The following is a 70,679-nucleotide window of genomic DNA, read 5'->3' as shown; positions in this document are numbered from 1 at the left end:
ACAGAGGCCCGCGTGCAGGTGGGTGGAGCTATCCATCTGCAGGTCGCAGTGGCAGGAGAAAGGAACCTCTTTCCAACAAGAACCTTTTGAAGCCTGCAGGACTACAGGCCTGTATGTAGGGCTACAGGCCTGTCTATAGGGCTATAGGCCTGTCTATTGGGCTACAGGCCTGTATGTAGGGCTACAGGCCTGTCTATAGGGCTATAGGCCTGTCTATAGGTCTACAGGCCTGTATGTAGGGCTACAGGCCTGTCTATAGGGCTATAGGCCTGTCTATAGGTCTACAGGCCTGTATGTAGGGCTACAGACCGGTCTATAGGGCTATAGGCCTGTCTATAGGGCTACAGGCCTGTATGTAGGGCTACAGGCCTGTATGTTTGAACCGTTAGGTGAAATAATGTATTGAAGAACAGCATACATAGTTAAAGATATGAATTCAATGGATTCTTTTCATATTATTTTACTGCAGACAATATTTGGTGGGTCCTCGGCCTACAGCACTTCTGCAGTGGGTCCCAGCAGGGAACGGCAGCTATATGGGGACATATGTGTATTCCTATGTGTATGTGTACATGGGTAGTGTCGGAGTGACAGGGACAAGTCCCGCACAGGCTTAAGCTCATTGATGTCTAGTGAACCTATTCCCCTTTAGTTACTTTACCACACACCTCTTATATCCACCCCGTCCTCACGCGACAACATTCAGAATATACATATATTACCTCCAGAAACAAAGTATTTGTGTAGATAGTGAATGCGATTTGATGTAGCGTAGCGTCTGTTAGCACACTGATCCGGCGCTGTCTCTCTCCAAGGTCTGGTTCAGCAACAGGCGAGCACGCTGGCGTAAGCAGGCAGGAGCCAATCAGCTCATGGTGTTTAATCAGCTGATCCCAGGGGGGTTCCCGCCCTCAGCCATGTCCGGGATCCCCTTGTATCAGCAGTCTGACAGCCCCTACCCATCCCCGTCACAAGGTACTACACCCACCCCCACCTAGCACCAGGTACTACACCCACCCCCACCTAGCACCAGGTACTACACCCACCCCCACCTAGTGCCAGGTACTACACCCACCCGCACCTAGCACCAGGTACTATACCCACCCCCACCTAGCGCCAGGTACTACACCCACCCCCACCTAGCACCCGGTACTACACTCCCCCTCCCCTAGCACCAGGTACTACACCCACCCTCACCTAGCGCCAGGCACTACACACACCCGCACCTAGCACCAGGTACTACACCCACCCCCACCTAGCGCCAGGCACTACACACACCCGCACCTAGCACCAGGTACTACACCCACCCCCACCTAGCGCCAAGAACTACACCCACCCCCACCTAGCGCCAGGTAATACACCCACCCCACCTAGCACCAGGTACTACACCCACCCCCACCTAGCGCCAGGTACTACACCCACCCCCACCTAGCACCAGGTACTACACTCCCTCTCCCCTAGCACCAGGTGCGACACCCACCCTAACCTAGCAACAGGTACTACACCCACCCTCACCTAGCACCAGGTTCTACAACCACCCTCACCTAGCACCAGGTGCTATACCCACCCCACCTAGCACCAGGGACTACAACCACCCCCACCTAGCAACAGGTACTACACCCACCCCCACCTGGTCATGACATTAGGATATTAACTAAATTCTAAATTGCATTTCTGTATTGGATTGGAGTATTAAATGAATAGCGTTAAATGCAAACTTAATGAATAATGCATAATATACAATAATATTACATCTAATACAGTGTAAACTTCAGTAGATTAAACAGGTATATTGTGGTGGTCTATGTGTGTGATACTGTCATCAGATCATCCATCCTGGTCTTTAACCAATGGTGTCCTCCTCAGGGTCCGAGCCCCTCCCCAGCACGGTGCACCGTCCCCAGCCGCTGCCCCCCTCCTCGGGGCACCAGGGCTCCGCAGGAGGGCAGGGGGACGGGGCCTACTGCCTGGCCCCCGCACGCCACTCCTTCTCTGGCTACTCGGACAGTTTCGGGGGCCCCCCCAACCCCATGAACCCCCCGCTGGGGAGCGTACTGCCTCCGCAGGTAAGCGCCAGGGACCCAGGGGGTTCAGGTCCCGGAGCAGAAACAGCTTTTTGTGCCGTGGTTCTCAGGGCGTGCACTCTTTATGTGGTTAGCTCGTTAGACCGCTCTCTGGTTGTGAAGGGGACAACATGTTGACACACTCATGCACCCACCGCGCAGGGAAGGGCCAAAGGGCCAAACCACACCGCTTTTATAGACGTGTAGATGTTACAATCGACGTCAAATACTATGACAGTAATGCTTTCATAGTGCTGATTCATCTTAGACGACTACTGGAGGGAATGGGATTTTCTATTTAAATTATTTGGATGACTAAGTGGACACAAACATACATTTATCATGTCATAGCCTAGCAGAACGAGACTGCATTCATTTAACAAAACCTTCTTTAACAACCGTCTGTACTGATTTGATGAGGTAAAGAATTTGACAGCTAGTAAAACAGCAACACTGAACATCAAGAAGAATAGATGGAGGCCTAAAATAAAAGACATTCAATTCACATCTTAAGAGGTGGAAATATGATCCATAAGCTACTTCCTGAGGTCTTTATACAAAGACAAAACATGGTTATCTAAGTGTACATAATGTTTAGTCTACAATGTGTTACTGAATTGGACATGATTCAACCGCTGATGTGCTAGTGTTAGCCAGCAGCCTAATTTTCAACTGTAGTCCTTTGGCAAAATGTTAAGCTAGGCACAGGATGGTTAAAAAAAATGGGTGTGCTGTTTGCATTAAAGAATACACACAGCAGTAGATAACAACAGTATAGCATGATGCCAATAGACTGGCTCCATTAAAACATATAACCATTCATACAAACCACCATAGGTTAGAAAGGACAGCTACAACAATACATAGCAACAGACAAAAATGAACCCAGCTTAAATACTATCAAAGGTGTTCACATTTTTGAGAATTTCACTGGAGGAGACATGAATCTGTATTGAAAGTGGGTCATATATGTAGTGGATTAGTAACTGTGAAGATCTGAATGGCATCTTCACTGTTTTTAAACATGTTTTAAAAGATTCACGTGCTCCTGTCTGGCTGGTTAGCCGTGATAGTCCGCAGCTGTGGCTCGTGGGCTAATTGAGCCACACCCATTCTGGTGCTCTTTAAGAGGGCCAGAGTTTTAGACTGGGAGGCTGGAGTTGTGCAAGTGACTCGACAGTTGTGCTGTGTTTTAAGTAAAGAGATGCTTTCTAACAACAATTTGCGTGAAGAAAGCTCTTTTTCACATTTGGTGGCAGTGGTGGGATATTCCTCTAGCCAAGTGGAGGGGACCCACATTTCGAAAAACATTGTTCGAGGAGCTTCGTGGTGGACCGCGGTGAAGAAGAGCAGGTAGACGAAGAGTCCTGCTAGGAGAGGAGATCACTGGGGAAGTTGAACTGCTGTCCTGTGGGGTTGGCCAAAGCCTGAAGGAGGAATAGCTCGGTAACTCCTTGTTGCTGACGTGAGCCATGTGGGGAGCTATTGCCAAGCCTTTGCAGAACAGCAGTGGCGGAGGACTTACTGCGAAGAGTGCAGTGTTTCGCCAAGAAGGAGGGATCTTGGAATGGAGATGGGCGGTCACCGGAGACTTTTTTAACTGTTTATTTGGCACAAATGACTGTCTTGCACAATATTTTACCTTTTTTTTATCTAATGCGCTTGTAACTGTGTTTGCAAGCTTAAAAGAGGGGGAAGGTAATGTGAAGATCTGAATGGCATCTTCACTGTTTTTAAACATGTTTTAAAAGATTCACGTGCTCCTGTCTGGCTGGTTAGCCGTGATAGTCCGCAGCTGTGGCTCGTGGGCTAATTGAGCCACACCCATTCTGGTGCTCTTTAAGAGGGCCAGAGTTTTAGACTGGGAGGCTGGAGTTGTGCAAGTGACTCGACAGTTGAGCTGTGTTTTAAGTAAAGAGATGCTTTCTAACAACAACAATTTGCGTGAAGAAAGCTCTTTGTCACCGTAACATAAATTTCAGATTTTGTGCCTCCTTGACCGAAAACATGCAGACAGTGACTTTTTTGGCACTTGAGGATTGAAGTTGACAACTCCCAGAATGCCAATGAGCGTTCACTCCCTGAGGGACATAACATAACAGCCAATCAGCGTTCACTCTCTGCAGCATGAAGGAGAAGTGATTGTTTCCGTTTGCAGACTCCCCGAGCTCTATATCTAAATAATATTATATAATATATAGGTATCTATATAATATAATATAATACAATATATAATATCATGGCCAAAAGCTGTGTGCGCGTATGGATGAAATTATGAATTAAAGACTCCGTTGCGTTCTCGGACGTCTCTGTTACTTCGACAACAAGTTGAAACTCGTAGTGGGGGTTATCTGGACCAGAGTCCTGCATGAGTTTGGGTACTCAATGGGTGACCCGCACAATTTGGATGAAACGGGTGAAAAATAATGTACTGTGTCAGACCCGGACACGGGTGCGGGTCGGTTTGGACGCCTGAACAGCGTGGGTTGGTTGCAGGTTTTACGATTGCGAGCGAGACTTCTCTGGAGCTGGATATGTTATTCAGGAGCGGAGGAGCCAACTAAAACCGTCTACAGTAGATGATGTTCTTTTTATGCATGCAATCTAAAGCACCACGACAAACACCAGATGGTGTAAATCCCTGGCGCTCCGTCTAATGTGTCTAATTTTCCTTTGGGTGCGGGTCGGGGGTCGGTATCAATTTATAGCGGGTCTCGTTGGGTGGGGAATGTAATTCGGGTACGGGCGGGTGCGGGTTTACAAAATAAGACTCGTGTATTGATTCTCAGCCAGGGTGTAGAAGGAATTGGGGAAGAAACGTTGGCTTTGACTCTCTGAAGTCCAGATTGAAACGCAACTTCAGATTGATGTGGAAGGACCAGAGACTAGGGATGGGCATTTGAAGAAATTTCCTTGATCGAGCATCGCTAGAGTTATCGATCAATTATCGATTAATCATTAACTTTTTTCTAGGCTATATTGAAATTCCCGTTGGTAGAAAATGCAGCATGTTTTTATCAATGAAATCTTTATTCCAACAATAATGTATGGGGCAACATTAATACAATACAGTTAACTTGAAGACCTACAACTGTTTAACAGTTTAAAATAATAAATACAGGCATTATAGGTTATAGGCCTATGCGGCGCTCGTAAAGTCCGAACAATGCGCCTACAAGCGCTCTTAAAGGTTTGGAAACGATTCAACAAGACTAAATCTGTAGCCTATTCCAATTACAATAAGTAGCCAACTTATCGGACAACAATAATCAAACAAAGGCAGTAGGCTAAAAGTGGGCATTAAACGGTATAACTGTTTTGAAAAAACGGGGGAAAAAAGGCCGACATATAATGCCTATAGGCTGCAGCCGGCGCGCGGAAAAGGCTCGCAACAAAAAGATGAGCCACCCATTTACAAACAATTGCATGAACTAGTCTATCTAAAAGCAATACCTTATTGGAACATATATAAGGCTGAACTTGTTGCTAAAATATCACAGTTTTGGCTAAATGTAACGACTCCAAGAGGCACCAAGCCGAAAGAAAAGCGGAGCGAGAGACAACACATTAAGAAAAAAAAGAGCGACTCACATACGGTGGTGACTGTCCCTACTGTCCATAGCATAACTCCAGCCTACATATTTTTGTTTAGGAATATAAGCATGTTAACATGCTCGCGGGTCAGACGCGAACGCAGCCTTGTAACTGTCAGTCCAGCAGCAGAAAACACCAGCTCTGACGGGACCGAAGTTGCGGGGATGCAGAGGTATTGTCGCGCTAACTTTGACAGGAACCTTCTTCCATTCACTTTCCACCAGTCGACAGGGTGGTATTTCTCCCACATAGTGATATTCAATTAAATGCTTCAAGACTCACAGTATGCAACACAACGTCCTTTTGATCGATAACAATATAAATTGATCGACGCATTTCTTAACGATCGATTATCGAGCATCGATTAATTATGCCCATCCCTACCAGAGACGTCGGAGAACTCGACGCAGTCGTCTATTCGTAATATCATCCAGAGGCGCATACAGCTTTTGGCCGTTATATTATACATTATATCATCGATGTATTTAGATATAGAGCTCCAGGTATCCCGCCGGTTCTCCCAGAGTGTTCTAGAATATCTTATAGAACACGGCCAAAAGTTGTGTGCGCCGGATGATATTATGAGCAAACTACTGCGTCTCTGGTAGCCTACTACATCATTGCTTCTTTAGCGCTTGTGTGATCTACCGGACACACCGGTCACATGGAACTGTCAAAATCCATACCGTAGCGCAAATTCACCTTATAACATACACCCCTAAGTCCAACCCACTGGCACTGATCTTTAATAGGTCAGTAGCGTCAGTGGGTCCCACCCCCTAGGCGGGTTTGAAAATGAGGAGTGCTTGTAGTTTTGGAGTTTTCGTAATTTTGCGTCATTTAAAGCAGGTGTGTTAGAGGTAGATACGGATCTCTCCTGTCTTAGGGGAAAATCAGGGAATTATGCAAGACCATTCAAAAATATGACTGGGTTTCTAACAATACAAAGCTTAATGCAAATTGGTGAAGTGTCCCTTTAAGACGGTGGGAGAATGTATGGTGGAAGGTGCAATTTCTAATCTCCACTGGCAATTGGTTCCATATTTTAGAGGCTCTCACATAGAATCATAATTGACCAAAGGAGCTGGACCTAAGAGGTACTACACAGTCCCCTCTTAGAGCAGACCTTGTGGTTCGGCTCTTGGATTTTTCTCTGCTGTAAAAAAGTGCAGAGTGGCGGGGAACCTTGCCATTGATAATCTTAAAAGTGAGGCAGTGTGTTTTTAAATATTTTCCCAGCTGAGCAAGTTACATTTGTCAAGGATGTAATAGGGTTGGTAAAGCTTGGGTTTTGCTTTCCAAAACTTTAAGCGCTTGTTTGTGAAGTAATAAAACAGGCCTTAATGTTGTGCTATTCACCTGAATCCAGCTCATCATACATAATGTTAAGTGGGAAATGATCATATCATTCATATAGAGCTTTGCTGCCGGTGTTGTCAGACAGTTCCTTATATATCTGAAGCTGGCTAGATTGTATTTAGTTATTTGCGTTACCTTTCTCACTTGGTTTTTGAGAAGTGTCAAGGATAATACCTAGATATTTAAAATACGTAACTGTTTGAATGACCTCCCCAAACACATAGACCTTGGGTTCACATTGAAATAGAGTGTTAGTCTTGATAAAAACCATGCAGACTGTCTTCTTTAAATTGAGATACAACTGTGAGTCAGCAAGCCCCTTATATACATGTACCATTGTATGACTGAGTTTGGCAGCAGCATGGGCTTTGGTTTTTCATGAACTTAATTTACTGTATCATCAGCATACATCTGAACTTCACACCAAGTGCATACTGATGGCAGGTCATTTATATAAAGGCTGAACAGAATAGGGCCAAGGATAGATCCCTGAGGTACACCCAGTTAGTTTCTCAGGGGTGGTGATGTATCACTACTAACCCTTACACACTGAACTCTATTTGACAGATATGATCTCATCCAGTTAACTACACTGGTTGAGAAATTAAAAAATGAGTATTTGATGATAGACAGTGTCATTTTTTTTGTAAATCTAATAAGATTGCTCAATCTATGCCGCCTTTGTCCATTTGATTTGATGTTTTATTTCCACAAAAAAACAATTTGCCGTCTCAGTGGATTGATTGGCTCTAAAGCCGTTGATTCGGTGGAGAAGGTTAATTATTTCTGGATGCCAGAATGAAGCGGATGAGATTGTGCATTCAATAGCCGTTTAAAATCACAGCTGTACAGTTGAGGAAAAGTGGCGTAAAGAAAAAACCTGTGTTTTGAACCACTAAATCATCTGAGTATTTTAAGCTCACACAGACAAACATTCTCACACACACACAGTGTTGGGTAGTTACTCACAAAAAAGTAATTAGTTACTTATTACTAGTTACTTCTGTAAATTGTAATGTAATTACTTTACTAGTTACTGCATTTGAAAAGTAACTTCACTACTTATTACTTTACTTTCCCGTTTCTTAATTTATTGTAGATACATGGACAAACATCATAGCCCTATCATCACTTAGTGTTTATTGTATTGTATTGTATTTTAAAGCTGAATGGTACGACGACTACAGAAGACGGAAAAGTCATGGTCATTAATGACTTTAGTGATCTTCACAGATTCGATGTCTGAGGTAGGCTACTATCTGAGGTGAGGTAGGACCTCTGTGTCTAATACTGACGGACCATTTCACACACATAATGACTGTCACTCAACGTTTCCCAATGATACCTTTTTGTTTTTATAATTTTATAATAACAGACAAAAGGTTTTATTATTTTGTTTCTTGCTGCAGTTGCAGCAATGCTGAAAGGCAATTTACGTCATAAATCGCTCTCTCACTTCATCATGGGTTCATTTAATATTAATCTACCAGGCAAAGGCCTGCTGATAGCTCACTTGAATATCTGTAGCTTAAGAAATAAAATCCCTGAGTTATGCATGGTAATGAAGTCAAATGATATACACATTATGGCTATATCTGAAACCCATCTTGATGCCTCTTTTGAGAATATTGAATTAGCTGTGGAGGGATACACACTATGTAGGAAAGATATATCAAGATATGGTGGAGGTGTAGCTTTGTACGTGCAGAATCACATTCCTGTTAAAGTAAGAAATTATTTGATGATGGAAGATATCGAGGCCCTGTGGATTCAGGTTCACCTCCCACAGACCAAACCCATACTTGTTGGGTGCTGCTATAGACCACCTAGTGCCGATATAAAATACCTGGATTTAATCTGCGAGATGTTGGATAAATCTAGTGATGAAAACAGAGAGATATAATTTACTGGGGACACTCATTTTGATTGGTCTGACTCTAGCATGTGCCCGCTTTAAAATAAACTTATGGCTGTAGCTAATGCCTATAAGCTCACACGGACCATTACACTACCAACCAGATCAACCATAAATAGAAATGGGTTAAAATCATCCGCATGCATTGACCACCTATTCATGAATGTTCCTGATAAATGTACAAAGACATTATCAATAGCACTTGGCTTTACGGATCACAACTTAATCGCAATTAAAAGGAAAACCAAGCTCCCTAAAGCTCCTAGCTTGATTATACATAAAAGGTATTTTAAACATTTTAATGAGGCAAGATTTATAGATGAATTGAAACATGTTAACTGGGAAACTGTGTGTCTTGAGGAGGATCCTGAAGCTGCTTTGAGTACATTCATGAGGTTATTATCTCCTGTTAGAAAGACAACTGTCAGGGCCAATGGCGCCCCCTGGATAGGGATTGAGCTCAAAGCACTCATGAAGCAACGTAACCAGGCTAAAAAGCTGGCTGACTCTTCTGGTCTACCTTCTGACACGTTGATCTACCGTAAATTAAGAAATCGTGTAACTAAAAAATGAATAGGAATACTAAAAAAGTACATTATAAGAACAAGATCAATGACTCTAGAAATGATGGAAAACTGTTGTGGAAAATTTTTAATCAAATAATGGGAAGATCAACTACACGTCAAAATACATTTATAAAGGTCGATGGAGCTTAGCTGACTAAGCCAATGGAAATTGCCACATATTTTAAAAATTATTTCACAAACAAGGTTGAAAATCTGAGAGGAAACATGACGCCTTCTGATGGCTCCTCCTCATGCATTTTAATTGAAAATCATATGATGAAGGGTAAAAGCTGTCAATTTGATTTTGTACCAGTGAATTTCTGAAATTGAGAAGTTGTTCTCATCACTGCCATGTATAAACCTGCCGGGACGGACATGCTAGATGGCAAACTGCTAAGAATTGCGGCATGCCATGTATCTGCTCCAATTTGCCACATATTTAATATGTCTCTAAGACATTGAGTCTGTCCTGGAGTTTGGAAGGAGGCCAAGGTCATCCCCCTACCCAAGGACAAAAATAAAGAATTCACTGGTAAAATCAGTCGCCCGATTAGCATACTTCCAGTTCTTAGAAAGCTGATGGAAAAAGTAGCTTTCAAGCAAATTCAAGATTATTTTACAAATAATAAACTGTTCTCGTTTTCCCAGCATGCTTTCGGTCACTCAACTTCAACTGCTCTAGCTCAGTTAACTGATGATTGCTGTCACAAATTGATAGCAAGAATATGGTTGGCACAGTCATGATTGGCTTCAGTGCAGCATTTGATGTCGTCGACCACGACATAATGATTTCCAAACTGAGAACATATGGTTTTAATTAGTGCTGTCAAGCGATTCAAATATTTAATCGCGATTAATCACATTAATGCCATAGTTAACTCACGATTAATCGCGAGCAATCGAGATTAATCGCAAATGTTTTTTCAATGCTAAATATCCCTTGATTTCTTTGTCCCATTAATTTTTCTAATTTTAATGCTCTTATCAACATGGATAAGTGCATCGGCTTGCCTTGTGCAAATGTTTTTTTATTGATAACAACATTGGCATATACTGATCAAAACAGGACAATACAAAAAAAAGCCTATAGTGCAATTAAACGATGAAAATACAAACATACTGCCTTGAACATAGCAGTCAGGCTACTGCTTCTTTGTTTTGAGCCAAAAAAACAAAAAAAAACAAAACATTTTTAAATAAAATAATTAACGCCGTTAAAATTGGTTTGCGTTAACGCCGTTAATAACGCGTTTAACTGACAGCACTAATTTTAATACTATGGCACTTGCTTGGATGTTGAGCTATTTATCAGGAAGATCAAAGAGAGTGTGTTTTAATGGTAGCCTATCAGAACGCAAGTACAATCACTGCGGGGTGCCCCAAGGAAGCTGCTTAGGTCCTTTAGTCTTTATTATTTTGACAAATGATCTTCCCTGTGCTACAACTGACACCAATATGGTTACATATGCAGATGACACAACCTTGTACAGTACGGCCCCTACCTTAAATTATCTAGTAAATACCTTAAAACAGAAACTTAAGAGGGTGTCTCACTGGGTAAAAGAAAGCAAACTAGCAATGAATGCGGACAAAACAAAATGCATTATTTTTGGCTCCAGGCACATGCTAGTTGACGACCCTCAGCTTCAACTATCAATGTCAGGAATACCCATTGAGCAAGTTGAAAAAGCAAAACTACCTGGCATGCTATTGGAGAGTAAACTGTCATGGTCCGACCATATTGATGGGATTGTAATGAAAATGGGAAGAGGCTTAGCCATGGTCAGGAAGTGCTCCCCATACTTGACATCTTCATTAATGGGTCAAGTCATACAGTCTCTGGTTTTTTGTCATCTGCATTACTGTCATATAATATGGTCAGCTGCAACTATGTCTGACCTGAACAAACTTCAACTTCTTCAGAACAGAGCAGCTAGACTGGTACTTAAATGTTCTTTACGCACTAATGTTTTATTTATGCATTCACGCCTGTCCTGGTTTTCTGTCAAACAAAAGCTTCATTCTAGTCTCATTATGTTCTTTAGAACCATTATCTTAATTCAATCACCAGATTACTTTTACAAACAGTTTTTAAAATCAATTAACACACATAATCATAACACCAGGATTACCAGTAATGGCTATAAGGATCCATTCAATAAACAATGAAACAATTGTATAAATCTATACAAAATAGCATATAAAACCATATGAAAGAACAATATCCCTGTCTGCACAAAGAAATGCCTCACTGTAAAATCCACAAACAACCGGATAAAGTAGGCTATGGTGAGGTCAATCAGTAGCAACACACGAGTTTCAGAACACAGGCTTTGGGAAACATGAGAACAAAAATTAAGTGGTCAATGGAAAATATAAAAAGGTCACTTTATCCCATACAATTAAAACAGAAATGCACTTAAGCGGCGGGGACACATGCTGTTACTTTATGTGGTCCAAAGGCTGAATGAACCTGATCTATTTCGCAAGCTATGACATTGTAAGTTTGTCTTCCTCTCACCCTCTTGCAAGCAAGAGCAGCCTTCTCAAGTTTTAAAGAAATGCTGTCTATCCAGTGCACCGTCATTCCTTATGAGGCACCAAAATGTGCGTTCTTATTCGATCTCGTTACAACCGTTTACTGCTTCTGCGCTCCAACACTTGAACGCTCCTTCGCACAAGCAGCTACGTCACTCAAATCGATCGCTATGGCAACGTGCTGAGGCGAGCAGGCGCTGCAGACGCACAGGCAGCACGCATGCACGCACCACAACAGATCAGAACTTTACACGCAGGCAAACACGGCTTGGGTAACGCAGGAAAGCGCGTTACAATAGTCTAGTAAAGTAGTGTAGTTACCGATATTTTAAATGAAATGCGTTACTTTACTTCGTTACCCAAAAAAGTAATATTATTACTGTAACGCGTTACCACCAACACTGCACACACACACACACACACACACACACACACACACACACACACACACACACACACACACACACACACACACACACACACACACACACGCACCCAGAAACACACAGACACACATACACACACGCAAATGGGTAAGACTGACAGAGTCAGGATATTTTTATGTCAAATATATTTTTTAATAATATAATGTAATATTCAAAAGTAAGGATTGTAAGTGAACATATTAGATCATCGCTTGCTTTAAAAGGCTTCCATCAACCAATGTCTGGATTCTTAAATAAAATGACATTGTTTTTTTTATGTTAAGACTTCAATTCTAACAATCGACAGTATCAATATTTATTTAACATCTTAAGTTACACGAGGAGCACATCTGTGTCTGGAAAAAGTCAATTCCTAATGTCATTTTTCGAAAATACAATTCACCATTCAGAGCGCGGTCCGCTGGCGGTAACTCAGAGAGGCCCCGGTCTGAGTGTTTGAGTGTGTCTTAAACCCAGCTTCTCCATCCCTGCTGGGGACAAACTCTGGTCCCCCTCCTCCCCTGAGCGTATCCCTGAACTCCTCCGTGTTACACATGCCAGGCAGTCGGCTCCGCTTACATCCACACAACGCTTGTTTACACCGGCACCATGCAAGTCAACTCCTCTCTTTAACCAAAACACCACGCGGTGAGGCCCCTCAGACAGAGGGTCTGGGGGACTATGGCCCAAAGGTGAATATCAAGAACCGATCACTAAAAACAGATATATACATGTATATAATAATAATAATAATACATTTAATTTAGAGGCGCCTTTCAAGACACCCAAGGTCACCTTACAGAGCATATAGTCATCATTCAAAACTATGTAAAACAGACTAGGAATAAAGAAAATCAGAGGTTAAACATGAAGAATAATATAATTAATAACACTAAAAAGACGCCTACTTTGAAGGGGGGACCTCACTAACCACCACCAATATGTAGCACCCACTTGGGTGTATATACAAATATATATTATATATATATGTATATATGTATGTATATACTGTACATATATATGTATATATACATATGTGTATGTATATACTGTATATATATATGTATATATACATATGTGTGTTTTTTTAAGGCGTTACACGTGCGTAACATTACATTGCACTACGTCATTCTGCAATGAGCTTTTATCCTATACGACTCAGAATAAACACATTTTCCATTTGTAATATGTGCGCAGACTCAGCCTATGCATTCTTTAAATAAAAACAGGACTGCGCATGTGGTAAAGTGGGTATGAGGCATTTATAAGGTGGCCGCAGATCAATGTGATGTGTCAGGTGGTCTGTCTTCATCACCGCCACATTCTGGGAACATTACATGCCATTGCACTATGTAATTATGCAATGAGCTATCCTATACGATTCAGAATAAACACATTTTCCATTTGTAATATGTGCGCAGACGCACTCTTTAAATAAATGCATTCTTTAAATAAAAACAGGATAGAGATAGGGAGAGAGGGAGAGAGAGAGAGGAGAGACAGAGTGGCTGCAGAGGTAAAGTGGGATATGAGGCGTTTTAAAGGTGGCCGCAGGTCAAAGTGACGTGTCAGGCGGATCCTCTTCATCACCACCGCATTCTGCGTAACATTACATGGCATTGCACAACGTCATTATGCAATGAGCTTTTATATACGACTCAGAATAAACACGTTTTCCATTTGTAATATGTGCGCAGACGCAGCGTATGCATTCTTTAAATAAAAAAAAGATTTAGCACGTAGGGTCTAGACGTGACAAGAGTAGTGAGCATATTCATATGGAACGCACTCAGACACACAATCTCAGGCTAATCGTGACTGATACTCTGATGTTATGTTTCACAGGACAGAGACAGAGCACCAGTGTCCTACAGTCTCATGTTATGTTTCACAGGACAGAGACAGAGCACCAGTGTCCTATAGCCTCATGTTATGTTTCACAGGACAGAGACAGAGCACAAGTGTCCTTTAGTCGCATAGGAGACTATAGGAGAGAGAGTTCATCTCTCAAAAGAGAGAGATCTGTAGTGAGCGAGAGAATTACCCCAACAGCTTCGGGGGGGTCAGTATTTCCACTGGGTGGGCGATGGCGTCATTAGAAAGCCATGCCTCTATATTCATAACTACATCATTACAAAGTTAAAGTGTGTAGCATACATTCTTCTGAAATTGCATAAAATGCCTATGCCAGGTACATTCTTCAGAAATTGTATAAAATGCCTATGCCAGGTAGCTAATTCTGAAGAAAGAAACACATGCTAACTGATATCTTGGGGAAACAACAAACAACACCAAGAAAGGATTATTGGAGCATTTTCGTGATTGCTCATTCACGTGACCTGCAGGTTGGGGCAGCAGCGCGCTGAATCTGGGCAGGAGGCTAACTGACGTGACTGACAATAGTGAACACTGAACAAGATTATCAGCTTCAAACGGCTACGCTACACTTCAAACAACAACTGGGCTAAAAAAACGAATTTAGGCGACTTGCATTTTTTCACAACTCATAAGGAAACTCCACCTTGATACCGTAGCTCTCCACGTGGCTCTATTGGTAACGACAAACACACAAAACCTGCATCGCTGCCAGTACTTGTTTCGTATTGGAGCAATTGTCGAGTGTTGTCAAGTAAACAAAAGTCAAAGAAGCTGAAGGAGCAGAAAGGTACAGTCCACTGAAGGGGTGTTTGAAATCGTATGATTATTCCTTGCATGATGAGCACAGATTGAGAAATAAAACATAACCAAACACTTCACGCATCAAGTATTTCAGTACCCCCCAAACTGTCGTTTTAGTCCCTTTTAAGAGGGTCCAAATCCCATTCGAGGGGGTCAGACCCCCCCATCCGCCCCATAATTCGAACCCTGGGAGGGAGAATATGGGGAGTTGGGAACACAGCTTTATATTTAATATTTTAAAGGTAAATGTCTCTTGGAAGCACAACTTCCTGGTCCAATTCAACATGGACGCCTTCTTTCAAGTCCGCCTCAACCCAAACCTTAACCCCCAACCCTTCCCCGTGGTTGGGAAATTATTTAAGCAGCACCATGTGTGTGTGTGGATGTAGAATAACATGTCACTTAGAGGGCCAAGAGGGCCCAAAGAGTAGCATGAACCTGCTTCTTATTAGGACAGCCAGAGGAGCCCTGGGGTCCACACTCAGAGAGAGAGAGAGAGAGAGAGAAAGAGAGAGTGAGAGGAACAGGGAGAGAAAGAGAAAGGAAAGCGAGGATAGAGATAGGGAGAGAGAGAGGAGAGACAGAGTGGCTGCAGAGGTAAAGTGGATATGAGGAGTTTTTAGGTGGCCGAAGGTCAAAGTGACGTGTCAGGTTGTCTCTCTTCATCACCGCCGCATTCTGGGAACAATTAATTGATGACGGATAGATGATGTTGTTCTTAAGAGTGTATGTGTGTGAATATATGCACACATATGGAAAGGGGGGTTTGTTTTCAGGTTGGTTTTGACCCAATCACAGACGGTTCAACCAGCGGCTCTTTTCCGTTGTTCCCCCCTACCCCCCGCGCCCTTAATGTGATTATACAGCTCTAATGAAGAGCAGGTCAGCAGGCTGGATCTCATTCCATGGTTCTGGAGCCTGCTGTGTCCCTTATCGCTATCTCCAGCACATCTCTTATCACCGGCCTCCTCCTGGGCGGCGGCCCGGACAACTTCAGGATAAGTGGAGCCTTTAGTCTGAGACAAATTGCCTAATTCTTCCTCTTTGGTGCTAGCCTCTCTCTCTCTCTCTCTCTCTCTCTCTCTCTCTCTCTCTCTCTCTCTCTCTCTCTCTCTCTCTCTCTCTCTCTCTCTCCCCTCATCCTCTCTCTCTTTCTCTCTCTCTCTCTCCCTCTCTATCTTTCTCTCTCTCTCTCTCTGGAAGATTTTCTTTGTGTGTGTGTATGGGTGCACGTGTCTGTGTGTGTGTGTGTGTGTGTGTGTGTGTGTGTGTGTGTGTGTGTGTGTGTGTGTGTGTGTGTGTGTGTGTGTGTGTGTGATGATACACGATGTGCTTATTTGGTCCAATAGTGAGCATAATATTATTTATATCCGAGGCCTGGTCAAGAAACACATACAATACCAGCCTACTTATTACAAATCTGATACCAAACCCTCCTTTAGGCCACTTTAAGCTGGCCCTCCAAGGCCAGACTGTCTTGCTGATGGCTAACCACTGGTACCATGCGGGTGTGTCTCCCCAGGTGATGGGTCTCCTGAACCCCGGCGGCACACCCCTCCAGCCCCAGAGCGAATACTCCCTCTCCCCGCCCCCCACCAACTGCAGCCTGGGTAGCGGGTCGGTCTCCACGCCAAGCTCCCAGACCTACTGCCCGGCCTCCTACGGGGCCTACAGCGTGGACCACGTGGCCTCCTACCAGTATGGCCAGTATGGACAAGGTAAGGTCTACACGATACACATTCTTATCGGACTGAGACTGAATATGCAATGACGGTAGCAACCGAACGGAGGCCTTAAACAGGGCTTCACGCGTCTGTTTACTTCGAAAGACTGCGCCATTCATTAGAGAGGTGTCGATAAACGCATAATGTAATAATAAATAATGTGGAAACCCCAGTCGATAATGTAACAAATTTCTGAGCGCATAATATGATAACATTTTGCCTATAATTTTTAAGGCAAAACATTATAGGCAAAATGTATAGATAATAGTTCAACATTTTGGTTCAACTATTATCTATACTATTATGTTCCTCCTTACGTTATGAAGAAAGCATAATAATTTTCTACCCATAAGCCGTTTTCACACATTTTTGGCGCATTTGTATATCAGGAGATTCTACCCTGAGGGTGATTCACACTTAATGCTTTATAGGTGGACATCAATGTAATTTAGACATCAGTAGAATCAATTGGGGGTTCAGGGGGGGTGGGCTTGCAAGGGACGGGATATGACGTAGGGTCTAAGTTCGCAAGAGGACGGATAAGTGTGGCCACTGTCACTGTAGTTTGTTTGACCGTAGACAAAATGGAGGCAGAACGGGCAGAACTCATCGCGATCATCTGAAATGTTGCTAAATTGATGCATCATATATTCCGTTGCATCCACAAAATCCGAAGCATCGATCGATGAAAGATTGGAGCATGAGTTAAAGACAAATAGAAGAAACGACGCAGAAGAAAGGTGTCACGAACGACTGGTTCAACAGAGAAAGAGAGCATATTTTTTTGCTTCATTTCACATATAACTAACACTTCGACAATTGTAGTTGCTTTCTGTGTTTAACTGAGAAAACAGGGAGTGGAAGGACGGGACCCTATAACTTTCTGCCCCACTGACTGTTGTCAGTAATACTAATAAAAAAAACATTTCCTATCACGTGCGGCTGTGGACAGATTTATTGTTTTATTATATGATGTGTACTTTTAGGGTTATGATAAGACCTATCTTTTAGCGTTCACCACAAATGCAGTGCTAACATTTTAATATTTTTTAAACATTCAGCGAACAAAAGGCAACAGGATGATTATCATTTAGGGGGCCACTCAATAACATGCAGAAGCGTCATCAACACGCCCACTGAAGTGGTGTGAGGAATACTGATATTGTACTCCTCATTCACATATATGGTCATTTAAATGTCCTACTGAGAGAATACTACCTCAGGGGTAGTACTATTTATATGATTTTCAGGGTACAAATATCAGGATATGTTGTTCACACATACGGCCCATCAGGAGAATATCAGGACTTACACGTGTGTCTGAAAGCAGCTAGTGTGTGAGCATTTGATTACATTATTAAACGGATAAGTATATATATATAGTATATATATATATATATATATATATATATATATATATATATGCGACAGGCCTGCTTTATATAGTACTAAGATGTACCTTGCCAACCTACTTCCTGTCTACTTGAGTGTACATGGTCCTGCAAGATGTGGGGGGTTTTCAGAGAAGGGCGGCTAATCTGGAAGTATATCAAAATATTTATATATATATATATATATATATATATATATATATATATATATATATATATATATATATTTATCTATATATATATACCTACACCTATAAATATAGCCTACACCTATATATATATATAAATATTTAAATATTTAGACCAATAATGATGAAATATTTATGAGTAACATTAGCATTACCGACTTTATCATCTGAAATTAAAATAGTAGTGGTTTTAGAATATTGTTTTTGCTTTTTCAAGGAAACATCTGCTTTATGGGTCTGTTTAACCATTTCTTCTTGGTTGGAATCTGAGCACAGTGATTTGTAAATAGTTTTGTATGGCTTTTAACAAAATAGATTTGTTAAAAGCCAGATGTGTCTTATTAGTTAAAAATAAGTATGTCGTTTTCACATTAAGTAGAAATCCAAGCACAAATTTTATATAATTTTGGACTTTTTACACGTTAAAATATTAACTGAAAAATAATTGTACTGCTTGGTTGCAATACATGTACAGAGTAAGAGACAGAGTGATAGATTGTGGAAGGAGAAGGAAAAATAGACAATTTTTTAAGGTTTATAGATTTTGAAATCACACCATTTCATTAAATTAGGTTGAACTCAAAATGCTCTTGCAATATACAATTAAGGACTTGGTTTAGAAGTTGTCTGAACCAATAATTAATAATGCCAAACCTAACAATATATAATCTTATTATTGTGTCAGGTTTGGTCATCATCGCATTTCTGACCCAATACTAAACCATTTTGCTCTGCAAATGTATGCTTCCTTTTAAAGACAAGATTGTAGTGGGAGGAGAGTTTAATGTGGACGAGTATTCAAATAATATTAGAATAAAAAATTGGACAATGTGTAGAGATTCAGTCAAGCCAGTACCAGTTTGTTTTAATTTTGAATAATTTTTATAAAACAGAAAAATCATCTATAATTTGCTCAAATAAAATAAACAGTTAATTGTTTTTAAATAATGTGGTTTTAAATTGTAAAGGTTTTATATTATATGAGCTTGAGTGAGCAAGGACCTTTCAATCAAATAATTTAGTTAGCCACAGTCGACATCAGTGTGATATGCGTACACAGTATTACCAGATGGCCTCCCCTCAGCTAGGAATACTCAACAGACATCTACCTGGGTCCAACAGGGAGGGGGTGGACTTCATTTCAAATTACCGTTAGTACCGGGGTAAATGTTGACTTCAAACAAACTTCTTCCAGAAATATGGAAGAAAACAATTTTTTCTTTTTCTTTTCCCTACTTTCCCCCCCAAACCCGATTATGGTCCATAGAAGGTGAACCAATCAGGCTCATCAACTGATCGTATGACTACCCCCTCTCTCTCTGTACACTGAAACCACTTCAAAGCCATGGGTTAACGGGCCCTGCATCAGCGGCATCTATCGAAGATATCTGAGCAAGTATCCGAGAGCGGTAACTGTCTAATGACATATCTCGCTGGGATCTCTGCAGGCTAAGATGTGAGTTGTGAGGGCATCACACATGAAACACCCTCGTTACATTGCATTTGATAAGCCTTCAGAAACACACACACACACACACACACACACACACACACACACACACACACACACACACACAAACACGCATGAAGTGTGCGATGCAGTTCAGACTGGTGCATCTTGATGTGGTTAATCAGTGTGAGTGGATCGCGAGTGTACGGCCGGCCCTGCACAGGCCGAGGAAAGTGCTCTTCCAGGGCCTGGGTGGATCCTAAGGGCCTCTGGCAGCGGGGCTATTGGAACCAGGTGGTTGGTGAGGTCAGCTGGGGAACCAGTTTCAAGCAGTGCTGTACGCTTGTCGCAAATGATATGGGGCTAGGCTAGCTTCTTTTAAATTACCTGTGCAGAGATCAACGTCACCTTTCTCTCATTTTGATGCATTACGTGCAGGTAACACTTTTGCTGAAAGTGCTGAAAATAAAGAAGCGCTGTTGTTGTGTGGGGCGTGCATTGATTCGATCATACAGTGCAGGCAGCTTGACCAAAGCAGCCCAGGTTGAAGCCATCCCCGTTCCGCGGCCGGTTCTCCGTCAGCGCGGCATTGGCAGACGTTGTACTTCCAGCCTAAACCTCCAGTAGAGCAATAATGTCTGCACACCGGGTCGCTCCGTCGTTTCCCCTCTCGTTGATTCCTTGATAAACTGCCAAGGAATCAACATGATCTGTTCACACCTCACACTGCACTAGGCTGTTAGCATATGCTATGCGAATATTTGCATGTGTGCGTTGGTGGAAGGGCATCCCAAACCACGTGGCTAGACTGTACAGCCTCCCTCTCTTTTCTCACTTTATGTCAAAACTAATATATCATACTTACGTTAATGGATCCCCTCTTTTCTAGGTGCCCTTCCTTACCTGAGGCCTGAGATCAGCTAAGGACTTGGAGCGGACCTCATGAGGAACACCCGCGCGTGTGCATGTGTTTGTGTGCATGTGCGTGAGTGTGCATGTGTGTGTGTGTGTGTGTGTGTGCGTGCGTGTTTACGTGCGTGCTTGTGTGTGTGTGCCTGTGTGCTTGTGTGTGTGTGCCTGCGTGCGTGCATGCTTGCGTGTGTGTGTACACAGATGGTGTTCTTCAACTCACAGCTGGGTCCGCCCATGAAGCTCTCCACATCCTCCCCCTCCTCCCCGATCCCTACCCCCCTCTTTCTCTCTTTGTCTCCCCCGCTCGTCCCCTGGGCTCCGGTGATGTGAGGCGACGCTGGGGCAGGAGCATGGCGTGAGCAGGCGGGCCCGCTGGACGCTCCTCTTCAAGGAAAGGCCTTTGGAGGGGTCAGGGGTGACCCCAGAGAGAGTGACAGATGAGAGAGTGGAACAGAGAAGGGTGAAGGGGGGGAAAAGAAACCTTTGAGGGGGACACGGCTGTATCGATCACTGGGGGGGGGGGGGGGGGGGGGCAGCCTAACATAGCCCCCGACTTGCGCCCTGAAAGATTTCAGCTGGGTCATAAGTCACGACCAAGAGACACTTGAGAAACCAAGAAAAAGTGAGAGCAGTTTAAACTAAAGGAACGCCCCCCCCCCCCCCCCCCCCCCCCCCCCCACCCCCCCTGTCTCCCCCTGTCTCTGCCCTCCTCCCTCTCCTCCTCTACAAAGTGTCTTAAGAGGTACCATGGCCTTTAAAACACTCAGGAACAAATGCACCTAACGCAGCCTCTCTCGGGGGGGGGGGGGGGGGGGCAACACATGTGCCTTTAAGAGACTTATTAGATCAGAAGCAAGCGGAAAGCCCCACTGATCCTCTGTAACATCAGATACAGTGGTATCAAAGGTATGAAGACAACACACAGCACACGGTACGAGGCGACGGAGGGACCGCCGCAGCCAATCACGTCCAGAAGACAAGCCAAAAGTGTGTTTTATTGTGTTGTAAGTCTTCATTGTGTTGCTGTAACGCAAAGGGAATGGAAACAGTGAGCATTTGGGTGAATATGTAACATATTTCCACTTATAATGTACTGTATGCCAATAATGTAATGTAGAGGGTAAACCTTTGGTTGTAGAAAGCATACTGTCTCCATTCATTTGTTCCTTGAATCTTAGCCATTTGCCATTCAAGCTTTGATACTGGTCATTTTGTATATTTGTTTTTGTCCCATTCTTTGAATTCATGACATTCATTCACTTTTTTATGTTTTTATTTTGATGAGCGAATGATTTGACATTTGTACATGCCCGGTACTGTTTGCTATTTATAATAAAACCCGAAATACAATCCTAAAATAAGGAATCCTTTTTTTTCAGCACACTTCTATTTATTGACTAAAGGGCTTATTTGTCGTATTTTTTCACTATTATCCAAAAAGAAAGTGAGCATCTTGTCTTGCTCTACAGAAGAAACAAATACAGTTTGAGACAAATGTGTACTTTGGCCAGGGTTCCAAAATAGGCCTGGGATCACCAGTCATATGAATTGAACACAACAGTCTTTCTTATGGAATGCTGTGTATGTACAGACATCTGCATCGACTGTGTATTAATACCCCTGCCCCCCGCCGTCCCTCCCACCGTCCCTCTACTGGAATAAACTGACGGTTGTTCAGTCTGACCAGGAGGAGAACAAGCCTGAGAGCGTTTTGGACAAACAGCACGACCAACCCAGCCCAACCTCTGCATCCCATCCATTCACACACACACACACACACACACACACACACACACACACACACACACACACACACACACACACACACACACACACACACACACACACACACACACACACAGAGGCCCTCTGTGGTTGTGCGGGAGTGTGTGTGCAATACTTGCATTCATAAATGTTCACACATTGCATTTTCTTCCATGTGTGTATGTGTGTTTTCTGAGTCCCCAACCAAGCCAATGTTGGTGTGTGTGTGTGTGTGTGTGAACCCTGAGGGTATGACCCCCCCACCCCCCATACACACACACACACACACACACACACACACACACACACACACACACACACACACACACACACACACACACACACACACACACACACACAGGCACACACACACAAATAAAGGCACACAGGCACACACAAACGCGGGCAGAAAAGCACAGGCACACACACACACACACACACACACACACACACACACATACAAACAGAGGCACACACACAGGTACCCACGCACACACAGACACACACAAAGGAACACACAGACACACACACACACACACACACACACACACACACACACACACACACACACACACACACACACACACACTACTTTGTCTAACATGTGATATAGTAACTCACAACTTGGACAACCCCCTGGGTGCAAGAATTTGTTTTCTCCTCCAAGTCCTGATCTAACATGACCTCCAGATCACGAAAACAGCTGCCGTTTTCCTTCTCCCTCCCTTTGCTCCTTCAGTGTGTGGGTCTGTGTGTGTGTGAGTGTGTGAGTGTGGGTGTGTGTGTGTGTGTGAGGGTGTGTGTGTGGGGGGGTATTTGTGTGCGTGTGTGTGTGTCTGTGTGTGTATGCGTGTATCTTTGTGACAGGGAGTAATGCATAAACTAATTAGAACACAAAATGCAGTAATAAGTACTGCAGTTTGTGTAGTGCTGAATGCTTATAAAGAACACAGATCATTGCTGAATTAAGCTCAATTAATAAATACATTCAGCTCCAGTTTAACTGGACAAAAATTTGTAACACAAACACCATTCTTTAGCATGCTTGCGTGACAATGTTTGTGTTGATATATTATTATTATTATTATTAGCCAAACATTGTAGTGTTTACCTTAGCCCTCAGTCTCCTTGTTACAAGCTGCTCCTGGACCACTCAGTGTACCACCTTGCTTGATTCCAGCACTGAGTGGAGCGGGACCCTCTTACCCCCTGGCTTGGTTCCAGCCCTGAGTGGAGCGGGACCCTCTTCCATCCACGAGCACAGGCATTGCATTCTGTTCCACTTCCATTCCCGAGATAAAACGACAGAATTTGAACCTAACTATCATCCAACCTTTTGAGTGAAGATATGGGCTTTGACCACTTTAGCTGAACAGAACGAAACCTTGTCCTGTTCGACTCTGGCATTTCGTTATCTACTCTGAATGTAGATTAAGACATTTTACCAGGAAGACATTTATACAATATTGTGAAAAATATATATTTTTATCATACAATGAATTTAAATGATATAATATAATATATTCAGTCTGTTATTTACAGCTATGATGAGTGTGTCTCTATAGGGCTCTCCCTGTGTATTGTGAACCTAACAGGCTTTGTCCCCACCTGCTGACCGGTGTACACATGCTGTGGTGAAGACCCCTTAACCTTCTGGCTCTCTTGGGCTAGGGCAGGGTTTTTCAACCTTGGGGTCCATGTTGGGTCGCCTGGAATTTAAATAGGGTCGCCTGAAATGTCTAGTAATTGATTTAAAAATATATATTGATTTTAATTATTTTTTTTTTAAACCTACAAATAATCGTACATAACTGTCTCCGATACTTTCATTTTCTCGAATATAAATCTAGTTCAAATAAAATGTAGCAAATATCTGAGCTGGTGCATCTTTGAGTGCCGCGATCACGTGACTGCACAGTTACATTACTTGAGTTCAAGCTCAAACCTGTAAAATGTAAACACAAACTTGCAATCAGAGTGTATAAAACAAAATGGAAAGATTTATTCGCCCGCCTGGCCCTGTCCCTCCAAAGACAGTTCCAAGAGGAACTGTGGCACAGACACCAAAGACACAGTGAACATACGATTCAGTATGGATTTACAAGGGTGATGGAATGCTACGAGGAGAAGCCAAAATGTCTGCTATGTAGTAAGGTCCTGTCTACCGAGAGTATGAAGCCAAACAAACTCAAAATACACTTTGAGACACCACACAAAGAGCATGTCGGCAAACCAAGAGCTTTATTCGAAAATAAATTTGCAGACTGAACAAACAGCAAGTGTATTTCAAATAGGCTGTGACTGCTAGTGAACGGGCCCTGAAAGCTTCTCTTGAGGTGAGCTATCTCATTGCTAGGAATATGAAGCCACATAGCATTGCTGAGACTTTAATATTGGCAGCTGCCATCGATATGGTAAACGATGTGCGGGGAGGAAGAAGCTAAAAAAATAACTAAATTGCGCCCATTGCCGACATACTGCACCAGGTTGTAACCACAGTGAATTACATCAAGCCACATCCTCTGCGCGCACGTCTGTTTGCAACACTGTGCGCCGACAAGGGCTCTGAATATGAAAACGTACTATTTCACACAGAGGCACGGTGGTTGTCGAGAGGTTACCAGCAGAAAATGTGCCTCCTTGCATATATACCGGACATCTTTGGAAAATTGTCAATTTGTGCACTTATCCTGGCTACTCTGTATTTGTTCAGAGTATAACAAAGACGTAAAAAAAAAAAAATCTGGAAAAAAATTGTCTCTGGGGTTGCCAGAAATTTTTCATGTCAAAATGGGGTCACAGCCCAAAAAAGGTTGGGAACCACTGGACTAGGGGGACTCGACCAGAGGGGGGCATGAGGGAGGGACTGAGAGCCACGAGGAGAGAAACCAGGGCCAGGCATACAGGATAGGAAGAAAATAAATACAACTATTTATAAAGAAACAATTCGTTTTATTGATTAACACACATGAGTGGCTGAGGAGGAAAGAGAGAGAGAGAGAGAGAGAGAGAGAGAGAGAGAGAGAGAGAGAGAGAGAGAGAGAGAGAGAGAGAGAGAGAGAGAGAGAGAGAGAGAGAGAAAATTATAAGAAAACAAAAGGATTACTATTATTGCTAACTATTTGGCACATGGGAAAGAATCCAACAAAAAACAGAGTAAATTAGCATGCTATTTGTCCCTTAACAGAGAATAAAGAGTTGCCGAATACATGACAGCCTGGCCATCGAGAAGGGACACCACAGATAGACCTAGCTCCGAAGGGAAGACAGACTGTGCTCCCACTGCACACAAAACCAACTGAACTGAGCAGCACTTCCTAATTTCCTGCCAGTCATACGAAGACATGAGGAACTGATATTTTCACATTCTGTTTCTGTAACTGCCATTTGTTGATTATGATAATAATAAAATAATAATTCTCTAGCACTTTTCAATGACCCAAAGACACTGAAGTGAAGGGGGGGACCTAACTCACCACCACCAGTGTGTAGCATCCACTTGGGTGATGCAAGGCAGCCAATCTGTGCCCGAACGCTCACCACACACCAGCTTGAGGTGGAGAGTGAGGGAATTAATGAGTCAGCCATTTGTACAGGAGGATTATTTGGGGGGCCAGATTGAATTAATGTGGTTGGGCCAGGACACCTGGGAAACCCCTACTCTTTGTGTGCCCTGGGATCTTTTATGACCTCAGTGAGTCAGGACCTCAATTTTACGTCTCCTCCGAAGGACGGCACCTTCCACAGCACAGTGTCCCTGTCACTGCACTGGGGCAGAGGGAAGAGTGCCACCTATTGGCCACCAACCGACACCACTTACAGCACCTAAACATTATAAATGTCAATGATCAAATCAGATAATGTTTACTTAAGGACAGTTTCCTGTATTCTCATCAAGGAATACTGCTCCCTCGTGCCCGGTATACCCCAGGCACAAAGGTTAACATTAGATAACGCTAGGAACAAGTAGAGCTAGACAATGCAAGGAATAGGAGATAGAGCTTACATGATAAAGGGGAAATGATAGATGATAGATTGATTGGGATGATGATAGGGAAATTATAGATTTTTCCATCCATGTGCCACAGTATAAGAAGTCCTCGCATTAGACAATGTGTCGGACTTCAGCTTGCACACCCCTTGGAGGGGCGTGGGTTGATTACCCATTCAGGGGACTTCGGCTTGCGCAGCTCTTGGATTGGCACATTTTGATATCCCATGCAGGAAACTTCAGCTTTCGCACCACTTGGAGGGGCGGGGGTTGATTTCCCATTCAAGGGACTTCACCTTGCGGAACACTCTGGAGGGACGCAGGCTGATTTCCTATCCATTGGATCATTGTATGTTATGTTGTATTGTTTTTTGTATGGCTGTTGTATGTTATTGTACCGTAATTACCCAAATATACCATAAGACCATAATTGTTATAAGTTCGGATAACTCTTTATTCTACCCAGTTTGGTCAGTTTAGACAATTATGATTGATGTGGGCCCGGGAATTCCCACAACAGAACACACTCGTCACACGGATTACAAAGGCATGCAAGGACTTTAAAGATACTCCAGATGCTCACAAACTGCCAAACCTGTTGGGAAAAATACAACAATATGCAATCACAGCAGCCAGAATATTCATCTGTTGTGGTGGGAGAAGGACCTAAATCTACCAAGGAACAGGCTCATTCCCCTGGACTCACTTTTTCCACAATGATGGCATTTTGCAAACCTCCTCCATATTGTAAATATGAAAAGAGAAAAAGTTTTCTCCATTGAATGCACACAACAAATGGAACTATGCACACAATTCTGAAAACTTGAAGCTCATGTATCAACAACAATACTCCAGACTGCCAGACTGCTAAACAATTCCATTGTTTTCACTCATTTGGAAATCTAAATCACATTTTTGCAAAAGTCTAAGCACAAATCGCATCATTTAGCACACTTGGCGCACCTAATTACCAATTAGTCTCATCTGTTCAAACCAACTGGCAAAACACTCCAATCATGTTTCAGAGCATAAAAGAGGCCTCAGGAGAGCTCTACTGTGTTGGAGCAGCATGAGAGCAGAGAGGAAGAGGAAGAGGAAAAGTGAGAGTGAGAGGAGGGGGAGGAGGAGCCAATATTTCTTATTAAATCCGCACAACTTTTGTAGACCTTGTACTCAGTGGTGTAGTCTATTTTATTGTAGTGGGTATACTGTGATGATTCCCTCCCAGCCTCCTACAAACCCGTCCCACCGGTACGTGTACGTGTGTGGCGCTTATGGGGTGTCGCACCACACTCACCAACGCAGGGGTCTACAACCCGCTGATTTAAGAGTATATCGATTATCAACAATCATGGAAAGCTGAGTAGGTTTATCAGTTTTAATAACAGTATGAAAAAATAGAACACAAAAATGAAAAGTTGTCCTTTGTATGTCTATAGTAGCAATAGCACATGCTAAACAAGGACAAAATCTACTCAAAATAATTTAATGAACTGTTTACAACCATGGCTAACCAGTGCATGAGAAGGAGATGACAGGAGACTAATGTTTCACTCTTTCAATTGCTCTAATTTGAGCTCTTACTGTTGTTATCTAACATACCATACAGTAATTGAATTATGTAAAAGTGTGAAATTACTGCACCTTAAAAATGACCAGAGAATTAGCTATACTCTCATTTGCATAGTGATTAACATTATGAATTTCAATTGTGTATACAAACTGTATGTTGGCTGACATTTACCTAACTTTTTTTCCCTCCACTCTAACCAAGGATGCCTGTTTTTAAATTCCCTAGCCTGACACCCAGTCTGAAAGGCTGGCCAGGGGTTCTCATCTAAAAGTAACAAGGAGATATAAAGTGGGATTAAAACATTGTCTTCTGTTGACTACTTATTATGTGGTTTCCACATTAATATGGGAGGACTGGACACACACACACGCACGCGCGCACGCACGCACGCACACACACACGCGCGAGAAGGAGGGGCTCGGCCCGCCAACTAACGTGCAGAGATGCAGGGGCAGCTTCGCGCTTCGTAACAGAGACAGGGCAGAGCGCGAGCGCGCAGGGGGAATTTTATGAATGGTGAATGTAGGAGATAACTTCACCTGCTTAAAGTATTTTATTGCAGTTATACCCAACCGGTATTTGCGAAAAATAAACACAGAAGTGAAAGATCTGTCACAAGACGATTGATACGTATCCGTGCACATTTTTAAGTGGGTATACGCAAATCCTGGTGCGTTCCTAGTGGGTATACGGCATATACCTGTGTATCACGTAGACTACACCACTGCTTGTACTTAATCATGGCTTAACAATGACTGAAGCTGTGCCGCGATTCAAGAGAAATTCGTTATTTTATTTTAGGTTTTTTGGGCCTACGATTTTTTTTAATTTTTTACTGTATTACAGTAACAAATAAATATTGTCTTTGTTAACTTTTTGTATTTGTGCACTGATTTCATGATTACATCCCGCGAAAGACAGTTGAAACCAGTTTTTCCAAAAGACTGGGTCGCGACCCACGTGGAGATTTTATTTGGGTTGCCAAATACATTTGTATATTTTTTCTGTATAGATATATATATATATATATTAGTGCTGTCAAGTGAATATTTAATATTTAATCGCGATTAATCGCATTAATGTCATAGTTAAGTACGATTAATTTTTTTCTATGCTTAATATCCCTTGATTTCTTTGTCCCATTATTTTTTCTCATTTTAATGCTCTTATCAACATGGAGAAGTGTATCGGCTTGCCTTGTGCAAATGTTTTTTTAATGATAACAACATTAGCATATACTGATCAAAACAGGACGATACAAAAAAAAAGCCTATTGTGCAATTAAACAATGAAAATACAAACATACTGCCTTGAACATAGCAGTCAGGCTACTACTTCTTTGTTTTGAGACAAAGAAAAAAAAAAAAAAAAGATTAAAGATAAAAAGAATTACGCCGTTAAAATTGGTTTGCGTTAACACCGTTAATAACGCGTTTAACTGACAGCACTAATGTGTATATATATATATATATATATATATATATATATATATATATATATATATATATATATAATATTATAGAATAAGACTGAAGGGTATGGAAGAGAGAGGGGAAGACATGCAGCAAAGTACTGGGCCTTAATGGCAGTGGAGGTGGGTCAATCCCTGAAATATTCACTCCTATATATCTGCCTACTATGAATCAACCAAATTGAATCAGCAGCATTTTCAGTGGAGGAATTAGACTCCCCAAGCAATGTTATACTTAAAAGGAGCAAGTAGGTTACATATTAATTGATTCTTTCGGCCTGTTGCTTATAAACATAATGAAGCAACTCTCCCAGATTTCTAACTGCATTTGAAATAGACATTGAGAAAATGGTTGCTATAGGACTGTTATCATGATTTGCCTCAATGTCAGAATAACACCCATTGGTCAAATAGCAATGGTTGTTGGAATGGTCGTGGTGCTGGCCAGGACACTGGCCAGGACGCTGGTCAGGACTCTGACAGTCCAAGGAGGCCGGCCTCTCAGACAGTGTGGGGGATCCTGGGGATAAGATAAAATCAACTTTATTGTCCCACAAGGAGAAATTTGTCTTGGGCTGTAAAGTGCATTTGCTGTGAACAGCAATTACATACAAGCAGGACAACAATGAGATACATATAGGACAACAATCACATAGGCCTACATTTAAGAAATGTACCCTTAAAATTGAAGAAGGCATAACTAGACTAATTGTGTTTTCCTTCTTCCCTGTGTAGTGGAGCCACTTAGTTTATAAAAAATAAAATAAAAAGGAATAAATTGATTAATAAAATTCCTTCCTTCCCTTGTTTTATTCAGTAGAACCACTGATGTAGGGAGGAAGGACTGCTTAAAACGGTTGATCTTATGGCTAATGGCCCTAAACCGCTTCCCTGATGGCAGTAGATTGTATTCGTTATGAAGAATATGAGTTGGGTCATCCAGAATTTTGTGTGCCTTTTTTACCATCACCTTTTCAAAAATAAATTGGAGGGATAGGTAATCGCTCCAATTTTTTAATATATATATATATATATATATATATATATATATATATATATATATATATATATATATATAATTTGAAGGTGAACAGTCAGTGGGCCAAACCAGGCGGCCATACCATATCTGATTAGACTTTCCAATACAGCATTGTAGCAGAGTGCCGTAATGTTGATACTTACAGTCTGTACTTACAGGCTATGTTAAGTTATAGATGATTACTTTCACACCAGTCCCAAAAGTAGCTGATTTCATTTAAATAAGTTGAGAGACTGTCACCTGGTTTTAATAAACTAAGAATGATTGTATCATCTGAATATTTGACGATATAATTATTTTTCCCTCTGCTCATCCGCTATTACCTCTGCGTTCATAGGCAAGGCAAGGCAACTTTATTTATATAGCACTTTTCATACACAAGGCAGACTCAAAGTGCTTCACATATAAACATTGTCATACAATAAAATAAAATAATAGATAAGTAAAAGAAAACATATGCAAAGAAATGAGTAAAATAGAAAGTGCAATGTATTTAAGAGAAAATTAAATTGAAAGTTAAAAAGGCTTTTTAGTAAGTAAAATTTAAAGTGAAATTTTTAAGATCAGATCAACAGTCAGATCAATAGTAATTAATTGTTGTTTTTAGTGTGCAAGTTAGTCATTTTTTTCATAGAGTTTTTTGCTATTTGAGCTAGTGAGGCCTTGAAGGGGGGATCTTGGTATGTGATGTGTAAGTGTGGAAGCAGGATAGCAGCTGAGGGACTGTGTTGGAACCATGAATCAGGCTGAGTCACCATGAAGCAAGGGGCCCTCACGCAAGCCAGCTGGGCCCCTGGCTGAAAAGTATATCATCCCAGGGTATCACACCCACACACGCATATATTCCCACTTATCTTCACACACACACACGCAAACAGGCACATTCACACACACATTTATACTTTAAAATATCTGGGTCAATGACAAATAAGCCTTCAAAAAGTATACATTTTAAAAAATCTGTAAAAATGGACAGAATACATTTATTTGAAGTTGGAAGAGTGTGTTTAATAAGTCTTAATGGTTTCACAACATTTACAAGGTTTAAATACAGTTTTAGACTGTATTTGCAATTTCACCAACAAAGAAATGTCAGGTGGTACAACCAAAAGTTTCTTGAAAAAACTTTTTTTTAAAGTAATTATTTTAGTAAGTATACCTGAAAGTGTCTGCAGTGCCAAACACATTATTATTTTGTAGTTGAGCTGGGTATTAAAAGTAACTTATGGATTCTTAATTGTAGGGAGCGGGTATTTTGGGTTTCCAACATCAAACTTTAGATTTAAAATGTGAATAAATACTTTACACATTTAAAAAGTATATTGTTGCATAGAATGATTATTTACATCACAATATCCAAACTTTTGTTCACTTCAATCTCCCATTTCTTTGTTTAAATGAATGTTTTACCTGGTTGCACCACCTGATGATGCGGTTGCGCCGCCTGACACGATTCACAATAACAACACATATGTTGAATAATTTCATTTTTATTTCACAGAATGAAAGAATCTCAGGTGTCTTGGGTCTATTCAAGTATTAATTGGTAAAGATAAAAACTTGTCATCATTCTAATTAAGAAAATCGTACTAAACAGATCAGAAACAACATTGTTTGGGCAACATTACATTACAAAATAACACTTAACATTAATTAGAAACTGGATAGGCTTGAATGAAGCACTAATTGGTACGGATAAGAACTGCTTATTTCATTTAAGTAAACCGTACTAAACTGATCAGAAACACGTTGTTTGAGCAACATTACATGACAAAAATTACACTTAATTTGGTAGAAACTGAATAGGCTCCAATTAAGGGAATTAATTCATTTTAGGCGGCCCTACTAAAGCAGTCCCAGTCTGCATTGTTAAGGCGCGTGTGCTTTGAATTAAGTGGCTCTGGTTCGGATATTATCTTTAGAACATCAGTGTGGTAATAAAAGGTAACATCTGCAATTCTCAAAACAAAAGTATTTTCATCAAGTATAATTATTTACAATTTCAAACACAAATTATATTAACTAAAAAAATCATCGACAATATGGACATCTTCTCATTTTCCTGCCGTCTCATCAAAAGAACTTCTTGGCTGCCGCTTCCTATTGACTTTTGTACATGATGTAGCAGAAGAACAGGCGCGAAGCCTTTGAAAAAATAACAATTAAATGGTACATTCTGAGGCTATCTTAGAGAGAAATTCTAGCTCTTGTGGTCATCCTGAAAAACTAAAATACTATCAACTTTTGGTAGACTTGTACAACTTTACCCTGTAAATAAACACGACAAATTTCAAAAATATTGGCTAAACTTTTATTAAGTAGGACAAATCACAGTGAAGCACTGGAGCCGAGGTATTGTGGTACAGTAGTATATACACCAGAATCGTAGAATTGCGTAACAATGTGTGCCTCATGTTATTCAACGTTAACAGAAACATTACTAGTCGGTACTGTAGTGACTGTATATTGCATGAATAAAATAGACTTCACACGCTTAAATGGACTGGTTTGATTATTTGCCGTTTCATGCCAAGTAAAGGAAATGGGTTCAATGTAGGTTCTATACTGTAAAACTTCAATATTTGTTTCAATCACTGAATGAAGCCTGCCATATTTGGGACAAGCATTGCAACCTTAAATTGCTCTCGCAAAACTCTTGATCAACACTCAGCATTTGTTTATTTCTGTCGTTCATTGAAACCACTTTGTGCAGAGAGAACTGGAATGGTCTTGTATACTTGCTTAGCATCTTAGCGCCTAGACCAAAAACCCATTCAAATACATGGTAGCTAGCTAGCTAGCTGCTAATAACTTTAACGTTAGCATGTCGACTCGGTCTGGGAAACTCCAATTCGGATCGGAATATTTTTGGAGTAATTATAAGTTATTTGAGGATCAGACACATTGTCAGGTGGTGGTGTTGGGATATTTTCGCGGAGAAAAGATCGTTTTGAGAAATAGTGTATGTTGTACAGCAGCATGTAAGTACAGATCCAAGTCTGACAGGTTCAGTCGGCATTTCGGTAGGATGGCCCACGCCGGGAGTATCGGGGCGCAGCGCCCCTGTTCCCTTGTTTAGAAAAAACCCTGGGATGGTGCTCAGCAGGTAAAAGTTCTTTTTATTACGGTACTGGGTGACCGGTCCGTCGCTCTTCACGTGGAGAGTAGTAGGACGTGGGTTCCGATTGTCAAGAACATCTTTAATCACAGGCTCAAGGTGGGCCCACACAGCTCTCTCATCATGCCTGAGGGACCCAGAGATAGTGGCAAAGGATTGCACTCCATCTGAGGAGTAGGCAACACAGGAGTGTACAGTGGCCTGCCTTCTGTTTCCTCCAAAGTGGAAAGCCTGCACTTGCCTGTTGAGTTTGCAGCCGAAATTTTCTGCAAAATCAACATGCACAACTATCTCATCATCTTTAAGGCTGTCTTTTAATGCCCTCTTTGGCCTGGTGGAGCCAATTAAAATGGTGCTTTGCAAGGCCATCAAGCTTTCGGTTGAAAAGCTCCAACATTTCAGATGATGTACCATTTTGTGTCTCCTTCACAAAGTTCATGAATGTCCTTTGCTCCTCTGTGACCGGTTTTCTCACCCACTGAGACCACACCACCGTCTCCTCTGTCTGGGGTTGTGAAACTTCAACCTCATTGTAGCAGCATTTTGCACAGATTCTGTACATACAGGCCATGTTGTCTGGATTGCAAACAATTGCAGACAGCAGCTCAGAAACACTGGATGTTTTCAGAAGACCTTTCTGCTGCAGTTTTTCAGACAGGAGTTTCACATTTTCATGGTCCATGCAGGCACATGTGTTCCTGTCAGATGCTTTTGGCCGAGTCACATAGAAAGGACAATATCTGACAAATTGTCTGTAAGAGAGCATGCGTTGCCTCTCCATTTCAGAATTATATGAGATATGGAGTTCTGCTAGGGGTTTAACAAGAACACCCCTCTGCTGTTTGTTTTTGTTCTTTGTTACTGTATCTTTTTTCCCTGGCAGTAAGCGACTGTTCTCATCACGACAGAGGAACTCAACTACTGTTTCTTTCCTTTCTAAAGCTAGTTTTTTTGCACACCTTTTCCTTGAGTTTTAAATTTAACTTTTTCCTGACTCCTGGCTCTGTTCTGTCTTAATCTTTCTAGGCGTTTTCGAAATCTTTCTGTTTCTTGTCTGGCAGCCTCCATTTCCCTTTTCATCCTGTTCATGTCACGGCGCAACTTTGCTCTCTCTCTTTGCCATCTAAAGCTGCTTGCTCTCAATGGTGTGGAAGATGCCCTTGGTTGCTGATCGTCTAGACTGTTCTCTGCATTAATGTTAGGGGGGTCAGGCTGAAGTTGTGCTATTGGTGATAGATCCGCTGATTCAGGTGCTACTGCAATGGGAGTTGTATCCAGTGACTCTGGTGTAAAATTCAAGATTTCCTCCATAGGAGGAAATCTTTTCCTTTCCCTGTTCTTTCTCTGATCTTTCTTCCACTGTTTCCTCACTTTATCCTGTTCTGCTTTGGACAGCTGGCTGATTGGGGGCTTCACACATTTCCCCTCTCTCTTCCTATTTTGATAGCTATAAAAACAAACACTAAGGTTAACTGAAATGTTATAATTTGATGTCTGACTGACTGCTGTACAAAATAACAACTACACAAAACTGTGGCTTATCTACTTACCTTTCTTTCCTTTTTGCAAGATATCTTTCTCTTGCAGCTGGATCATTTTTAATGTGCTGCCTGTAGCGTGCTGCTTTTTCTTTGCTAGATAGTGGCATCTAAAATCATTGAAATGGATATTTCAAAAATGTAATAATATAAATATATTTAATGTATATAGTTACTATTAATGTACAATTAATTAATATTTTTAAAACTATACAATAGTATATATCAGGTTAGCATGTTTATTTCATCAAGAAAATACATTTCTTCTGGTTGCGCCACCTGATTTACTGGTTGCGCCGCCCTGACATTTGCTACTAATTCCCAATTATTCAGGCATCTACTTGGACATCTATGTAACCTTTTGACTTTGCTAGCTAGTTCATTCATTCATTTTTACATTCAAATAAAGTCTTTTAGATTAAAATAATTTTTTCATAGTTTTACATTGGATGTACCACCTGACATGTTAAACTGTACAAGTCTAACTATGAACAGAAAGTAGCTATTTTTATCACTATTAGAGAGAGATTTACAAACATTTCACTCATCAGTAGAGGTCAGTTGGGGTCCTTTTGATGATGCAATATCCTGTTTACTCATCTCTCTTCCATTTCAAAATAAAAGCTGTATGAATGCGGTTGCGCCGCCCTGACATTTCAGATATGCACATTTCCAACAACAACAAAGTTGTTTTCAATATTCCAAACAATTTAAAGAACAATGTAACTTGTAAACTTTGATTATTTGAAAGGTTTTCAATATAAAATGATGCCACCATATTAATATTATATTAATTAATATTTAAAATTACATATTTAATGCATTTCACATAGTGTTAACTTGTTCGGACGGTTGCACCACCTGACATTTTGAGGGTTTGAGATGGCAAAACATGATATATATATCATTTTTATGATAAACTGGAAATATGTTCAAATTAAACAGGTTTTATAGAATAAAGGATGCTTATTATAAATCATTAAAAATTATTTTGAACCAAAGTAGTGCACTCGGACACGAAAATCTGCATGTCACGTCATTGACCCATCTACACACAAACACAAACACTTTACTTTATTTATTTTAATAAAGTATATAAATCTATGCATTATTTTTGGAAAACAAAAGAAGGCCTACGTTTTATCAATCAAAATAGTAAATGGCCCACTTTTTCTTTGTCATCGCTGTCGGCTTGAAGGAGGCTAAGTACGACTGACTCAACCCAAAGTGAGGCCATATGATCCTAGTTTAAAGTGGAAATGAAGCAATGAGAACTGTGACCATTTTTTGGTTGCTTTTTCATTTTTGAGAATACATGGATTTTCATTAAACCTGAAATTCAAGTAGTTTCGCTGGAAAATGAAATGTTGATAACGACTTTCGCAACTAGGACGCGGCCATGTTTTAAAAATGCAGGCGCTACGTCATCAGAATGGTTAGCGCTTTCAAATAAACATGTCAAATCTTGGAAGAAGAACAGGGGGGTCATTTTGTATTGCCCCTGGATGTTCAAACAAATATTATCGGGTAAAAGAGAGTGGTAAAATAGTTCATTGCCATGTCATTCCTGTCAAGAAGCCTAAACTGCTCCAAAGATGGTTAGCTGCATTGAAACGCCTCAGCCCCCGAATGGGATGAGGGCAGAGAGTATGTAGCGACCACTTTATAGAGGCTGATTACATTGAAGAGGGAGCTTTTGCTGTCCCACCAATCGGCTGAAGCCAGATGCTGTGCTAACAATTTTTAATTTTAGTGGCTATAGTGGTGGAGACACGGACAGACCTGTCAAATCGGACCCGGGCGCTGCTCTTATGCTCTTATGCGCAGAGACAGAGTGCAGAAACGCGCTTGCCAGGCAGAGGAACGAGAGGTAAACTTAGCTTCTAGTACTAGAGAAACAGAGAAATTAGTACACTCACTGTTCGAAGATTGTCTTGTTTGCAGTCTCGCTCCATGCTCTTGATCATTTCTAATCCATCGCCAAAATAATCCATTGATTTCGGAAATAATCCATTTGAAAACACCGTCGGTTGCACTATTTTCGCATATTCATGTGCACACCCAAATGGCACGACAATTACATGTATCATGAAAAGAACGAACTGTAAGACAGCGTGGTAGCCCAGCTGCTGCACCCGTGTAGGCCTAGGCCTACTACTTTTCATAGCTGTAAACAACATCCTGTGGACGGGCAGAGCCGGGAGATGTCAGTTATTATCACCTCCAGTAGCCGCGTTTACATGGACACATCTGTTCCGCATAGATTTCTATGCGGAACAGAAAATGATCATGTATGCGCCTCATTCGGAATACAATTATCTGTTCGGCATAGATTCTATGCCGAATAGAAGAGGTGGTGTAGTCCGTTTTAATCGCCATGTATACACTTATTCCGAATAGAGTGGGGTTTAATTTAGAGCAGCCGCAGTGGTTCGCAATTGGTCCACTGAGCTCCGTCGGTACTTTTAAGCACACCGAACTTCACCGCTGTCAAGGAAAGTGGATTTATTGCCTGATTCACGTCTTTGTTATCACTCCGTAAAAGTAGTCCGGTAAGTGTGTCCGGTTGCTAAGCGACGGGACATGGGTGTTTATTAATGACGTGTTTGCGTATCGTAGTGTCCGCGTGCGTCCGAGATAACTGTAAATGAGTAGGCTACTACTTGTACTTTTGCAGGCTGAACGTTAAAATACTTCTTAACTTAGAGAGATGGCAGCTGCAGTAGGACCTTCGAGGATTCCTGGTCACTAAATTCCCGTAAGACCACTCTCTCCCACCAGTCTTGGCTGCGGACTCGCATCCAAATTCCTCATGTTTGCGGCGGAGCTTAGGGTTAATATATAATAATACGTTGCTGCGCTGTTCTCCTCCTTCTTAATTGAAGCAGCAGGCAGAGAAAAGCTCTCTCCTGCTGTGCTTTCATTAAAATCAAATTTAAAATCCCCGATAGTGAAAAGACATCCATTATGTCGCCGCCGGTCCAGGGTTGTGTCAGGTGTGCGCGAGAGACATAACGGACACTTTTGTTACTGCCATGTATACAGTACATTCGGAACACATTTTAGGAACAGATCTATGCCGCATAGAAATCTATGCGGATCAGATGTGCCATATAAACGCGGCTAAAAGTGAGGCTATGAGCCGCTATGTAAACAACATAGAATGTTACCAACCATTCCCGTGACGTCATCGTATTCTGAAAACAGAGATGGCGGCGCACAGGCTGAAAACATTATAATTTATGCAACTTGTTTGTGCTTTATTCTGAATAATGGTTCATATTTCCGACTTTATTTGTATTTATGGTATATTGAAATATTTAACTAGTGCTATAGACATCTGTTTATTTGATTGCTTCCTTTCCACTTTAAGGGAGCAAAGAGAGGGGATACCTTAATTGAGTTAGATAATTATCACGTTAGTTAGGCTGTGCACAGTTTCTTTCCGTTCCACTAGGACTTCAAATAAAAGATTTCAAACTTGAAATACCTATACTTTAGGCTGATATTTATATCAAAACCAATACAATTAAATAATGTACAGCTGTAGCAAAGCTTTACATGAAAGTACAATTGGATCAGAACTATTTCAAATGCTGTCCTGAAAGTAGCTTTTAGACTGAATTAAAAGTGCACATTAAGGACAAACAAACAATAACCTAAACACCAGACAAGACAAGGCCTGTCCATCCTTCGCCTGCTCCTATCGACCATTACACTCACTGCAGCATTGGGTCACAGCCTTCTGATCAACTGAAGATCCATGAGTTGGTCCACCAAAACAGCTTTAATGTCACTAAAAGATGAATAAAGGAGAAGCCTATACGGTCTACAGGTCAAGAGGTTATATTCTTCATTGAAAGGAATTATTTCCAGCTGGTCAATCTGAACACCTGACAACAAAGAGCAAATTTCAAAATGTCCTCCACCAAGTCTGCATAACTGGGTCTACAATGTTACTATTATTGTTCACATAGAATATGGGACAGCCAGACAGATAGGCAGACGGACAGAAATAATAAGAAAATAGATAAAAAATAAAAATAGGAGTAAGGACCTTAATTTCTAAACCATTAATAAGAATGATGGCTCATCCCTTAAGTTGTTTGGACCAGCGGGCACCTGGTAGACATACGCTTAAAGGTTACATTCAGGCCTTTCCCTTCACGTCATTTAGGACATCGGAAGGATTTCCTTCTTGATCCCCATAACCTTGTTTCCTCCCGCATGTACCATTATTGAGTGTAACATGACACTTTGCTTTGCAGTGTGTCATGGTACACTCAACAGCCTTGAGACATTTCTGTAGTTGTTGTGTATTCACCTTATTCCGCCACGCCCCTTTTTAAATGTTATTGTCTTCCGTTTTGTGTTGAAACTTCCGGTCGGCTAGCTACGGCGAGATAGCTACATTGAAATACCCGGCGAATTAAGAGGGAGAGGCTAATGTGGGTATACGGCCTAGAGAGAAAAAACATGTCAAAAGTTCGGATGGGGGGATTGTACTTCGCCACCCGAGGTTAACGAACTCCACCGAGTGGGTGGGTGACATGCGGCGGTGGCCTCAGGTGTCAAATGGGGATATTTTTTATTATTACCCGCGGCTTCTACATGCAAGTACAAATTGGCTTGTTCTGCACAAAGCTAAAGGCATGCAAGTTACTGATTTGGTCACATTCAAAACAGGTAATGTGTTGTTTTGTTTACAAACGTATCCGAACGGTAAAGGTAGAAATGTATTTATTAACAACCACTACATAGACTACATGTATCTCGAGTTCCAGGTAATCGCAACCCAATCACGTCAAGTCAAATCCTGCGAGACCCACTCATCATACGGTAACTCTTTAGGGTCAAACAGTTAGACAGTACATCTTTCTACATCCCCCTTCTTTAGCTGTAGCTCCTGAACATGGGATACATAAAACCTTACACTTCTGCACTAACAGCAGTTTTATAATATAAATATAAGTATGATCAGCTCCTGAACATGGGAAACATAAAACCTGATACTTCTGCACTAACAGCAATTTTATAATAGAAATGTAAACATGATCTGGTTCACTGGTCACTTAAAATTAGTGAGTGCCCCACAACTAAACGCATTGTCAACAGAATAGAACATTATGCAGAAGTCAAATAACAAAGCCTTACTTCTGACATTTTGGATTCGATACAACTACAACAGCTAGCTCAGTTCATGTACTTGGGTGTCTTGAAAGGCGCCTCTAAATTAAATGTATTATTATTATATATTATTATTATTACTTCCTATTTGGCCTGGAGGCTCTGCTGGACCTAGTGAAATACATGGGATTGGCAATTTGAACTGGGTTTTTGGCCTGCGGTACGACACATTGCTCGGATCCCATGCCTTGCTGGGATACACTGGTGGGAGACTTGTCTGGATTTCGTTGTCTGTGATAGAGACCTGCGCGGGACTGTTTTCTTCATCCCGCTCCTGCCCGCTCCCGCTGATTTTCTGACCATTACCGCCCGCGCCCGCAACGTGTGTGTTACACTCCCGCCCGCTCCCGCAATGTGCATGTCCACTCCCGCCCGCACCTGCAAAACTCTGAGAATTTATGCCCGCACAATAATAGAGATGCATTGATTTTGTGTCTTCTCCTGTCCCGCAGGAGAAAACACGTAATTATATAGGCTATTAAAAAGAGACTGATGGGCTGCGTGTCTTTTGACGCACTGGTCTAGCGCTCCTATTTCGTTGTTTTCATTTTTCAATTCAATAAGGGCTGTTTCATATTCTATTCTCCTCTTCTGTAGGCCTATTTTATTTATTTTTCTACCTTTATATAATCACGCAGTGATTGAGGATATTGTCTCTTTTCTAAGTTAGACCTGAACCCGCAGTGTTTTGTTTTACCCGCCCGTTCCCGCACGCAGCAAAGTTCAAACCGCCCGCTCCCGCGAGATTTGGGTTGGGTCCCGCGGGACCCGGCGGGACCCAATCCCAATGCAGACCTCTAGTCTGTGACACTGTTCTGCTGGTGTCTGTTCAGCCCCTTAAGTCCTTTGTATTTTGTATTTTGTCCATGTCGGGGTCAAGTGTGTAACCTGTTGTGTTCAATTCATCAGTGTATGTGGTGCTCTTCGGAGGCTGTGGCTCCATCACTGGCAGGATATGCCGCCGGTTACGCCTGTATTCCTTCCCTTCAGAATCCACCACATATGAAAGTGGCTCATCACACCTCCGCTTCACCACTCCAACTTTATCATGTCCCCTTTGTGTTTGGAGTCTCACCACCTGGTCCGGTTCCAGGGGGCGTAGTGGTTTGCTGGTCTTGTCGTAATAGTGTTTTTGTGTCCGCCTCTTCTTTGTTAAATGTGCTTTGATGCTGGTCGGGGTTCTTGCAGCAGGTTTCAGCAATTGCAGATGGGCAGAATGGCTAGAGTGCGACGGGACAACAGCCTTCGTGCAGATGAGCCCAAGATGTTGTCTCGGGGCATGTTTCGTGTCCCAAGCAGATTCAGGTAGAAGTCTGTCCCGTCTCTCTCTGTGGTTTCTAACAGTCTCCTTGCGCTCCTTACGGCCCTCTCGCTGAGTCCATTGGACTGAGGATACTCTGGACTGCTCGTCACATGCTGGAAATCCCAAGATCGGGGGAAGTCATGGAAGGCCTGGCTGGTATACTGGGTGCCATTATCCGAGTACAGCTTCTGTGGTATGCCGTGGACTGAGAAGTGACGCTTTAGCTTGTTGATGACAGTCAATGACGACAGGCTGCTAAGCCGGTAAATTTGAAACCAGCCAGAGTACGAATCAACAAGCACCAGCTGGGTAATGGTGAGTCTTCTATTCAAACATGTCTGTGGCTACAAGAGACCAAGGCAGGTCTGGGACTGTGTGCAGTTTTAGCGGCTCTTTTTGCTGGTGTGGCCGCAGGCTGTTACAGACGCCGCATGCCATAACGACAGCCTGAATGTCCTCATTTAAAGATGGCCAGAAAACACTTTCCCTTGCCCTTCTCTTAGTGGATTCGACTCCTGGGTGCCGGGTTTGCCACGGAGCCCGGTCAGGCAAAGCCCGAACAAACTACGTGGCACCCCCCCTCTCTTCATCCCATGGGCCCACCACCTGATGGAAGACCCGTTGGGTCGGGTGCGCAGCCACATGGGTGGCAGCGAAGGTCAGGGGTCTCGACGGACCAGACCCGGGCAGCAGAAGCTTGCTCTGGGGACGTGGAACGTCACCTCGCTGTGGGGAAAGGAACCGGAGCCCAAATAGACCTGGTAAGCCCAAACTAGTAGTGCGGGTGAATTGGGAACGTCTGGAGGATGCCCCCGTCCTAGGTATCTTCAACTCACACCCTTGGCTGAGTTTTTCTGGCATTCCTGTGGAGGTTGGGGGCATTGAGCCGGAGTGGGTGGTGTTCAAAGCCTCCATTGCTGAAGCTGCGGCGGCTAGCTGTGGCCTCAGGGTCTTAGGCTCCTCAAGGGGTGCTAACCCTCGGACACCGTGGTGGACACCGGTGGTCAGGGAAGCCGTCCGATTGAAGAAGGAGGCCTTCAAGGATATGATATCCTGGAGGACTCCTGACTCGGTTGCAGGGTACCGACAGGCTCGAAGGGCTGCAGCTGCTGCCGTGTTGGAGGCTAAGCAGCGGGTTTGGGAGAAGTTCGGAGAGGCCATGGAGAAGGACTTTCGGTCGGCACCAAAGTGTTCCTGGAAGACTATCCGGCACCTCAGGAGGGGGAAACAGGGAACCATCCAAGCTGTGTACAGTAAGGATGAGACTCTGTTGACCTCAACTGAGGACGTCGGAAGGAACACTTTGAGGAACTCCTGAATCCGAATAACACGCCCTCTATGTTGGAGGCAGAGCTCGAGGTTGATGGTGTTTCGTCGTCAATTTCCCTGGTGGAGATCACTGAGGTGATCAAACATCTCTGCAGTGGCAAAGCCCCAGGGATTGATGAGATCCAGCCAGAAATGCTAAAGGCTCTGGGCGTTGAGGGGGTGTCATGGTTGACATGCCTATTCAACATTGCGTGGGAGTCGGGTACAGCGCCAAAGGAGTGGCCAACCGGGTTGGTGGTTCCCCTGTTCAAAAAGGGGGAACAGAGAGTGTGTGCCAATTACCGGGGTATCACACTTCTCAGCCTCCCTGGTAAAGTCTACTCCAAGGTGCTGGAAAGGAGGGTTCGGCCGATCGTCGAACCTCAGATTGAAGAGGAACAATGTGGTTTTCGCCCCGGAAGTGGAACTACGGACCAGCTCTTTACTCTCGCAAGGATCCTGGAGGGGACCTGGGAGTATGCCCATCCGGTCCACATGTGTTTTGTGGATCTGGAGAAGGCGTATGACTGGGTCCCCCGGGAGAAACTGTGGGAGGTGCTGCGGGAGTATGAGGTAAGGGGGTCTCTCCTCAGGGCCATCCAATCTCTGTACTCCCAAAGCGAGAGCTGTTTTCGCGTCCTCGGCAGCCAGTCAGTTTCGTTTTCAGTGGGTGTTGGTCTCCGCCAAGGCTGCGCCCTTGTCACCAATCCTGTTTGTGATATACATGGTAGGATATCGAGGCGTAGTCATGGTGGGGAGGGGTTGCAGTTGCAGTTCGGTGGTCTGAGGATCTCGTCACTGCTTTTTGCAGATGATGTGGTCCTCATTGGATCATCGGCCTGTGACCTTCAGCACTCACTGGATCGGCTGGCGGCCGAGTGTGAAGCGGCTGGGATGAGGATCAGCACCGCTAAATCTGAGGCCATGACTCTTAGCAGGAAACCGGTGGATTGCTTACTCTGGGTAGGAAATGAGTCCTTAGCCCAAGTGAAGGAGTTTAAGTACCTCTTGGTCTTGTTCGCGAGTTAGGGTACGATGGAGCGTGAGATTGGCCGGAGAATCGGAGCAGCGGGGGCGGTATTGCGTTTGCTTTACCGCACTGCTGTTACGAAAAGAGAGCTGAGCCGCAAGGCAAAGCTCTCGATCTACCGGTCAATCTTCGTTCCTATCCTCACCTATGGTCATGAGGGTTGGGTGATGACCGAAAGGACGAGATCACGGGTACAAGCGGCCGAGATGAGTTTTCTCAGAAGGGTGGCTGGCGTCTCCCTTAGGGATAGGGTGGGAAGCTCAGCCATCCGTGAGGAACTCGGATTAGAGCCGCTGCTCCTTTACTTAGAAAGGAGTCAGCTGAGGTGGTTCGGGCATCTGGTAAGGATGCCCACTGGGCGCCTCCCTTGGGAGGTGTTTCAGGCTTGTCCAGTGGGGAGGAGACCTCGGGGAAGACCCAGGATTAGGTGGAGAGATTATATCTCAACACTTGCCTGGGAACGCCTCGGGATCCCCCCGTCAGAGCTGGTCAATATGGCCCGGGAAAGGGAAGTCTGGGGTCCCCTGCTTGAGCTGCTCCCCCCGCGACCCGACCCCGGATAAGCGGATGAAGATGAGATGAGATAAGTAGAGGTGCTTTCCTTTTTTGTAGGTGAGAGTCAGGTCGAATCTTTGCAACTGTAACATCATCATCGTGGACGACATCATCATCGTTGGCAAAGACCCTGATGAGCATGAAAAACGCGAGCTGGGATGGTTTCATGACGCGAGCTGGGATGGTTTGAAATGGCTTGTTGTGAATGATGACCAAGGGCTGGTGGTCAGTCTCAATCACAACCGGCTTGCCGTAAATGTAGTCATAGAACTTGTAGCAGGCGAAGACCACTGCCAGAAGTTCTTTTTCGATTTGCCCGTATCTCGTCTCCTTCTGGGTCAGTGTGCGAGACGCGTATAACACGGGATTCTCCTCTTGGAGGCAAGCGGCCCCTAAACCATATTGTGATGCATCGCAGGTGAGTGTCACCGGTTGCCTCACATCATAATAATGGAGTACAGGTGGGCTGCTGACGCAGGTCTTGAGCCTGTCAAAAGCATTCTGTTGATGCTCCGTCCAATTCCACACCACTTCCTTGTGGAGCAGCTAACGTAGCGATGTGGTGAGCTCACTTAGGTTTGGAATGAACTTGCCCAAGTAGTTTACCATCCCTAAGAAACGCTGAAGAGCTGGCTTGTCCTCTGGGGGTGGTATTTCACTGATTGCTTTTATTTTTTTAGGGTCTGCTTTCAGCCCCTTATCTGTGAATGTGTGCCCAACATAGCTCACCTCGTTGAGTCCAAATTTGCATTTGCTGGGATTCAGGATTCAGTCTCAGTTTCACCTGCCTGGCACGATCCAGAACCTTTTTCAGGTTTCTTTCATGCTCATCAGGGTCTTTGCCAACGATGATGATGTCGTCCACGATTATATTTCTAACAGTCTCCTTGCGCTCCTTACGGCCTCAGTGTTGAGTTTCTGTTAAAAAAAACATTTGAGAGGTTAAAGAGAAGTTAGAAATAAAACAACTCCGCCCAGACAGACCGCACATAAACATTATCCAACAAAAGAAGGATAGGGTGAAAACCTACAACATAACTAACGCTGTGCTTTGTTTGCCATGTCTACATTTTCAAGCGTGTGCACAGGACAAGGGGATGTATGGACCACGGGTGTGAGTGATGTGAAGCATCTATCTATCTATCTATCTATCTATCTATCTATCTATCTATCTATCTATCTATCCATCCATCCATCCATCCATCCATCCATCCATCCATCCATCCATCCATCCATCCATCCATCCATCCATCCATCCATCCATCCATCCATCCATCCATCCATCCATCCATCCATCCATCCATCCATCCATCCATCCATCCATCCATCCATCCATCCATCCATCCATCCATCCATCCATCTATCTATTCATGTATAATACAATATTATATATATAATAGATTACAAAAACAAATTGTGGGTGTGGTCATATGCCAGTAGTTTCTGCCTCACTGAAATTTAGGCTCACCGCACGCTACTGCTGTGTAGACTATAAAAGTGGTAAGGAATCGAATATTTTCCACATAGTTTAGCAATGCTCGTATAACATGAGAATAAAATAGAATAGAATATCTTTATTGTCATTGTAACAAGTACAACGAAATTACAGTGCAGTCCTTGTTCAGTGCAAAAACATCACATTGAGGTAGTTCGTATAGCTAGGCTAAATAAATAAAAACTATAATCAACTATAAGTACACTAAAAAACACATAAGACACACCCACACAAACATTCAAATTTATAAATGTGCCTACACAAATGTAATATACACAACACATGCTCTGGTAGCAACATTTAGTGAGGTTATGGCTTTTGGATAAAAACTGTTTTGTAGTCTGTTTGTTCTTGTTTTCATGGACCTGTATCTCCTGCCTGATGGCAGTAGTTCAAACAGTTTGTGACCGGGGTGTGATGAGTCCTGCAGGACAGATTTGGCCTTCTTAAGGCTGCGGGAGCTGCCGACAATTTCAGAATGCTGTTTAATTGTTTTAAGTTTTCAACAATATTTCGATGTCATTAGCAACAGACTGAGCTTGGCTTATTATACAAAGAAGATGTATTCAAATATAGCCTAGGGTACTACGAGATAATAACAAGGCTAATTCAATAGCCTACCGCCAATTCACGGTCATCCACGAAAATAACAGCCCTTTAAAACAAATCGGAACAAGCATCAATATCAACACAGTTTGCTGCATTGTAAAAATAAAGCATTTCTGAAGCCTTTAAAAAAGTAAATGAAATAATTAAAGTTGACATATTATGGTGTTTTCCAAACAAGTAAACATAGTATTTGAGTTCCACAAAACATGTTTTTGAAGCTGTTTGCTGGAAATAGCTTTTAGGAAAAAAAATATCGTCTACCGCTATAGCTTGTTTTCAATCAGGTGACTTTTATGACGCGGGAATTTCAAGTGAAGGGCAGGAAGTGGAAATTCTAGGCGCAGACTGATGGAGATGGAGGACACGGAGTACGTGAAGCACCTCGACGAACCTGCCCGCAGCAGGTATCGCGAAAAAATCACTGCACATATTGGATATGATCCATACCAACTGAAGAAGGGTGATTTTTCTCGGGATTTAGCTGATTTGCCCGCCGTCGAAGCGATGGAATCTAGACTTGTTTGAAACAATGTTGCAACCTGTGATTTTATAGAACGCTTCATTAAGAGCGTAGAGTTTGCATGCCTGATGTATGCCTCGATGTTGTTAAATATATGTTGCTAGCTAGTTAACTGTAGTTACAAATTTGTAGGTCAACCATTCCCAGAGGTCCGTAGAAACACCCTTGAAAACTTGGGTTGTAGCTAGAGAAGATGGAGATGTTGTTACAGCACACTGTAACTGTATGGCTGGGTAAGTAATTAAATAAATATCACAACCCAAGGCATGTTTAACACAACACTTTAGCTCAAACAAAATAATGCTTCGTATAATATTCATGTTATATAAATGTTTAGCTAATCCAATCAACCTGTATGTCTCTGTCTATACAGATTGTCAGAATCCTGCTCACATGTTGGAGCGGTTCTGTTCGCTATAGATGCAGGTGTGAAGATGAGAGAGACTGCATCCTGCACCACTGAGAAGTGCAAGTGGCTAATGCCATCGCATGTCAAAAAGGTATTCAGATGCATGTTTTTCTGAGCTGAATCAGGGGTGAAAATATGACAGTTGAGGACCTATACATTCACTTATCACGCGAACAACACATTTTGGATTGTTTTGGGATGCAATTTAGTTTCCTTTTTGGCAGTTTGCACCTACATGTATGTAGGTGCACCTACATGTATGTTCACACACACATGTTCTCTGTCTCTCACACAGATTCCTGCTGCTCGAGTTGCAATGATTGACTTTTCATCTGCAAAATCCAAAAAGCAAAAACTCGATGATGCCATTGCTGGGAGGACAGGTGAGCAACTCACACTACCTAGTCCCACAGTCCAGTGTCCAAGAGTGAAGCAAGGATCAGAGTCATATGTTCAGTTTTTCAAGTCTTTAAGCAGAAATGCCCCAAGAAGTGCTGCACTGATGTCCAGGGCACCATATTACAGAGAATTTGTCCCGAAGTCTGTGAGCAAGCCAGGCTTACCCTTTCCCATTATACAGCAGTGTTAGCTAGCTACCGCAGATGCTAAACAATTAAGTACTATGAATAAATACAACGTACATTAATTGAGTTACATTAAGTGCGTACATTAAGTGCCTGGACGTACAACATACAATAGTGGGCGGGGGGGACTGGATGGCTATGCAGAGACTAGGTGAACTCTGAACAGCATTGGCGGTGATGGCAACTTTCTCCGCGAAGGGCAGGATCTCAGGGAGGGAGGCTGCTGCTTCGCTGTACATTCATGAGTCGAGAATCGATCGTTGAGTCAACACATTGTTCACATCCCTAGTTCCAACCCACCTATCATCTTATGTGGGTTATCTTTGCATGTCGTTACATAAGTAGGCATCAGTAATAATAAGTCATATCATTTCGAGTTTCCACTGCTATAGACACGCACACGCACACTCACACGCACACACTAACTAGATATGCTGTGCAGGGTCAGCCTGGGACATGACCATTGGCTTTGCTCTAGGATGGTACAGATTGCTGCTCAGCCTGTTTAACCTCTGACATCCGCCTTCAACCATTGACATGACCCCACCTGATAGCTTCAAAATGGCTTTCCAACATGCTGTTCTACAAACAAATGGACACACACATACAAACACACATACAACCTCTACCACCAGAGGGAGACATGGTTTATCATTGGATGTTGTTGGCTGTTGTAGGTGTTTGTGTGTGTGTGTGTGTGTGTGTGTGTGTGTGTGTGTGTGTGTGTGTGTGTGTGTGTGTGTGTGTGTGTGTGTGTGTGTGTGTGTGTTTGTATATATGTGTGTTTGTGTGTATTTGTGCGTGTGTTTTTGCACACGTGCATGTGTGTGTGTGTGTGAGCACACAAACACAAAGAGGGACTGCAGCTCACGTGAGAGTGTGAGTATGTGGTGAGAGAATATGCAGAGAGCAGTGGTGTGTATATCTGTCAGAGAGACAAACAGAGACGTCCAGAGAGAGAGCCAGGGTGGGGGACAGACATTTAAGAAAGGGGGGGGACATTCACTTGTTCCCTTTTCCCCATCCTCCATTTTAAGAGGAATGAAAAAAGAAAGAAAAAGGGTAGACGACAAGTACAAAAATAAATATCAAAGAGCAGACCGCCTCAAGTAAGAGCCAAGTCATTCATGGTTGAGGTGAAATACAGACGTGGAAAGAAAGAGAAACAGACTGAAACCGAGAGCACATTTAATTGAAACAAACAGTTTGTACCAGGCTGTGTGCGTGCTCTGCTGTCTCATGAGCTCCTCATACGCTCGTGTGTCACCTGAAATAGGAGACATGAAGTTGGAAGCACTAAACAAACAAGCAGACGGGCTCTGGGACAGGCAGAGAGGGGGTTATGAGAGGGAGGAGAACGACAATCAGAGATAGAGCTAAGCCTGCCCAGAAAGAGGAAACTGTCGATTTTGATTCTCTTGTGATGGACACATCATACCCCTACATAAAGAGATGCAGGAAGAGAAAGACACACCTTCCATATCTTATGAACATCTTTATTTTATTTTCCCTTCACACTTTCAATAAATACAATAAAATACAAACATGCCTTCTATTGCTCAAAGCTTGTAGATGTTTGAGAAGAGTGCATGACACACTGGAAACGCACACAGGGCACCGGCGGAGGAGGGGTGACGCAGCGACTGTTTGTCTGACTGCAGTAATTTAAGCCCACATTCCAATCCATGACATCAGTTTCTGGATCATTTCAATCATATTTTTCGGCTAAGCTAATTGTTGGGCCACAGTGCACACTCTAGGTTTGTGTGCACACTTGTGTGTATGTTTGTGTGTGTGTGTTTGTGTGCTTTTTGCACACACACAAACACACACACACACACACACACACACACACACACGCACACACACACACACACACACGCACACACACACACACACACACACACACACACACACACACACACACACACACACACACACACACACACACCCAAACACACACAATCCCTCATAGACACACACACAATTTACAACACACATGTCCCATCAGAGGGATGCTGTTTGAGGACGGGAGTAAAACACAAACTGAAGAATGGTTCCTGGTGTCCAGCGGGGAGCCAGTGCAGGCCGGTTTAAAACACTCTGCTATGCAGCGCCGCACAGCCAGAGAGACACCCTCCTGGCCCAGGAGGGGAGAGAGGAACAGGAAGGCTGCCGGGGAGCCAGCTCACTCCGCCCTCCCATGACAAGGCCCCCGCTGTCCTCATGGCAGACCCCCCCCTCAGTAAGAAAAGCCTTCTCTCCTCGGTCGGCCAAAGGGGTGTGGTCGCAATGGGGGGCATGGATACGTTCTGAAGGTGCAGTAACGGTAGTTCTGTTGGAGGATCTGGGGGGGGGGGGGGGGTTAGTTTTGGTGGATGTGTTTTTCAGTGCCTCCAGCTCGGCCTCTTGTCCGGGACCTTCATCATTAGGACCTCCTCCTCCTTCTCCTCCTCCTCTTCTCCCTCCTCTTTGGAATCTACAGAGGATGAGGTGAAATATAAAGAATGAATTTGAGACAGAAGTCACAGATCTGTTCATACTCTTGTTGAGAGAAAGTGTGTGTGTGTGTGTGTGTGTGTGTGCGTGCGTGCGTGCGTGTGTGTGTGCGTGTGTGTGTGTGTGTGTGTGTGTGTGTGTGTGTGTGTGTGTGTTTGTCTGTGTATGTGGGCTGAGGGGAGGTCTTACCAAGGCAATCCGGGCAACATTTGTCATCTTTGCGGGCGATGTTCTGGCAGGTCAACACAGGACACTGCTTCCTCTGGCACTTAGTCACACCATACTGGGGGGGGGGGGCAGACAAGAGATGTTAGGAATGCATCCTCAACAGCTGCATTTACGGTCCATGGTTGTGTCTGGTCTGGTCCTCTGGGGCCGTCGAGCAGAAGGTAAACCTAGAGGCCATCTTTCAGCTTCCAGAGCTCCAGTGAGGGGGTCCATGAGATGGTAAATTGGAAATGGATTTCATTTATATAACGCTTTACATGAACGGCGGTGTCAACCACGCAGGGCAACAGCCAGCTTGTCAGGAGCAGTTAGGGTGAGGCATCTTGCTCAGGGACACCTCGACCCTTAGCTAGGAGGAGCCGGGGATCAACTGTACATCGCCTTCTTATTGCTTTGAAAGTAGGCCATTAAAAGTGCTGTTGGGTAATAATAAGAACAAAGGAGGTGTCTTTAAGTTAAGTTGAGAGCTCCGACTTACATCACACCAGCAGTTGATGCACTTCATCTCCCCCACCAGGGGCACCCGCGGGTGCCAGGTGTCGCTGTTCTGGTAGAAGTTCTTGCCAAACTTGCATTGGAGCGTGCCGTCGGCCTGCATCATGTCTGCGTGCTCCAGCCCCACGGGTTGCTTCTCTTCCTCAGGGGGGCACTCCTTGCAGCAGTCAGATGGGTTACGCCTGACTGGGCGACTGCAGGTCAGCACGGGACATGTGACCTTCTCACAGTGTACCTCGCCCGTAGAGCCCTGGGGAGGAGACACGCACCAATCAGTTCACCTTCTGACATACAGCTTCTAGATCCTCTCTGCTCTATTGTCAGTTCACCTTCTGACATGCAGCTTCTAGATCCTCTCCGCTCTACTCTCAATTCCAAGCTTCCTATTTTGTTATATTTATGTTTTGGTCGACCAAAGTGAGATGAGGTGAGGGGGTAGATGATGATGATGATGATGATGATGATGCTGTAAGGATGAGGGTGATGATGTCTGGATGACGAAGGTGACAGTGTGTTTAACATTTTTACCTTGCAGGTGCAGAGGGCACACTTGATGTAGCCGAAGGGAGGGACGAAGGGGTGCCACGTGGTGCCCGGGGCGTGCATCTTCTGGTCGCCCTCAAAGTAGCACCCTGAGGGCCCAAAAAAGAGAGAGAGAGAGAGAGAGAGAGAGAGAGCGAGAGAGAGAGAGCGAGAGAATTAGCATTGATATCGAACTCCTGAAAAAAAAGTAACTATAAAAAAAAAAGAATAGAGAGAGAGAGAGACAGAGAGAGAGAGAGAGAGAGAGAGAGAGAGAGAGAGAGCGCGCATAACAGGAGAGGTGGGAGGTGAGAGGTCATGGAGTGAGAGGTCGTAGATTGAGAGTTGGTGGGGTGTGGGGATTATTCGGGGCTGCAGGCTACCTTCAGGATGTTCCTCCACCTTCTCCGGGGCTTTGGTGTCCTTGGGCTCTTTCCTCTCTGCAGGAGAAGGGAAGTGGAAACAGAAGGTTAAAAACTAAACACAGAGACCTCTTGAGAACTGTAACCCCAAAAGAACAAACTGCATAAATAAACTCTGTCCCTCTTCCCCCCCCCCCTCCTCTCTCTCTCTCTCTCTCTCTCTCTCTCTCTCTCTCTCTCTCTCTCTCTCTCTCTCTCTCTCTCTCTCTCTCTCTCTCTCTCTCTCTCACCGTCACAGACTGGGCAGCACTGGTCCTCGGGCTGGAGGGTTTGGCCACAGGTCAACAGGGGGCAGATCACTGGATCACAGATGACCGTCTTCTTCTGCAGGGGGGAGGAGGAAGAACTTATTAATAAACTCCTCGTTGTGAAGGAGGAGGAGAAACAGACTGAAAGGCCTTGGAGACATCAGTGAGCGGATGAGTTTCATCACAGACCCCTCCGTTTACCTGACAGCTGCAGGAGAAGCACTTGTTGTAGTTGGGGGTCCAGCGGGAGCCGTGGGCGCGGTGCTGGTTCTCCAGGAAGCATGTGTTGGGGTCATTCTTCAGCTCCTCGGGGTCCCCCCCCCCCCCTGCCGCCTCAGCCTCCGACTCGTCCCCCGCCTCACCCCGCACACTGACCTCACAGCTGTTAGGAACATGGACCTGGAGAGAGAGAGAGAGAGAGAGAGAGAGAGAGAGAGAGAGAGAGAGAGAGAGAGAGAGAGAGAGAGAGAGAGAGAGAGAGAGAGAGAGAGAGAGAGAGAGAGAGAGAGGTTACGCATTTGGGTTGGTGTCCAGCTGACTCCTTAATGGTCTCTAAACTGAGCGTTGGTCCCACTTCCACCCTGCGCTCCCAGCAGATGGCTGTAGATGGTGCAGACCTGTTTGCTATTAAAATGCTCCTTGCGCGCATGTGTGTGTGTGTGTGGCTCATCTGAAATACCTTCAAACTGTCTCCTGTGTTTGTCATTGGCTCATTTGTCTTGGGCTGTATGCAATACTGTGCCATGAGTATGTACGGGTATGTATCACCCACACGCACCCAGGTGTGTGTCGGTGAGTGGGTGTGTGAGTGCGTGCGTGTGTGCCCCAGTGACTGTTTAACAATCTAACAAAGAGACACAAAAAAACTTAAAATGCTGAAAGAGGGCTCTAGGCAGCTTGGTGTTTTCCCTCTTGTTTATGTTTCCAAATAACTAAGCCAACCAATAGACTAAGCACCTCAACTGAGTCAGCAGAAGTCAGCTAGCTGATTACACGCCACATTTCCCTTCATTTCTGGTTTCCACAACAACAAACGTGGCTCCTCTTTCCGTTGCTAGTTTAGTAGCTCATCGCAGGCCCAGAGAGGAATCATCCTCCCGGCCCAAAGATGAATCAATCAATTTAACCATTCATTTTCATGAGACAGAGTCAGAAGTGCTCTCAATCTTTATGACTTCCCAGTTGGAAAACGGTAATCGTTTTGATGGGCTGTGTATCATGCACTGTGTGATGTGTGTGTCTGTCTGTGCGTTGCTACATACCTGTCCTCGTATCTCACCCTGCGGGTTGAGCTTGGTGGTGATCTGGAGGAAGGCCGTCCCGCGGCCTAGGTGCTGCAGCAGCTCTGCACTCAGGTCCTTCAGCACCCCGCCGGCCTGGACCCCAGAGAGGAGGGCAGCACAGGTCACATCAGACAGAGCTCAAACACTCCACTGAGTGCTTGTGTATGTGTCTGTAAGTTTGCGTGCTTGTGTGTGTGCATGTGCATGTGTGTGTGTTTATGGGTGTGTGTGTATACCTGTGTGCGTTGGCATGTGTGCATCTGTGCGTGCGTATGGGTGCGTGTGTGTCCATGTGTGTGTGTGTGTAGCTTTGTACGTATGGCTGCGTGCATGCGTCCCTCCCGCCATACCTGCGGGCCGTAGAAGCCGGTGAGGAGCCTCTTGGAGCCGTGGCTCCCCTCGTCCATCTCCCCGATCTCGGCCAGGCCGTGCAGGTGGGCGCTGCCCGCCAGCTCCTCCCCCTTGCTCAGCCCTGCAACAACGATCTGGTAGTGGAGGTGGCACTGCTCGTCCACCCACACCCAGGCGTGTCCCCCCGCACTGCTCAGCACCGGGGGGACCACCAGCACGCCCGCCAGCAGGATGGGGAGCTCTGTGGGTGGAGGCAACACGTTAACAAAGAAACAACATAGCCACCGCTCTGGTGAACAGCAGCGGAGAGGTGCATTCTGAGTTGCATTAACATGTGGTAGGATGACCCTGCAACGCAGCGTGTTCTCTGACTGCCATTGTTTCAGAATATATCCACTCTGGCCAATGAGAATGACAGCGTAGGCCGTTTACGATGGTGAGATTCCCATGAAGAGGGATAAGTGAACAGCATGCGTTGTGCACTGACCGTGGCGCGGCGCCCCTAGCCCGCTGTACAGCAGGGCCTTGATCTGCCCCCTCAGCTCCCCCTCCTGGCTGTGCGCAGTGGCCACGTTGATGAAGAGCTCGTTCTGCAGCAGCATGTGGATGTGGCGCGCCTCCAGCCGGCTCCAGCTGCCCTGGGCGTGGCCCAGCGCGACGTCCAGCTCCGGCGTCAGGTCGTATAGAACAGAGCGCTTGTGGCGCCGCCGGGGCTTCAACTCGATGGTGAGGCCCACCACCTCGCCGCTCAGGCCCGCAACCTGGACCTGCAGGGGAGCGTGTGTTAGCGTGGCCTTGTGTGGACATGGAACTCACCCAGTTAACTCGCCCAGATCGAGCATCTTTATGATGAAGAGTTTTCGAGCACATTTAAAATACAAGGTTTTGCACATCATTTAATGTAGAAAAAAAGAACACATACCTGGTAGTCCAGTGTTCCGTTGTCATGGAGATGAAAGATGGCGGAACCCACGCCTCCTGTCTTCCCTGGGTTCAGGGCGTCGCCACTGGACATGACACTCTGAATGGCTAGAGAGAGAGAGAGAGAGAGAGAGAGAGAGAGAGAGAGAGAGAGAGAGAGAGAGAGAGAGAGAGAGAATTAATGGGAGTTCATTTTATAATGCCTGCTCCAATGCGACATCAGCATTGTCTCAATGTAGACTGACCATCTCCAAAAGGTCTGAGTTCGATAAGCAAGTAAACATTGTGCTGTTTTATTCCCTCGGGAGATGAGAAAGCACACACACAAACACACACAAACCCATACAGAGACACACACACCCACACAGATACGCACACAAAAGGGGCTAAGTCATCCCTTTAAAAAAAGAGTCACAAAGCCCAGAATTAGTTGTACGGTAGCTTGAATTGGGGGATGTACGTTTGGCAACACACACACAGACACACACATACGCACGCATAAACACATACACACAAACAAACACATAGCCATGTAGACGTACCACTACACACACACATACACGGAAACACACGCACACACACAAACACACACACACAGGAACACCGCAACCCAGCCAGATTAAGCAGTGGGATGAGGTAAGCGCTGCTGAATGCAGCCGGCTTACAGCGCCTGGGCTGGGGCAGAGTGAGGAAGGAGTGAGGAATAAATAATGGGAGGAAGACAAAAAATTGACATTAAGATCCAGCCATGGATACAAATACGTAGAGACAGAAACAGAGACAGAGAGACAGGGGGAGAAGACAGAGAGAGAGAGACAGAGGGAGAGATAGACAGCTAAGGGGTAGTACTATGAAAGCGAGAGATGAAAGGAGAGAGGGAGAGAGGGGAAAAGGAGTGAGCTGGGTTTAAATTCTTCACACATAACGTCAAGCTGTTAATCACAGCACTGGAACACCCGCACTTCAGCCAGGTCCAGCGTACCGTCACCTTGGCACCGTGGGGTGTCTGTGAGTTTGATTCTGATTGGGCCAGGGTGCCCCCCAAAAAAGAAGAGAGGAGTGGGTGAAACGTGGGTTGTCTCTCTTTGTGAGTGGAAAGAGCAGTGGCACATGAACACAGCGGTCCTGGTATCTCTCCTGGTGGGCTGAGCTACGAGCTGACCAGTGTGACTCTGTACACACAGTGTTCGCTGCAGGTCTTTGTGCAGACAACTTCGTGGGTCTTTGTGCACATGTGAAATACAGAATCCTGCATACGTTGGTGTTTGTGGGTGTGCGTGTGTGTGTGAGAGATGTTTATCAGCCCATGCCACTTTTGTGTTCAGGGTTGAGTTTGTGTCCAGTGAGAAGTGTTCTCGATAGCAGCCGGAGCAATCACACACACACAGCACACGCTTTCTTATTCTCTCACTCTCAACTGCGCTCTCTTTTGTCTTTCACCACCATATGCGACACCGATACTGCCTGAGGAATAGAGTTCAGGAGAAACAGTTAGGTACGGAGGGGGGGGGGGGGGGGGAGGGGGGATGGAATCAGAGAAAGAAACAGAAGAAGAAAAAAAGAGTAGAAACCACCACAGATGGAGGAGCAAAACTGACAATAACGCAAAACACATTCCTGGGAACTGCTCTGACACCGCCTCTGGTCCGGCGAGTGTCATTACATATTTTGATGATTCAGGAGACAGAAAAAAGACTTATGCATCTAAGGGGCTGAACCTACTGTCACAGGACTTCCTGCCAGTGATGAAGCCGGAGATTTGCTGCGTGTCCTGTCCTTCAGTTGCCACGGAGATCTCTAGCTGGCCTCGGGACAGCCAGAACAGCTCGCGGCTGTTCAGGTCCATGAGAACCTCTGCAAAGTCTGGATCCTGCAGAGAAGATACACCAAGGGGTTAGCCCAATGCTAGCTTACCATTATACAATACCAGCTTTGGCTATATCAATGATGATACGTTTTTTTACAACCCTTCACCATCACAACATGTTACCATGGCAATTAAAACATAAAACCCCCGAATCGTGAGAAACCCTTTGAATAGAAGTGAACTCTACTTTCACTAGAAAAGAAGTGTTCTTCCTAGAGTTTGAAACAAAATGATCCCTTCTTTCTTGAGTTTCACTGGAAATGTTCTCTTCTTTCTTTCTTGAGCAAGGGAGGGAGTATAGGAGAGAGGCCTCTTTCAGGCCAAAAACAACTCACAGGCTCATTTAAATGAATCCAGCAATAACAATCCGGGACGCTGCACTGCTGCAAAAAGAGTCCAGAAGTAGAACAAACAATACAACGGCTCTGATTGGCCCGAGGGGGCTCAGCACTCTGCCTCAAATATCAACGCTCGGCATGAATCAATCAACCTGTCTCCCTTTCAAACAGAGGAAAACAGATTGACGGCACAGAGGGAGGGTGGAAGGGAGGTGGGCGGGAGAGGATTTAGAAAAATGTGGGATTAATGTACAGACAGATGTACGAGCATGTTGAATAAATGTTACTCTTTACGACCCGCGGCCCCGGTTCAATATAAATATCTGTGCTATAAATCTGCGACCAGGGACTGAGCCAATGAGGGGGATGGAGAGCGGGGGCAGGAAGAGGAGGAGCTGGTCAGGGACTGATGGTGGTAACCATGAGGGAGGTGGGGGGGGGGGCCGCAGAGGTGCTGTAGAGAGAGCTCCTCCTGTAGGTAAACAGGGAGGTGATGGTCTGATGGCCTGGTGCTAACTGTCTCTCCAACTGTCTGGAACTGTCTTTCTCCTCCAGTGGGAGGAGAGAAGAATACACTAGGGCTGCATCCGAATACTCATACTTGACTGCTTTATAGTAGGCATTTTGTAGTACGTCACAAATATAGCGTGTCCATATGCTCAGTACGCATTGTCTAGTAGGCAAAAAGTTTCCAAATGCTTACTACCGCCACAGTATACAACGGTAGGTCACTACGCTATCCCACAATTCAGCCGGAGTCTGTTAACCGAAGAAGAAGAAAAAAATCAAATAAAAAATCAGTAAATTATCGCAAGTGTCTTTAATTTTGCCAGTATTTGATGTGCAGTGCACAGAGGGGAAATACGTAATCCCCAAACATCCGTTGGCGTTTCGGTGTTGTTCGGAGGCGTTCTACGCATAGCTGTAGAACGTACTACATTAACGGTCAAGTAGTAGACACTGCACAGAAATAGTTTATACCAAGTATTCGGATGCACCCTAGGATTCTCTCTGTGTTTGTGTATGGCCGTGATAGGCTATGTGGGTGTCCGACCAAGGCTTAGAAAGAAGTAGCATGAGAAGAGAGAGTGGAATAGAGACAGAGAGAGAGACACACATTACAAGACACATTGGCTTGCAGTTCACACAAGACCTGGTAGAATTAAAAACAGGCTTTGCTTTCATGGGTGCCCCCACCCCTTCCCCACCAGCCCACAGAGCATTAACCACTGCCATGTGTGTGGAGTGTGTATGCAACCCCCCATCCCATCCCCCCCTCTCCCTCTCTCCGTCTGTCTCTCAGTCCCACTGTCCTTCACGTGTCTCACGGCTGTTAGTGCAATGTAAAGTAGCACCCCTGATAACCACACTTAACCAGGATGTGTGTGGTTGTGTGAGTGTGAGGGAGTGTGTGCTTGTGTGTGTGTGTGTGTGTGTTGGAGGTGGGGCCACCACATCCGTCTCTCTCGTCTGCATGACACAGAAGAGGGTTGGGGAGGTGGCTGCGTGTGTCTGTGTGTGTGTGTGTGTATGTTTTGGTGTGCGATTGCGTGTGTGTATGTGTGTGTGTGTTGGTGTTGTCAGAGGAAATTAAGAGTGTGAGAGTGCTGTGCGATTTCATCTGGTCCCAACTATCAGCGCCTTGGAACCCTGACACACTCTCCCGCCTACCCTGCCCTCAGAGATGTGGAACAGCGCTTTCCCCTTCTGCAAGATGTGTCAAAAGCTGTTCCCAACACTCTGTACAGCCAGCATCCTTCCCCCTTGGAGAGGTAGAGGCAGAGGTCCAGGCGTCTGCCTCTTCCTACACCTCCTGTCCCATCACTGAATGTCTTTACTGAGGTTGTATATGTATGTGTGTGTCTGTCTGACTGTTTGTGTGCCTGTGTGTGTGTGCATGTGTCTGTCTGTGTGTCTGTCTGTCTGTCTGTGTATGTGTCTGTGTGTCTGTGTGTCTGTGTGTCTGTCTGTCTGTCTGTCTGTCTGTCTGTCTGTCTGTCTGTGTATGTGTGCGTGTATCTGTGCGCTGGGTCCTCACATGAGCAGTGATGTTGGCTCGGATCTCCCTCAAGACGTGTTGCCGGTAGAGTAGCTGGACCTTGATGGGCACCAGCGGGGGGTCTGAGAGAGAGAGAGAGAGAGAGTGAGAGAGGAGAGGGATTGAGTTCACTGGCATAAACCTGTCATCCCTTGCTGTTGTCACCCCCCGTCCTCTGCTCTAGAATGTTCCAGGTTTTAGGTTTCAGCCTTTTGGATCGAGGCTGAGCTCTACAAATTGGGCTGATTTGGCTGCAGTGATTAATGTGTACGTGTTTGCACACACGCACACACACATACATACACACACACACACCATAATGCATTGTTTGATTTGCTCTAGGATGGTTGGCCAGTCAAAGTTCAATTTCTCGGCAAGAGACGGTCAGAACACTTGTTTGTGTGTGTTTCGATGGTGTGTGTGTGTATTTGTTGTTGTATATGTTGGGGTGTGTGTGTGTATGTGTGTGTATGTATGTGTGTGTGTGTGTCTGTGTGTGTGTGTGGGGGGGGGGGGGGGGGGGTGTGCGTGCGTGTGTGCGTGCGTGTGTGCGTGCGTGCATGCATGTTCATGTGGGTTCTAGATTAATAAATTCAGTTTTAAGTTCCAAGTGAAGTTATTGTACTCAGCAAGAGAATACAATACAACTGCATCCGTGTTTTTCTGCGTCCTTGTGTTCTGAGCCCCCTTCAGCCCCGAGGAGGCGTGCCCTCTCCTCAGGCCCACCTGTGTGTGTGGGGGCGTGTCCTCTCTCCGGGCTCACCTGTGTGTGTGTGTGTGAGCAGGCCCTGCAGGATGAGGATGAAGTGGAGGTTGTTCTCCGTGTCGCTCAGGGTCAGCATGGCGATGCCCCCCATGCCCTGGGTCGGCTCCTCCGTCGTCAGGGTGGAGCTGAAGGTCTCTGCAGCGCACACAAACACATACGCAGCGCACACACACACACACACAGCGCACACACGCAGCACACACACACAGTGCACACACACACACACATCCACACACGCACGCAGCACATGCACACACACACCAACATACACACACACACACACACACACACACACACACACACACACACACACACACACACACACACACACACACGCACACAAAAACAGGGAAACACACAAACATCTGTATGAGCCATATGAAGTATCTGCAGTCTCTCTCCATAAGGGAGCTTACACGTCAGCATTCATGTAAACATATCCACGTTTTGTGGAACCATGGGAGGCTTTTACAGATTACACCACTCTATATACAGTTCAGTCGCTTTGTAAATATTAACTTGGGACGCAGACACATACACACACACACACACACACACACATAGAAACACACACAGAAACAAGCACACAGAAAGACACACACACACAGAAACAACCACTCTCACACACACACATGCAGAAATATACACGCAAAGAAACGGACACACACACATGCACGCATACGCATACCGGCAAATAGCGCCCTGTGTTTGATGATCTTGCCCTCGACTTCTTTGCGTTGGCCGGTAGACATTGCCATGGTGATGCGCATCTGCCCGTTCTGCAGCTGTCGCAGCAGAGGTTTGGCAAGGTTCTTCCATACGCCACAGATCTGCACGCGCACGCACACACACACACACACACACACACACACAAACAAAGACACAATCGGTGCCAGGTGAGTGATGGTAATGCTAACCATACTAAACAGTCATGTCAAGGTGAGGATGTGTGTGGTTGTGCATGTGTGTGGGTTTGTGTCTGCATGTGTTGCCAAAGTAAAAAAGTTGAAACACACACACACACACACACACACACACACACACACACACACACACACACACACACACACACACACACACACACACACACACACACACACACACACAAACACATCTGGTTAATATATCAAGCCCTGTGTGTCTCTCATCCGCAGGCCACCAGGGGTTAGGATGGGGGCTGGGTTGTCTGTTTGTGTGTGTGTGTGTGTGGGGGGGATGGGGGGCAGAGTGATTTGCAGATACCTCATGGCCATGGCTGGGGAATCAGAATTTCTAAATACAAAATACAAACAAAATACACACCCTAAAACACACAAGAACACACGCCACACTCATTTGTTCCTGTTTCTGTCCCTCTCTGTAAGGACCAGCTTCTCACACTACCTCCCTTTCATCATTAACCCCCCCCCCCCCCCCGAGTGACCGGGACCCCCCCTGCCCTCCATGTCCCTCCACCTGACCCCCTGGCATCAACAGTTTACAGCCTCAGCTCTGGAGCTCAAGGCCCACTGAGCCAGGGATGGGAGGGGGGGTTGCGTGAGCGGGTCTGCTGTGGGCCTAATCATAGCTCTGTGTGTTTGTTTGCGATGCTGTGTCCACGTTTCCTGCAATCAGGCCGAGTTTGGCATCTTCTGAAGAGTGATGAGGCAGCATAACAATGGCAACGTGGTGAGCGTGTGTGTGAGTGTGTCTGGGAGTTGAATATTACAGAGTAAAGTATGGGGAACAAAGGGACAAAAAGGGAGGGAGTCGAATCAATCTCTCATTTTGGAGGGCTTACACAATCACGGACACACACATTCAACATCGTTAAACGTCTTAGAAGCATATATATTCCCTGTGATACAGTCTTAATACAACAAAAATACACACACACATATCATGTGCTGTATGTACACCAGTGGCGGCCAGTGGTTTTTAAAGTGAGGGAGGAAGGACTGCGCGCTTGGTTGCCATTGGCCTGCTTGCACTGTTGGTGGCGTATGATGGCCTAACTATGTGAGACTCGAGTTGTTTCAGGGTGTTTTGGTGAACTACAAAATAGCAGGGAGGGATAATTATGTGAATTGATACAAATACACCAGTGGCAGCAGGAAAGGATGCCAATTAGTCAAATCAGGCCTACTCTCTATTTGTAAAACTAAATAATAAAATCTGGGCTCTTTTTTTTTTTGCCCTCAATGACTGAATTTTTGCCCTTAATGACTGAAGCTATTGTAATTTGGCTATTTTTACTTTCAGCTACAATTGTTTTAAGAAATTTAAAGGCACAAAACCAAAAGTGATGCCATAACATTGTTAACATACCCTGTGCATGTGCACAACAAATCAAGTTATATTCTACTCTGTTCTGGGGGTCTTACCATGTCTGACCGGCTCAATCAAGTTCTAGTCTGTTCTGGGGGTCTTACCATGTCTAACCGGCTCAATCAGGTTCTAGTCTGTTCTGGGGGTCTTACCATGTCTGACCGGCTCAATCAGGTTCTAGTCTGTTCTGGGGGTCTTACCATGTCTGACCGGCTCAATCAGGTTCTAGTCTGTTCTGGGGGTCTTACCATGTCTAACCGGCTCAATCAGGTTCTAGTCTGTTCTGGGGGTCTTACCATGTCGGACTGGCTCTTGGGGACCTTGTACTCGAAGGCAGTGGTTCCATCATAATCCAGGAAGACAATCTTACTTGGACGGCCCATCCTGCGAAGGGGGGGATGGAGGAAGAGTAAAAGTGAATGTCAGGGTAACTTTGTATGCATAGGCGCGTGTGTGTGTGCGTGCGTGTGTGTGCGTGTGTGTGCGTGTGTGCATGAGCGCGCGCGTGTGCATGCGTGTGCGTGCATGTGTGCATGAGCGTGCGTGTGTGCGTGAGCGTGTGTATGTGTGTGTGTGTGTGTGTGTGTGTGTGCGTGTGTGTGTGTGTGTGTGTGCGTGCGTGCGTGCGTGCGTGCGTGCGTGCGTGCGTGCGTGCGTGCGTGCACGCGCGTGCGTCCGTGCGTGCGTGCATGCGTGCGTGCGTTACCTCTGGTATGTGATGGAAAAGGCCAGGCTGGTGCGGGTCAGGGAGAAGCGGGCCCGGGCCACACTGTTGGTGCTTGGGAGCCAGGAATCAGACAACCCCGTCAGCAGGGCCACGAAGTCTGCAGATAGAGAGGAGACGGAGAGAGAGAGAGAGAGAGAGAGAGAGAGAGAGAGAGAGAGAGAGAGAGAGAGAGAGAGAGACGGAGACGGAGAAAGAGACGGAGAAAGAGAGTGAGATGGAGAGAGTGACAGTTTGAATAACTTGTTGATGACATGGTAGGTGCCATGGTAGATATTACTCATATTGCCTCATTGCTCCAGGGGAATAGGACGTTGAGTGTGTGTGTGGCTATGTGTGTGGCTCTGTATGTGGATAATCTCCCTTATAAGCTATTTCTGCTTAGAGAAAAACGTCATTTTGCTCAGCACGCCAGCGCCCAACATGAGTGTGTTTGTGAGGATGTCACTACCGCGTGGTGCAGCCCTTACCGGTGCGGCTCTCGGCCGGGCCTATGTCCTCTGAGCTGAGGTAGGACCGGTCGTTGTAGGACTTGTGGAGGTCGTCCTCCTTCTCCTTGCCCTTCTCCTGGAAGTAGTCGAGCCCGGGGTCGGGGAGGGACTCCTTGTCTCCTGCAGCAGAGTTACATAAGGCGGAGGGCTTAGTGCAGGGATCTTAGGGGAACTGGGGCTTTGGTTCAACAGCCGAATCAGTACAAAAGAACATGTCAGCACTGGTGTAGCCGTGCTGAGGACATTGTTAGGGCGGTTTAAGAAGTAATGGATGGATTGTTTGTTGAGGTCAACCAAGTTTTGGTCACACAAATATAAACCTTTTTCTACATTTTCTTCTGAAATACTGCATGGTCATCTTGCTGATATATATATATTTTTTTATTACAACATCACTTAATGAAAAACAGATGGATGCTAGAGCCATGAGATTCAACTTTAAGTTCACTCCAAGAACTCCTCCAGGGCTCTGCGATTCTCTCTCTCCAAGTCGAATATCTCTCTCCTCTCCCTCTCCCTCTCTCCCTCTCTGCCAGTGGTAAATGGGGAAGTTCAATAAGTAAGTAATAAGTGGTGGTGAAGAGCGATGTTGGAATGAGACGTGACAGTGGCGTGTGACCCCCACACTGACCTACTGCTCTGTGCACCCTGAAGTCATCAGCCTTCTGAGGTCTGCACACATGAGCCTACTCTCTCTCTCTCTCTCTCTCTCTCTCTCTCTCTCTCTCTGTCATGATCTGTCTTTCTCTGGCACACAGACCTAACTACACAGTCACATACTGCTCCTATGTGTGCTCAAACTCTTCTGCGGGAGGGGAGACAGCCTGAAAGGAACATAGAGAGAGAATCTGGTCATGATGCCAGGCACAGAACAAGGGCAGGAAGGGGAATCTTTCTCCAACTCTCCTGACTCCCATTCCTCCGCTCTGCTTCCTGCTGTGCTGCGCGAGCACGACTGTATTTGTTTAATTTCCACACCACATCAACACCACGCTCACATTCATCTCTTTTCACGCTTTCCCTCGCCCTCTTCCTCTCGTTTGTCTTCACCTGCACTCCTGGAAAGCACTCAAACCCTCCCCCACCCCTAGCAAGTACGGCTGTACATAACCTCAGGTGCAACTCTCTCTCTCACTCTCACACACACATACACACACTTCCCAGCCCTTGTACAAATATACTGTCAGTGTCGATGCCAAAGCTAAGACAAACACACTCAAGCTTTTCTTTAAAACCCTGACCACAACACAAACACAAGTACGAACACACAGACACAGTGCAGTGTTGTCCTGGTGATGGCCACGGTGCTATACCTTAACTTTCCATTTCACGACCAAACACACAGGGTAGAAAAACACCATTAAGAACTATACAACATCAACACCGACCCTGGGTGTGTGTGTGTCTGTTTGCATGAACTTGTGTTTGTGTGTGTGTGTGTGTGCATACACGTGTGTTTGTGTGTGTGTGTGTGTGTGTGTGTGTGTGTGTGTGTGTGTGTATGTGTGTGTGTGTGTGTGTGTGTGTGTGTGTGTGTGTGTGTGTGTGTGTGTGTGTGTGTGTGTGTATGTGTTTGAATGTGTGTGAGTGTTTGTGAGTGTGTCTGTGTTTGCATGCATGTTTGTGTGTGCATGCACGCGTTAGTGTGTGTGTGTGTGTGTGTGTGTGTGTGTGTGTGTGTGTGTGTGCTAGCTATATAGCTATATATATATACATATATACATATATATATATATATATATATATATATATATATATATATACATAATATCAGCAGAAGACTTAAGATAATCTAAAATGTATGAGGATAGTTAAAGCTGTAGAAAGGAAGAAAGAAAGAAAGAAAGAAAGAAAGAAAGAAAGAAGGAAAGAAAGAAAGAAAGAAAGAAAGAAAGAAAGAAAGAAAGAAAGAAAGAAAGAAAGAAAGAAAGAAAGAATGAAAGAAAGAAAGAAAGAAAGAAAGAACAAGAGAGAAGAAAATAGAACCAACAAAAGAAGGAACTTAGTGAAGGAACAAAGCCAGACGCAAGCGGTACCTTTGGGGCAGGTCTTGCAGCAGTGTCCCGGGAGCAGTATGGGGTGGTCACAGTCTGGCTCGGGGCAGTCCTGCTTGATGTTCTTACAGTTCACCTTACCGAATACCTTGCCCCGACGGCCCTTTTGCTGGAGGAGAAGCAGAGGTTTACAGCTTGAACTATCACCAAATCGGTTTTAATTTTAGCACCTGGCACGGGTTCCGGCTCAACAGAAACTCAACATGAATGAACTCAAGTCATTATTAGCTGCTGTGGTTTGACGACTCAGTAAGCAATCAAATATCAGTTTAAAGAGAGCCTGGCAAAGTCTGCAGAAGTCTAGACATAACATAACAGCCATAAGCGAACCGAAGGGGGTAAAGATGATCCATACAATGTTCCTATTTGCCTTGCCCCAGAGCACTACAGATACATGTTTAGTGCTAAAACATGTTTAGTGCTATTGTGCTCCAAACTTTAATGGGCCGAGGACTGAGATGGCTGAAGGGGGTGTGTGTTGGATGAAGACTCACAGGTTCGCAGAAGCACTGGACGCAGTGCATGACCCCGAAGGGCTCGCCCAGGTCAGGGTGCCAGGTGTCCTCCAGGGAGTAGAACCAGCCACCAAACGAGCAGCCTGCAGCAGCACCCGCAGGTTACACACACAACGTTAACATAACATCATCACATCAATGAACCGAACAGGGACACAGGACGGGTTACACACGCAACGTTCAACCAACACAGCATCATCAAACTCATGAACCTCATCGTTTGTATCGGAGAAAGGCCACAGCAGAGGTCTACTTTTAAAGAGCAATAGATGGAACTGGGTTGCACCGAGTGTGTTTCTATCTGGATAAAAGCGTATGCCGAACTCAGACTTGGATTGGTTTATTTGTAGTGTACACATATTTAGTTTGAAGAGCTCTTCTGATGTGGATGGAGCTGTGATGTTAATATTAATAGGTTAGTGACCCTGTAGTGAACCAGAGGGTTCAAAGTGGAGCTAAAGAAGCCCATCGAGGTCAAGGCCTCACATCTGGCTCTCAGCAGAGGCAGTGAGCCTTCTTATTTTTTCCATGTGAGGTCGATGTGTTCTCTGTGTTCAAAAGCGGAACACATATTGGTTAACAGTTGTTCCTTAACAGTCGTCTTTTATAAAGACTTTGGTCGCTATGACATGGAGACACCGAGCGGCTGTAGCGTGTGGCCCAGCACGCGCATTCGGCGGTGATGACTCATTCTCTCTGATGTTCATAACTTCAGCCGGGCACCGCTCAGCCGTGCACACAACACGGAGAGAACGTGCGCACATGTCAATTTAAGACCGAAAAATATGGTTATATTAATAAGTAATTGCATATCAGCAAAAATATCAATACATTTGAAGGTTAAGTTGTACTTTATGAATGTTTCCGTTTCACCTGAGAGTCCTTTGGCGGGCAGCAGCTCCTTCTCCGACTGGATTGGCAGCGCGGGCGCCTTGAGCCTCGAGGCCGCGGTGACGGAGCGCAGCCACGCGCAGCTCAGTAACAACATAAGCGCGCGCAGCGCGCGGCAAGTCTGCATCCCACCAAGCGGCAGCATGCGCACCAAATTACTTTGTATTCTTCACCTTCTCCTTTAAGAGCAACAAACAACCGGTAACGGGATTCCGTCAGCCCGAATGAAGCTGACACGATGCCCGTGATGACTTCCCTCAGTCGGTTAAAACGTGCCTCGTTCGTCAAAAGTCAGCAACGTTGGCGGTATTATCCCATATGCGAGAGGAGGAGACGGATGAGTAGAGCGCGACTGACGGTCTCCGGTAGTCTCAAGCGGGAGAGTGTCCGCTGCCCGCGGGACGCCTCTTCTTTATACTCCCTGACACTTTGGATGAGGCGCGCGCTGGGAGGGGGAGGAACGTGCGGGGGCGTGCGGAGGGAGTGGGACGTGGGGGATAAGGGTCGGTCAGTAGCGGGACGGGTGAGATATGAGGGTCGGTCAGTCGCGGGACGGGGGAGATAGGAGGGTCGGTCAGTGGCGAGACACGGGGGATAGGAGGGTCAGTCGGTCCCGGGACCGGCCAACCCTGCGCAATAGTGTGTTAGATGACCGGGGAGATGATGGGGTGAACCGTCCTGATGTCAGGATGTTTACATGGGTATACACGGTTTATAGTGCTCCTGGCTGACGACTCGGTTCGCATTCGTCATGCCATAATGATTTAGGGCTCATTAACGCTAGAAATATTGAGCTCATGGACTCCTGCTCTCCGGATGAAGTCTGGTCCAGTTTTATTAAACCGAATTCAATGTGAAACAACTAAACACGATGAACATCAGTCACAAGCAGAATAATGGCGATTCATTGGATTGAATTTCGTGCTTTTTGGAATGACTGTTGGCCTGGAGCGAGGAGCGGAGCGCATGGTGTTGGTTTTCTCCATCTGCCCCCTGCTGGGACCCTCGGACCCACATCCAGCCCGGTGCAGTGATTCACACCGACCCCCTCCCCTCGGTGAGGGGGGATCGATCATAGCGTGTTGGCGCTCCATCATCGGGCGATAAGTGACCCGTTTAGTGATGCTGTACACTTCATTATGCAGACTGTAAGGGGAACACACACACACACACACACACACACACACACACACACACACACACACACACACACACACACACACACACACACACACACACACACACACACACACACACACACACACATAAGTCTTGTGTATTGCAGCAGGGCAGGCCACCGAAACGTCTGCCCTCACCAAAACCGCCCATAGTAGACTAATCGATGATTTGATTTACGAGTTTAGGAGCCGTCCAAAATATAATCAGCTCATTAGAGACATCTGCAGATTAAAGAAATTGGGTTCGTGCAATCACGAATGTCAATTAAGATACCAAATACAATACATGATTAGAAACAGCAAAGTCGGCCAATTTGCTACCAAATAAAAATTTTGAGCGTAAACCCACGCCTAATATATATATGACCAGGGTCTCTGACCTGGGTCTCTGGCCTGGGTCTCTGTTCTGGGTCTCTGACCGGGCCAATGGCCTGCAGTGCGTGGGTGCGCGCGCTCGTGTGTGTTGTTCTAACGTCATCCTCGGGGGGATACACAGTCAGCCTATAACACGGGACAGATTGAACACGTTCACATCATGTGTATTTGGCCCTGGTTTCTCAGTATCCCAGACGCATAATGCCGCCTGTTTATTGACCCCCCCAGCCCCGCCCTCTCGGGGTAGCACCCGCACCCTCTCGGGACCGCATCCTGTTTTCTGCAGAGAGCTGCTCAGAGGTGTGAATATTCAGAGAGAATGCTCCGATTGCCCAGCAGCAGATGTGTGACACAGCGACCCCCCCCCGCCCGCGCCACCTGTTCCCCATCACAATGCACTGGAGAAGCCGCGTTTGGAAACAGGCACCAACACATTAAGGAATAAAACACAACTCGTTTCTCCCTTTTAGCCCCTGAATTTACCATATATATATATATATATATATATACGGTCAGGTATAGTAACAGTATATACCACTGTTTTAGTTTCTCTTATTGCTTTATTTTATTTCATTATTACTATTTATTAATTTAACCAATGCTGCTACTTATTTGTACTTATTTTTTTGCATATTTTTTTTACAAGCTTTCATTTTTACTTATCTTTACTTAATTTGCTGCTATGTGGTTGTTGAGGAACCAAGCCTTAGAATTGTACTCGTGTATACTTGTACAATAAGATGCAATAAAAGTAATTCTGATTCTAAAAATAAATAAAAACAAACTCCCTTTGTGTCCCAGTGCTCAGTGGAACCCAGTGGTGGGTTTACTGGAAACGTTTTGGGACCCGTTAGGCTGTTTCTGACTCAGATCTCAGATAAGCAGGAAGCAGGCTGTTTAGACGAACTCAATCATATCTTGTTTAAAACAATAATAAAAAAAAGTTTTTGAGCTCATGTATCAAACGCAAAAAGGTACAGCCTACAGGCCATGGTTAACGTTGCAATCAGATATTTAAAAAAAGCTGTCGAATACCCGGAAGGAGACATCACCCAGTTCTGTGTCCCCTATGTGTTAAAGTAACAGTTTTCGTTTAATCATTACTCTTTATTGCAACTCAAAAAAATCCAATAGGTTATATGACCCCATGTCTTTACAGGCAGTGTTATGCTGATGGTGATGATGATGGTAATAATATGTGGTGGCCCCCCCGCCGCTCCGTTGTAAGGCTAATTCACTGTTGCTCCTGGCAGCGGAAAGGGGGAATTGACCTGCCCACTCCGAATGCAAATGCCAAGTCCTGCGCATTGGATATTTATTCAAGCCACAAATCCACGTTTGGTTACTCTTTATTCCAGGCGTTTTTTGTAAAGATGGTACAATTTTAAAGTAACACACACGCAACCACGCATGTTGGGGTGCTTCCGTTTACCCTGCCTGTAAAGTCCTCGACCATTAAACATCTGGTCATCGATTGAGCGACGGTCAGGTCAATGGCCCCTTTGAGTCACCTTACTGATCTAACCAGGCAAGTACAGTACAGATACTCTCCCGAGGGTACTTTCAGCATGACGGGGTTTAAATTAACTAAAAACACTATTTATGATTTTCTCTGTGCATGGATATCAGCCATATGTCATAAACGACACCCTTTATTTTCTCTTCCAAATAATCCTATCTAACTTGTTGTTTTTGTAGTCGCACCGTATGCCTATGGGCTATTGGGCTGTGTTTTTAATGCGTAGGGGAATAAACGTGGTCTAACTTTGCAACACAATATGGGCAATACAATTTTTTTTTCAAACACCATGGCTATATTATTTTGCATTACAAACTAGCCTGCCTCGAACATCTGCCTGTGTCTTTCT

General features: G+C 44.6%; 2 protein-coding genes across 3 annotated transcripts in view; one reads left to right on the top strand and one right to left on the bottom strand.

The window, feature by feature from the left end:
* The window catches only part of pax3b (paired box 3b), a 41,705-nt gene extending 20,377 nt beyond the window's left edge, over positions 1-21,328 (top strand). For both annotated transcript variants that reach the window (XM_030337272.1, XM_030337271.1), the window contains exons 5-9: positions 1-18; positions 816-975; positions 1,867-2,066; positions 16,662-16,857; positions 20,782-21,328. The exon at positions 1-18 is cut by the window's left edge and continues 182 nt beyond it. In XM_030337272.1, coding sequence (XP_030193132.1) covers positions 1-18; positions 816-975; positions 1,867-2,066; positions 16,662-16,857; positions 20,782-20,816 — 609 coding nt within the window. In that variant the 3' untranslated portion in view covers positions 20,817-21,328. The remainder of the gene's footprint in view (positions 19-815; positions 976-1,866; positions 2,067-16,661; positions 16,858-20,781) is intronic.
* Positions 21,329-49,773: 28,445 nt separating this feature from the next.
* On the bottom strand, positions 49,774-67,692 carry chrd (chordin). The gene is made up of 21 exons (XM_030337085.1): positions 67,241-67,692; positions 66,347-66,450; positions 65,835-65,961; positions 63,778-63,918; positions 63,290-63,407; positions 62,880-62,967; positions 60,965-61,106; positions 60,274-60,411; positions 59,511-59,593; positions 56,990-57,137; positions 55,269-55,375; positions 54,834-55,113; positions 54,346-54,587; positions 53,975-54,088; positions 52,914-53,111; positions 52,695-52,788; positions 52,426-52,482; positions 52,049-52,152; positions 51,504-51,770; positions 50,987-51,080; positions 49,774-50,777 (listed from the first exon to the last, which is right to left on the bottom strand). Exons 1-21 carry the CDS (start codon positions 67,401-67,403, stop codon positions 50,686-50,688), a joined length of 2,901 nt encoding a protein of 966 aa, XP_030192945.1. The 5' UTR covers positions 67,404-67,692; the 3' UTR covers positions 49,774-50,685.
* Between the last annotated feature and the right edge of the window lie 2,987 nt (positions 67,693-70,679).

This window comes from Gadus morhua, chromosome 16 (assembly GCF_902167405.1).
Source record: "Gadus morhua chromosome 16, gadMor3.0, whole genome shotgun sequence".
Taxonomy (NCBI): domain Eukaryota; kingdom Metazoa; phylum Chordata; class Actinopteri; order Gadiformes; family Gadidae; genus Gadus; species Gadus morhua.
This window is presented reverse-complemented; position numbering and strand designations above follow the sequence as displayed.

What these genes read in the sequence shown, in the direction of transcription:
- chrd (XM_030337085.1), bottom strand. Translation starts at nt 67,403, where the DNA reads ATGCTGCCGCTTGGTGGGATGCAGACTTGCCGCGCGCTGCGCGCGCTT. An exon ending in AGGGTGAGATACGAGGACAG is followed by an intron (nt 53,112 to 53,974) that starts GTATGTAGCAAC and finishes CTCTCTCTCCAG; the next exon opens with GTCCATGTTCCTAACAGCTG. An exon ending in GTGCCCTCTGCACCTGCAAG is followed by an intron (nt 51,771 to 52,048) that starts GTAAAAATGTTA and finishes TCTCCTCCCCAG; the next exon opens with GGCTCTACGGGCGAGGTACA.